Source organism: Leptinotarsa decemlineata, unplaced genomic scaffold, assembly GCF_025532065.1.
Source record: "Leptinotarsa decemlineata unplaced genomic scaffold, Ldec_3_MD MMD2_P_RNA_scaffold_9, whole genome shotgun sequence".
In the NCBI taxonomy this organism is placed as follows: domain Eukaryota; kingdom Metazoa; phylum Arthropoda; class Insecta; order Coleoptera; family Chrysomelidae; genus Leptinotarsa; species Leptinotarsa decemlineata.
The window spans coordinates 11,156,034-11,224,265 of NW_027412536.1; the positions used below are offsets into that span (position 1 = coordinate 11,156,034).

Genomic DNA, 68,232 nt, shown 5'->3' on the forward strand with positions numbered 1-68,232 from the left:
ACTGAATTGGTGATAAATGACATAAGACAGTCCAAATAAAAATTAAAGTTACTCGTCGAAGCTGCAGAAGTAAGGCTGACACTTAAACTACAAATATATCGGGAACTCGATTAATTAGAACGGGAAACAAGGGAAACTCTGAAAGAAAATCGAACAATTAGAAAAGAAATAAATATGATTACTCAGTCATTCTGGACTTCTGTGGTTGAAATTGAAAGGACTATTTGGAATTTCGATACAAGCAACATTTTACGTCAATAGTCAAATATATACAGTAGGAGATCTGGAAGTTGGCAATTCAGAAATTAAGGAAATAATAAAAGCAAACAGTGATTCATGTCTTCTCGCCATATCTGTGAATCAGATTCACAGAAAATTATTCAAAACCATTTCCGTGTGAAATTAAAAAATCCGAATCTCCACTGCCACTGGTACCTCAAAAAGAGATCTGAAATATTCAGATGCCCATGAGAAACAGAAAAATGGACCCGCAAAAAAGATCGTTAGAACCAAAAGTGACTCAAATCATCTATCAAAAAAGCATACTCATTTAGAATACATTCTGAGAAATGAAAACACTGAAACTATTTTCAGTAATTGAAACTCGTTGAAACAAAAACAGAATTCAGACCTACCACCCAACGTGGGAAATTTGAATCAGATTGTCAAAATTGGCAGTTCTCAAATATCGAAAAGCCATCTGAAACAGATCTACAGTTGGGACTTCTTAATAAATGCCAGAATCGGGATAAACCTCGGCTATATTTTTCTCAAATGTCACCTGTTTAAATTAAGATAATAAGTATAGCTGACGCTAAATGTACACACACCGATTTTGGATCGGCGTCGATCACCAGTCAATCTAATAATAACACTGATGATCTTCAAACATGACTCAACCTCTGACGGAAGTACCATACTCTTACGCTAAATGCACACACACCGGTCGTCCAATAGTGAACCACATGTGGGTACGGGACCTGGCAAACACGTCGACCGGTGATCGGTATCGATCACCGGTAAGCATGTGTGCCAGGCTTAACGCTAGTTGCACACACACCGATTTTGGACGGCCTGTATAAAATCGGCCGATATTTTATTGGTAGCGGGTGCTTGCACACTCACCGGATTTTTATCGGTCAAATTTGCCAACAATAGCAATTTACTGGTTTGAGTTTGATGTTAGTCTAGTCACTAAGTATTCTGGCGATGTCTTGAATTTGTTGGAGCCTCTGGAGACACCCTACATTTTATTCTTTGAAAGAGAGGAAATCGGCAGATAGAGATCTTCAGATGATGTGGTGCTGCAGGTTTTTCCGGGTTTTCCTGCAGGTGAAAGAGCAAATGCGGTACTGGAATCAATGAAGTCGCCCCGAAGCGCCAAATAAGTTTTGTTGTTTCATAATTTTATGATTTGTATTTCTTTCTTCTGTAATATATTCACTCATCAACGTAGATTGGACATTACCACACAATACCTTTTGGCGTGTCATTTTGAATAATCTATTGAATATGTCACTGTCATCAAAAATTCAAGGAACTATCTTGCGAACTATTTTAAGGATATTTAGTCTTCTGATGATTTTTGTTAGGGGTGATGTAATGTTTCTTAATCTACAAAAACTGTTGAAAATTACTTTAAATATTGAACACAGAAAAGGCACGTCAAATAAACAGTCAATCAGTTTCAACCTAATCGGCACATACAAATGATCACTTACTATTCATTTCAAAAACTACACCTCAAGGATTTGATCTCACAAACGATTTCACAAATTGTGAAACAAATCACTTGAAAAAGCTAATGTCTTAGCGAAACATGTTGTGATACATTTTCCAAATAAAGTTTGTGGAGATGAAATCGTTGAGGTGTAGTTTTTGAAATTACTATGGATCTTCATCAAGTAACGGCCGAATCGATCAGAAAAAAAACTTACTATTCAAATTGAATGTCTGCAGCCGTTTGTAGCAATTGGAATGTTGTTGATAGGCACCATCGGAACTGTTAGATTTTTTATTATTTGGTAGGTCCAGTGTGGTGCGCTATACTGTTATTTCTGCTACGTTAATAATTTTGAAATTACCAAAATTGTTATTGTCGAAATTCTCTTTCGCCCCGTATCTTCGAAACAAAGCGCCCTATCAAAAATCATCAAAATACAAAATATCCTTAGAATAGTCCAAGGGATAGTCCTTTAATTTTTTGCCGCAAGTTTAATAAACACCCTGTATATTTCATTCATTTATTAAGACCAGATTGATCTATTTTGTTACAAAATATTGAATGAATAAATAAATAATTCACTAAGGATTCATTTATGGTCACTGAAAAAAGTTATTTAACATCCAAGGTAGTCTTAAAACTCAGCAAAGCATTTGATATCCTAGATCATCAAATTCTCTGTAACATATTAGTGTATTTAGCGAACTGAACTGTGGAACTTCTGAAAAATTAGACATCGAACCCAAACCATATGTTTAGATAGTCAATACTCAAATACTTTACCTGTAACTCATAAAGTTTCGCGCGGCTCGATTCTTGGGCCTCTATTATGTTCGCTGTACATTCCATACTTTCATCAAGTAACGAGCAATTGCTGTATTGTGCTGATGATATTCAGTTGTATTTTTCCATTGCTTATAGCAATTGGAAAAGTTCAACAGAAAAACTCAATAGCTTTAGAACCTACTAGATATATCTACAGCACACAATCTCAAATTGGTGCTCTAGTTTCGTAAAGTAATATTCTGTTCCTTTGGCTTGACTCTGAACTCTGATTTCAGTTTTTTCGTGAAAGCTCCCACAGTATTTTGCGTCAATTATATCAATATAGAGATATGCCATCTAGACTGAAAATGAAACCATGTGACTCACTCATTATCATATTGTGATTGTATTCATGCCCTTATAACTACATTCGCATGTCGTATGGGATTCGTAAATTCTACCACAATTCAGAAAATTCAGAGAATCAGCTGGTTAATTCAAGCTGGTCAGGAAAATTCAGAAAATTTAGCTGGTTAACAAAATTATCTGATTGATTCGGTCGTTACTTGATGAAGATCCACAGTAATTTCATAAACTGCACCTTACAAATACGATCTAACAAATCTTTTTTTTGAAAAATAAATCAGATTTTCTACTGAGAACATTCACATTCCACAATGAATCTCATACTCTCAACCGGAATACTTTCATTATACCTAGACACTCCACTTCACTGTTCACTTCAATTTTGTTTAAAATTCAGTCAACTGTACCAAGTTACTGAACTAAAACTATACTTCGAATCAATTCTTTACATTTTCCCAAACTGAAGAAATGTTCCTTGGCTGTTTCCTCATTGGTTTCTTAAATGCGTTATGATATTGTTCTTGGGTCAATATTTTTTTTGTATTGTATATTACGTTGTAATGTCCTCCAATACTGTTCAAATATTTCATTCCATTTTTTGAAAAGTTTAGTTGTAAAGCAGCAAAAGCTGAACTTTGCCGTTCATCTTCATATGTTTCCACTGCTGTAATTTGTTTGATCGAATAATAGACCCCAAGTATTATTATTATTATCAGAAAAGATAAGTTTCATTTCCATGGAACATTTCAAAATTGAATGTTCTGATGGGATTATTTCATTATCTAATGGATCTAACTAAAGGTGTTGAAAAATCCCTGCCAGTTGTGGTTTCACCCGTGGAGGTAAGGGTCCTTCTGTATGACGGTATCATCCTGAGATATAGGTGTCCATACTAAAAGGACCTGAGACTCTCAGCCCACTCGGTGTCATTAACGGAACCTTCGAGATAACGTGCACTCTCCAGTCGTAGAAAGACGTTTCACGACAAATTGTGGCTGTGCCGTTTGGATTTAGTTTTTCTAGCCAGACGAATGACCCTATGGACCCTGAAGATGGACGTCGAATAAACGACCCCAACTATAACATAAAACCTAAATACTGACCAAAATTCTCTTTTATATATTTGAGAAAATAATATTGTCTCGTCCTGTATATTTTATGACACCACGTCATTAGAATTGACTGAAGTCTTTAAATCGATTAAAAATCAAAATGCTGTGGGTTATGATAAAAATCTTAAAAATTCTTCCTCTTTCGGCTTCAATAGTACTTTCAATGCTGATTGATGATGTGTTTCGAAAAGGCACATTTCCTGAGTTTTTGAAAACAAGTGTAATAATTCCTATTCACAAAAGAGGTGATCCGTTTAACTTCAGACCCATCAGACATCTGGATTACTAAAAGTTAATTGGGACTACCCCAAGGATCAGTTTTAGGTCCATACCTATTTCCTCTGTATATATATATATATATATATATATATATATATATATATATATATATACAAATCAAAAATGGAACAATTCGTGGACACAACACTCCAAAAAGGGGGACAAACCGCGGACACGTGTTTCTGGCTATTGGCCTCATCATTTGGAGTGTTGTGTCAACGAATTGTTCCATTTTTGATTTGTATATCATACACACTCGATAAAATCTCCCTCTGTATAAATATATATATATATATATATATATATATATATATATATATATTTGCTTTGAATATATTTGCTTTGAAAAAATGTTACAAGAGACCTACAAAAAATTGAGTCGTCGTGCGATGCAAATTTTCTATGTTTAAATTTCAAAGAAACAATTTTTTTTACATTTAAATGTCTTCTTCCGGATATAGAATTAGGTGCTGACTCTTTATCATCTGACAATATACAATTCTTGGTACTTAACATATATACCAATTTGAAATTCACAAATGATATGCTGGTTATGCTGCGGCAAAAAATGTCAATTTTGCTCTCATTGAGTCAAACTCGAGGTACGCAATCCAGTTCTGGGGTTCGTGTAGTAACGAACTATTTGAGAGTGTGTTTTTGCTGCAAAAACGAGCGGTGCGGTATTTGTATCAAGTAAATTTGTAGGTTGAGTTCCTGCAAACTTCTCTTCCTAAAACACGGAATACTGATACTAACCTCAATCTACGCTTTTGAAGCTACATGTCTGATTTACAAGAATAAATCTTTATATAAAAATAACAATCGCTCTGCACGGAATGCAATGAAATTATCATTTATCATCCCTGAACCTAAATCCACACTGATCAGACTCAATGATTTACGTCGGCGTCAAAATGTATAATAAACATCCTGAAGTTATAAAAAACATGGATTCTCTTAAAACTTTCAGGAAAAAGTTACATGAAAGACTGGCATCTAAAGCCTATTACATCTGACAGAATATTTTAATGACGAAACGATATGAAATTGACAGTGCCTATATATAATAATATGTACTTTTACCTAGATGTGATTATTTATGTGTATTATTTTCATGTAATCATTTATTTGTATATTAATCTGGATGTAGTTATTTACATGTCCAATTTTTACCAGTGTTTTTCAATAAGGTCCTGTATCTCTCTGTAACATCATATCAAGCCTTTCAGTTCTCCAAATCCTGATTCTGTTAACAGACCTGAAAAGCTACGTGGTGCAGCCAGAAAGCGACTCATCACCTCCTTAAGAGTAAAAAAACCAAAGTCTTGAGCAGGAGAAATTGAATCTACATCAGGAGACAAAATACTTTGAAAACACTCATGCTCAAACGATGATTCACCCAAACCAGATGGCAAAACGGCTACATATGTCCTCATACGAGACGGTTGCTGCGGTTATTGACAAGGCAATCTTAGACCTTAAATATCCGTCAACCTGACTTTCGAACAATCAGCTGGAATTTCTTCACTATGCCATTATAACTGCCGCGGAGGATATTCATCACAGTAACTTTCCAGAACTGCACATTTTGGCCTGAATAGCTCCAGGCTACGTGAGAAAATCACGAGAGTGTCCCCAGGCTGGGGATGCAGTTAGTACTCTGCAGCCACTGAAAAATGCGTCACAGGAGACACTTCCCAAATCACACATTTTTCTTGCTTACCTAGGTAGTCAGACTGACCTCCGATCAGACAACATTGAAAGTGTACCATGGACTGTCAACCTTGGGGTGGATTCATTTTTACAGGAAATTTTAAAGTCCTGGTAGCAGAGCACATACTCTGGGCCTGCCCCGATACAGACTGGACATGGTTGTCACCGTTTGGCGGAGTCCCACTAAGATAAGCTGACCTCACTCACCAAATGGAGTAATCGGCTTCGTTGAGAAGCTGGATTTATTAATCGAGTTTGAATAAACCCTACCAGGAATGTACAAATTGATTTTTGATATTCGGTCGATAAATCGCGATGAACTAGAATGTTCATTTAAATAGATTGATTTTATTTCTATGGAGTATTTCATAAATGATATAATATGGTAATCAAATGATCACATCATACATTTATGTGTGTATTTTTCTATTATTCAACACTGCGTGATCGTGCGGTAGGATTTAATGTGTTCCATACAAGCAATAGTAGATAATTATTGGAATTTCCAGGGGTGCGTCAATATAAACACTGGGTTTTTATTCGTGCGTTGTGTTATAAATTATTGTATTCATAACATTCTCAAATCAATCAAGTCAAACAAATTAAAGTTGAACACTGATAATTGCGAAATTATTGCAGGTATTATTTTCATCAAATTATTAAATTTTTTCAAAATAATAGTATTCTTACATTTATTTCTTCTCAATAAATCGATTTTTTTCCACAAAATACAATGAATCCTATCAAGATTTCAACTTGTGCTGTACTAATATGTTAGCATGTCAGGAAAAATGTGCAAAATGACAAAAATTATATTTTCCTTACTGATGATGTTTTTATGTCCATTCACGGGTGACTGTTTCTAAAAAACTTCGATAGTGGTGCTGGTTATTTTCTCGAGTAAACACAAATTTCATTTTAGATGAAAGAAAGATCGATATTACATTAGCAAACGTAAGAAAAACATTTCATTTAGTTTGCTGTTTTCGGGTTTCAAGTGGTCTACACTGTCTGCAGGCTTTTGAAGCTGACAATTCGTCTGCAACTGCGGTAGACATTATTTATCAAATGCGATGCGGCAATAGTCTACCTTACTGCGACGTGCAAATTGAAATAGGTCTTAACGTATTAGCATTTAGAATTCATCTGGAAGTCAGACGTCTGCCTGTATTCGTACCTTTCTGTATCTGTATATCTGGAGTAAGGAGGGTGAGTGCAAATTGAAATAGGTCTTAACGTGTCAGCATTTAGAATTCATCTGGAAATCAGACGTTCACCTGTATTCGTACCTTTCTGTATATGTATATCTGGAGTAAGGAGGATGAGTGTAAGCCCACAGCACCTAGGCCACATCCTCCCGAGGAGTTGTTCTCCTAGGTCATCGTCCATCCTGTCCTTTCCAGGAAGGTGGACAGGTCACTGGGTGACATCTCCTTTATATCGGCAGGTGTAGGCCAAGATTCGCCGAACACACACTCTCTTATTGACGATAACTCCGAACACTCGCATAGGACATGTCTGACAGTTTCATCTTCCTGTTCACACATCCTGCATAGAGGTGTGTCCACTAGCCCCATATTATGGAGGTGTTTTCTTAGTTGACAGTGGCCAGTCAGAAATCCTACTATTAAGCGTAGATTTTTCCTGGTCATCGCCAGATATTTCTTTGGCGCCAGCTTCCCAGGGTCGCCCAAGGTGATCCTGGCAAAATTGCATCCTTTGATTCCATCCAATCTCTTTAGGGATTGACCATAGGTGTAACATTTGGCTAGTTCCGCAATTGTCGAAGTCATCAGGTCGTAGGTACCACTGGGTCCATCCGTTTCCTTGGCTGAAGAGTCGGCAATGAGATTATCTTTACTCCTGCCGTGCCCTTCAACCCACCTCAGGATAATGTTATTATCTACCGAGGCTTTGACTAAATCTTGGTGACACTCTAGTACTAGCCCAGAAGTTACACGTTGTCTGTGCAAGGCTAATGGGGCTTGTCTGCTGTATCTTTATTGGAAGAATATGTGAGTTATGAGTGCCAGTCTCCAGTACCAACCCCCCCAGTCTCCTGGGAAATTGAAATTTTCATGATAAAGCCGGAATTCCGACGGTGAACTCAAAATTACGTTTAATTCAGTTTGGAATTTCTAGGCTGCCATAGAAACATATTGCGTCTATTTCTATTTATTCATGGTTCTTCAGCACATTAACTTCAAAGGCCAGCGCAGCGCAGCGTCTAGAACTATTCCGTGTATATGTTTGGATATGACTGGGTATAGTCGTGGTTTCATTGACAGTAATTCAATTTTCTTCCAGATAAAGATATCAATTATAAAATCATCATTTCATCAAGTACATGATTTTCTTATTAGTACTTCTGTTACGGTTTCAAAATTTTCATCTTCGTTGGACTTCCTGCCCCAATAGAAAGGTTTCTACACAACAAATCACGTTCCTTTGCTGCTTTCTTAATTTTACCTTTCATTGAACTGTTCGAAGTTATTTGCTGAGGTTAATGTTGAAAATATTTCACGAATCGGTTGTTCTTCGATGATCCATGTGATTCTCCACTTTGGCAATTTTGTAATTTTGATATTTATTTTTCCTAATCAGCAACCTTTTTCCTCTGTGATTTTATATGTTCAAACTTTTTCGATGAGGAAAAGTTGTCGATATTAAATAAAATACGTAAATAATCATTTTCTGAGGTGTGCTTCTCAATTTCTTCAAATAGTTCCGTAAAGTATTGTAGAAAGTTTGATCTTCACTAGCAGTTGTAAGGTTCCCAAGTTGTGTAGTTCATATAACACAATATAAAAACATAAGGTTTTACGACGGCCGGAGTCACGATTACAGAGAACAAAATCCGGGCTAGTAGGTTGTCATCGAATGGAATCTGAAGTACCAAAGTCTGCTACTGCGGCAGATATCATCAGCGGTAAGTGCGTTTACTGCGAAGACGAAAGTTATTTCTCGATGACACAGTAATGAACGAAATATAAAACAGTTGACATGTGTGATTTCTGAAAACTATAGAGACGTGTTTCTTAATCCGCTTGACCATGTTGCAACACAGTGGTACAGATGGTGAGCATGCGCAATTGTTACATTTTATCATCAGCATACCTTACTTTAAAATTTATTCTTTTTTCCATCGTAAGTTGATATTTTCTATTCTTGAATTTTAAATAATATTTCAACTATCCATCTTCCTCACATCAAATGTTTATTATCTTAAACCTAGCTGTTTACTTTATTAATTTATTCACTTCTAGGTTTCCTAATCTCATAATTCTTTCACACAGTGGAATTCCAAACTCTCAACATACCTCTAAATCGAGTGTTTAGTCTATTATGGAATTCTATTTTGATCGATTTCATCCGAGGCAGGGTTTGTATATAGGGGCGGTTACGAATTAGAGCCGACTTTAGACAAAAGAATACCTGTGGTAAGGGAAAATTCGTATTCCTCCATTGACGTCATGTATTTGTTCAGGGGCATTTTTAAAATCAACAGAAAGTGTCTGATGTATTGCTTCAACTAATAGAAACTCGCTAACCTTTCGACTACAGCAATATGTGAATCCTGAACCCAACAGTGGACTCATCGATAAATTTAAGAACACGTCCTATATTCGACTGATTTCTTCATTGTTTATCTTTTTTTCTTTTGTGTGTTACTATAAGAATTCCGTTATATAGTAACAACAACTGAACAATCTGATCTGCGTAAAAATGTGTAAGATCACTTACACACTTACTGACAAGGCATAAATACGCTTTACGAAGCCTAAAAGGTAGTCATCGGACAGCAAGCCATGATGGTTAAACCTCTGAAGAAGCTAGCCACTCGCTCCAGCGAAACGTCAGGAAGAAATTTGGGTAGATTTAAAATTAAAGAAAGAACAAAATGTGAAACATATATGTGATTGTTTCAAATGTGATAAGATCACACTGAAAACTGAAAAAACTCATTACTATTCTTTACGATCATATATATATATATATATATATATATATATATATATATATATATGTAAACGGTCATTTGTCAGCCCGTAGAATATACGATGTGAACTATGGTCAGCCCTCGGAAACGTCGGTCGTCCCGGTTTCGGGCTCACGAACGTTTCCCACTGTATATAGTGTTTTTTGGACATGTTATCATGTGAAATGACGTTTAGCAAATTTTCGGTTGGGCCGACCATTACACCATATACACATAGCTGATACACCACCTACTTTCACAAAACTTCGCCAGGAGGCGTGGCTGTGTAATTGTATACACCTGATGTGAATAGTGTCTTTGTGAGCCCAGGTTTATACGAACACTTTCAATGCATAGCATGTTGGTCAGCCCACAATCGGGCAACGCTGCACTTGCATTTCATGATTCTAACTAGATTGTCGTGGTGCAGAAATTCGATAATAGAAATGGAATTTTTTTTGAGAGATGTAGAATTTTATGAAAAAGTTCCTGTTTTGTATGTTTTTTGTACAAGCGTTCGTGTGCGTGCATCACCCTATATCTATACAAGCAATTTAGATCAGGAATTGTTTGGCATATAAAAGTTTTATCAGAGCTTCGTAACATATTCACTTGTAGAAAAATGCTTGATCTGAACTCATACTTTCCCACATTCGACTACTTACCCGAAATCAGCTTTTTCGGATAACGGTGTCGAGTACGGAAATGTACTGTTTCCGTTCTAGTTAGGATAATAATAATATAATTACTAACATTGCGTTATTCCATTTAGCTTGTCGAAGCAATTTTAACCTCTGCACTATCTTAGATACAAAAATTTGAATATGTTATAAGTTGAAAATATCAATATAGTGTTCGGAATCACACGTTAAAATGTAAGACCTCGTTAATCTATAGCTAGTACAAGTTTATACTTCTGAGGGTTGTCGTTCGTAGGGGTGCGACAGACATATTTTAAACCGTTTCCTGATTGTATTTTCAAATGTAGATTTTCAAATTCTAATTATTTGGCATGGACGCCTCAACAGAAATCGCGTTGTGTAAATCAATTTTAGACATTAAGCAGGAAACTTCGGATTTGACTTTGAAATTGTAGATTTGAAAACCTGACTGCACAAAAATAATCGAAGTGTGACTGAGTAGAAATGAGTAGATGAAAAATGACATTTTTTTCACAAACGAAAAATCTAAAATGTGATGAATGATCTGGTAATGAATTTATTGAGAAATGAATAGTGAATATCCAGAATGTCTACAGTTTCAATAAATTCTATATAAAAATCCGCAGCAGCACTACGGATTTCCGATATATAATTTAGTTCAAAAATTAGGTAAAAATCGCACTAAGTATGTTTTCTATGACGAAACGAAATTCTGAGTGACTAGCATAAGGTAAGATATAATTTGTGAAACAGATATTAGTAATAAGTTTCAATTCTCTTTTTCTTAGCAATAGTTTTTTCGAAAACTCCCTTTCAGTTTTTGGAGGTATGATGTTGTTCAGGTTGAACATAATGAAGTGGAGATTAAACCAATGTTTTTTTATTATGTTGACTGTTCATGACGATGAATACGTCATATCATCATCGATTATAACCTGCAGCAGACATTTCAATCAAAATAAAAAAGACTTGGAATATTTCAGCACAGAAAAAATTTGATCAGGTTGAATGAACATTTATTTGAATGGAGTATTATTCTTCAATTTGAGAACTGCTGACAAAAATTTTTCGGTAAACTAATAAACACGTGAAAAAATAACATAATTTCTAATGAAATGAAACTACAACATGGGTAAAAAAATATCAAATGAAAATTATTAATATTATTTCTTCTTTCTATAACAACAGTAAACGTATTCTTTGATTGCAGCCCAGTTTCTATTTTTTAATAATGATGAATATTTCTTTTCCTTATATTTCAGATACAAACAAGAACTAATTCAATTCTAGCACTTCTTTTTTTTTCGGAGCAAAAAACTTTTTGACTATATTTCGTTTTGCTCCTTAGACCAAGTTTGTTTTCGAGAAGGTTTTATTGTTTTCAAAACTGTGCGTGTCTGATGATCTGAAATGAGATCAGTGTGTTGAAAAACTCTATCAAAATATCAAACGGGTTGAAAATGGATCCAAAAATGAATGATAAAAATAAAAAATGAAAGGACGATACTGAAAAGTGATTTGACTCATTTCCAACCTATACTCAGAGATACGGATGATTCCAAAACAGCTCAAAATATAAATAATTGATTGCATATAGGGAATTTTTTTCAAAAGCAACCACGTTCAATATCTCCATATATAAGACAGTAATGTAAATTTCCCGAAACACCTAATTTTCGTGAAATAATATAAGGTATCGCTAAGATGCGTACACACTCCTCTTCAAAATATCAAACAAAATAACCCCATATATGCCATCTATTGGATAAGTGATTTTATCAGGAATTCAACGATGATTTTTTAGGGTTGATTTCTAATTTACTGTGAAGAAGGACCTTGAAGTATAAGTGAACGACTTTTTAGATTAATTGATACAATCTCTCACAAAAACGTATACAACAATTATTTCTATTGTCAAGTTCCTAACAGAAAACAACTTTTGTCGCGTTGAATTATATCTGTCGGATTTTTGGCAAAGTTTCTCACACAAAACACTTCAAAATACTTTCTAAAACTCACAGCCAAAAATGTTCCACTAAACAGTTTTATAAAAACGCGACACGTGTTTCGCCATACAATGGCTTCTTCGGGCGTATCTTTATCTATTATATTTTACAAATTTAATACTTGGTATACCTAATTTTAAAATTTAAAGTACCTACATTTCAAGTACTTGAGTTTGTAATGGATTAAATGACCTGAGCTTATGTCCCAGTCCCCACATTTGAAAAATATTCAGTAACGGTTATTCAATTCTAATTGATCATTTAGTTAGTTACCCGAATTCTTGAATCTATTGATTGCTTGACATTTTAGAAGATTGAATTTCAAACTCTTCTCTTCTAAATATAACATGTCATATTCATGACTGAACTCATGTACTTCTGCTAAAAGATGGTTTGCAAATGTGAAATTGGTCTTTCTATTCACAAAATTACATCTAAGCTTTTAATTCTTTGGAAAATAATCTCCCTGTTTGGCCATTATATCGTTTTGGGCAAGAGCCACAACTCAGCTGATATACTCCTGATCTATCCGATACCGAAGTTTTGTCTTTATTGTTTTTAATAAATGCACTTACACTATTATTCGGACTATTACTATTTCTGTGAGCTAAGTTCACGTAGTCTTTCTTCAAAAAAATGACAATGTCTCATAACTGACGTTATCGCATCTTGAATTTGGGTAGATATGGTCCATGGCTTGCTTTTGTAGTTTTTGTTTGTTTCTGGAAATTATTCAATAGTCTATGAAGAATATTATTGAATGCAGCAACTTTATGCTGGTAAGAGTGCGTAGAGGAATTATGTATGATAATGTCCGTGTAAGATGGTTTGTGGAAAATTGCAAATTTATGTTCATTGTTATTTTTTGTAATGGTTGAGTCAAGGTAATTTAATAATTATTTACCTTCCTCTCAGTGGTAAATTTCATTGACGGGTGGATGGAATTGACATATTCAACGAACTTGCCTACTTGCTTTTCTGTAATGATTTCATTATTCACTAGTGATAAATGGATATCGTAATGCTTGAAGAAATACATGCATAATGAATATTTAATACAACAGTCCTGAACAAACTGTAACGTCTATTTGATAAAAAAAAATTGATGAGCTTCCGTGAAGTATCATATTTATTCTAATACTTGCTACTTTCTACACACATTCACATCAAATCGATATACCAAATTTGGAACATCCATTCGAACTAAAAATGAAAACACAGGAAAATAATATTTCATTTGAGTTAGGAATTGGAAAACAGTGAATTACTTAAAATTAAGTAGATTCTATGATATTTATTTGTAATCGTCATATACCTAAATATTCTCTAATTATTCTTTAAGTATACCAAATTATTGGCAAGCCAATTAACAAAATAGCATTAGGACCATTGCAAAGATCGTAACGGTTCTCAAAGAGTTTCGCGCCAAAATAGTTAACGCGTGTCAAACAATTGCAGATTTCGTAGGAATACTGAAACTTTAATGAAATGAATAAAAACACGTTTGTCTAATTTCCTATATTTGATTTTATTTATATGACCGTTTTCGGGTTTGACCCCATTACCAAGTATTACCTTACCTATAAATTTCGTCGCCGCTGATATATACCATTATTTTTTGAAGAGAAATTTTGATGATCATAATATCCTCCATTTCATCAATTTATTATCGGATGAAAAGTGCAATTTTCTATACTTCACTGAATTTGACTTCGATACTAAATTTTTCCATTTTCATGATGTTTTTCTTCAAGCTTTTGATATATCCTTTCCTAAACAGTTTCAAAAAATTAAACAAAATCAAAATTCAAGTAGACACAAACTATGGATTACTAAGGATATCGTTGAAGAAGGTATATTACTCAGATATTTATAATTTGAACAAGAGCCAAACCAATGTACATTTATTGGGTCAATATAAGCAACTCTTAAAAAATCATAGACAAAAAATTGTGCTCTCAAAAAGTCAATACTTTAATAATCAATTCCTCAAGGCTCAACATAAATCTGAAGCTGCCTGGTCTATCATCAGGAAAAATACTATTATAAACGATTCATCTAAGACATTGGCGATGGTGTACTTGTTGACGATGGTCCCGGTATATCTCAAGCATTTAGTAGTTATTTTGTCGATTCAGTGGAGTCATTAGTAAAAAATACTGCACCTGGTGGCATTGAAAATCGTTGTGTAAAAACTGAGTCTTTTCCTCTATCCAATAGATGAAACTGAACTCGTGGAAATAATTAAATTCGCATGTTCGAAAAATTCCAGTGGGGTTGATGAATTGCCAGGCAATGTTTTGATGAAGGCTGCTTTGAAAATAATGGAACCTCTGATTTATCTAATCAATTTATTTTTCTCTGAAGGTATTTTTCCTTCCCGACTTAAGCAAGCAATGGTCGTCCCAGTCTATAAAAAAAGCGATAAGCATGTAATGTCGAACTATAGAGGTATTGCTTTACTATCTCCATTTTCGAAAATATTTGAAGAATCATATCAAAACTTGTGTCCTTTTTAAATAAATACAATATCGTATCTGACAACCAATATGGGTTTCAAGTGGGCTTGTCAACCCAGGATGCCATCCTTTCTCTACATAATCATGTATTATCAAACTTCGACAACGATGAAAAATAACTTAGTGTTCTTTTCGACTTGACACGAGCGTTTGATATCAGTCATCATGGTCTTCTTCTTGATGAACTGTTTGGCATGGGCGTTCGTGGTCCAAGTCTGAAATGGATTGAAACCTATTCAACTGGTCGTACACAGGTTGTTAAAGTTAGGTTTCAGACTGGGTCATTTTTCTCTGAATTTCGAAACGTTGTTACAGGTGTGCCCCAAGGTAGTGTTTTGGGGCCTACACTATTTATTTTATTTGTTAATGACCTTTCAAAAATTAATCATCCACATTGCTCTATACAATTTGCTGATGACACATCTTTTACTGTCAGTGGTTCGGAATGTGAAACATTGTCAGTAAGAGCAAATGATGCTGTATTCAACATGCAAAATTATTGTTCTAAGAATGGATTGATTCTAAATAATCTTAAAACCAACACCATTTTCTTTACAATTCAGGAAACTGATTGTAGTGTATTGGTTAGATCTGAGATTAAAAATATTGAACAGGTAAACTATAAAAAACTTTTAGGAGTTTTTATTGATTCCCAACTCAATTGGAATCATCATGTTGATTTCATTCTGAAGAAATTAGCGACACATTTTTTCGTTATATGGAATCTGCGTAATTTTGTGTCTATTGAAATTCTTAAAAGTTACTATTATGCATATATTTACTCTGCCCTCAATTACTGTATTATTTGTTTTGGCAACTGCAATAGAATCAGTGTCTTATTAATTTTCCAGAAAAAAAATATTAGAACAATTTGTTTTAAAAAAAAACTCGATTCCTGTAAACCACTATTTACAAAGTTGAATATATTAACTGTTACTTGCATGTATATTTTTAATTGCGTAATCTACGTTAAATCAAATTGCTCCAAGTTTTAGAACAGAGATGATACATGTCTTCTTTCGGGCTTCACCCTGAGAAAAAACTATAACATTTTAATTCCTAGTCATAAGTTAGCCAAGGTGACTAATGGACCTCATATCATGTCAAAAAAACTGTACAACAAGCTCCCAATATCCATTAAAAAATAACTAGTGTAAAGCTCTCTAAACAAAAAGTTCGGAAAGTATTATGTGAAAAGGTATTTTATTCGCTTGATGAATTTTTTCAGTCTGATTTGGAATTTAAAATTTTAATTTTTGTACCCCTTTTATGGTCTGAATGTTATGTAATATATCATATAATTATGTTGTTTTATGATTGTGACCTCATTGTAATTGTACTGAGTTATGTGACTTTTTCCATGCCGTCCCTAGGTCTACGGAAATAAAGATTTTTGATTTGATTTGAAGTATTGAAAAAATACTTAATAATGCGGGGTCAAACCCGAAACTGGTCGTATACATAAAATCAACTAGTGGTACTTAGACAAAAGTGTTTTTATTCATTTCATTAAAGTGATCATGAATTACCACAAAATAAACAAGTAATCAATCATACATAATACAGAAACTATATGAAACATAAATAGTCAATAGTAACGGCATCTTTTTCTTTTCCTAATATATTTTTTCCGGTAAACTAAAACATAGTTTACCTCTGAAAAACTGGATTTGCCAGGATTTTCAAAACACTTGATACCCTCACGATGAAATCCAATGATACACTGAAATGGATCGCGTTCCTGGTCAGCCCTTCGATGTGGCAGCATTGTAGGGCTGACCAAGATGCTCTTCATATAGCGATTTGTATAACTATGGGCTGACCAACAGCATGGGGCTGACAAAGGTTTAAAGGATATGTAAAATTTTTATTTTCAGAAAAAATCTACCCCTCTGATGGGCCTATTAATAAAATCATACCACTGAAGAGTATTCCGAAAAGTATATACCTAAATATATTCGGGAAGTGCTGGGTGGACCAACGCCCCGTTCATATACCGGGCTCACCAATATGCAGTGAACAAATATATATATATATATATATATATATATATATCTCTTCAAAAATTGAATGAAGTTGCATCCTATCAAATGCATGATACACGAACAAAAATACACTATATACCTAAATGTACCATTCGCGAAATAACCTGTAAGACAACGTTGCGTAGAATTTTTTGCTAAAATATCAAATTGTTTTGAAAATGTAAAACTTTACCAGCTTTCAAACGTAATATTGTGAAAATGGACGATTAGCAATGACAGAAGTATTTTTAATAACTTAGTAGATTAGAAATTCAATCTTCTGTGCTTCTTTCATGTTCCTTTTTATTATTTTGCATGAGTCCCTGCATACAATTCCAAAATAAACATTATTATTATCATCATTATAATCAAAATAATTATTGTTCTTAATATCAATATTATCTATTCAATGAACACTTCATTGTGGAATTTTTAATGTTTCTTGAATACGTTATGGAATTCCACCAAGTATCGGCCGATTCCATCGCATATCAATATTAATATTATTATTAACAACTTGACTGTAAGTAAACATGCTGCATAATATTCGGAAGTCATTCAATTCAATGAAATTCAATCTTGGGTACCTATACTTAAGCTTCATTATGAATGCCCAACAGATATTTTCATTTCTTAATTATATTCGAAGGAAATATATGTGTATGTGTGTGTATAAATATTGCAGATGATGGTTATTGACACACCCCTTTTTTGAGTTTAGGTGAAGTTTGTGTGTAAGCATAGATATATACTCGTACCCCTATTCTATCATAATGCTCTGTACACATATAGGTTAATGCATCAAGAAATCAAACAAAACAAAATTGCATTCAGCATCGTTTATTTCATGCTAAGTCAATAGTAGTATTCACAATGCTTTATGATAACATTCGTGGTGTTAGAAGTATTTGGCTGAAAGAAGTTTATTCAACAGGCCTCAAGCACTCAAATTCAAATGGTCGATTTCTAGATATCAATAATTTATTTTATATACCTCGTAACTGTTCAGTTTTCAAAACAAAAAAACAAAGTACTGGCGGTTGAAAACCCATCCTAAAATTTGTATCACTCACTAATCTGTTTATTGACATTACCGTAATGCCGCAACAATAATTGGAAATATGACAGGAATATTTCGAAATGAAGTTTCGAAACTTTCATCTTTTCCAAGTAACTACACAGTATAAATCGCGGTAAATGCCTGCCAAAAACCAACTACTTCCCCGGCTAATACCACGCTAAATATTGAATTATATCCGACAGACATTTATCCAAGATGATAATGAACGAGAAACGTCTGCGAAACTAACCTCTGTGAGGTGGTGTCAGAGTGGTATTAGCTGGGAAAGTAATTGTTTTTCGGTAGGCATTTACCAGAACTTACTGTGTATGTTTCGAAATTTAATTTCAAATTATCTATTTTCTTGTATGTATGTATCTTTCCTGGATACAATCTTCAGTTTTGATTTTTGTTTGAGTTTGAGTGCATAGGATGTTACTTTCCCGCTTGGGGCTTTGTTCACGACATGGAGCTGTTACTATGTAGTTAAGAGTTGAAGAAGGTTTCATATAGGTATGCAGCGAAACCGCGTTGAAATTAATCGAGTCCCAGCTACTTTGCTGTCTGGGTAGGATCCTTCCTGTACTGACAAGAGATAATACTTCGAAAACGCGGTCTGTAAGTGATCTACTAGAATAATTTTAGCATGGTCCCGCTGCTGCGAGACTAACCTCTGTGAGGTATTTTACGTAAATATATGTCGGATATAATTCAATATCCAGCGTGGTGTAAGCCTGGGAAGTAACCAGAACCTACGGTATAGGTAGTCGGGAAAGTCTTCAGTTTCGATTTCTGATGGATATATTTACTCCAAATATACTCTTACATATGTATACAGAACAAAAATAGTTATCAAATACGAAACATTCAATATCCTAGTGCTCTTTCGTTTTTTGTACCATGTACCATAAGTTTTACGACTCATTAACTTATATTAGCCAACAGGACCATAGTATATAGGCAATTCATTAATCGAGTGATAAGGACGAGTGATAAATAATGAGAATGAAGGAGCCTACACTGTTTTTATACAGTAATGTTTCATAAAAATATCAGTTTTTAAGAGTATCTCATATCATCAAAGCAGGTTCGTGTATCTAGAAAAGTGTTGGTGTATCACTCACTTTGAAAAAACTTTTATTCTTCTCAAGGAAAACCTAAATCCATACGAACAAGTAGTACTGAATTTCACTACACGTTATGAAACATAACCCTCCGTCTCTTCTGTCTGTCTTTAGTCTGACAAAAGGATTTCCTTTTCTCCAAGGGTCAAATACCTCAAAGCGGAGTCACATCATCATCCTGCACAAATACAAGCGTAGACTTTTCAGATTTAGACTCACGAAGCACGATATAAGATTATTATTCACAGCCAATAATCAAAGGATACGAAAAAAACTCGAGGACAGGATAATCCTAGAAGCTATTGAAATCAAAAAACGTTCCAACTTCCTCAACTAACGAAATTATTCATGAAAATCAATACTGCCACTCCCAACTCTGCACACCACGCTTTTGTAAGTCACTCCTCTGTTCCCACAACCAACTTCACCCTCGCTCCCACCACTGGTCCATTCCTCCACTCGTCCACGGACATAAATACCAAACCAGAACCTGGGTACCAACAGTCTGAGGAAAGATCCCCAATATAAAACCAATATTTGAGACTTATCTGGAAGAAAACCCTAGTTTTCTTAGACCCCCGAAGCCACAGCAGCATTAGAAGAAAACATTCAGAACGCTCTCGCCGCAGCTTCCTTGAAAGAGGAGAAGCCGCCGGGATCCTATAATTAATTCCCCAGACGGATCAAATTTCTGATTAGAGAAAAAACATGTAAGGAGAATCTACCATAGTACTCTGTTTCCGGAGGACACAGCCAGAGTGAACGCTGAAGCCAATGAAGAAAAGCAAGCTATCATTGACTTCAAAAATGAAAGTTGGCAAGAATACCTCGAGGGGCTGGAGTCCGGGGATAGGTCACTTTGGTTTCTAGTCAAAAGTAGAAAAAATATAAGAGATGGTCCTGTGCCTATACATGAGGCACAAGGAGTCTGTTTCTCATCAAATGACAAAGCCACACTCTTCGCGAACTCTATGGGAAACCAATTCAAGCTAAACACATACCCTAATGATGATAACGATAGAGATATAGGAATCGAGGAAGAGGTGGAAGGAACACTCCGGCTCGAAGACGGGGACGTCATCCGGTCCGCCTCAGCTGAAGAACTGAACAGGCTCATACAAGGTATCAAAGTTAAGGAAGCTCCAGGTGCTGCCGAAAACCCAAGTAACGTCACTCTCGAACATTATCAACAGTTCGTTGAGTGTCAGATACATCCCTGAGCGGTGGAAGCATGCTGAGATTATAGTATAGGATCCAAGTGTAAAACGACCTTCACCGAGCTGGTTAATCGATGAAAAGTATTTCATATCTAATTAAATATGTCAATGAATATATTGCAAATGGCTTGACCTAAAAATTTCAGTCCAAAGTATGAATAATTAACAATTTTTTTTTCATCATAGACTAATTCCATACCAATCGAAAGTATGAAGCCTACAGAATACGCAAACGTTAAATTGACTAATGTTTTCCCGTCTGGTCTGGTTAATGAATTAAGGTTGAGTTATAATAAAGATTATTTCATTACAGACAGGGTGGTATAGGGCTGTAAGTGAAATATTGCTGCGAGTAAATACGTGCGACAGAGAGGTTCCAGCAAACCAATCAATGTGATAGAAGAGAATACAACATTCCAGCTGTATCCTCTTATAGTTCGTCCATTGAATGAAAGAGAGTGGGCATGCTATTTGTCCGTGAAAATGAAAAGGATAGCGATAGATTCGTAAATGATGTGCATCATTTTAGATAGGAGATGTGACGGGAAAAAATAGTCAACCTAACGTTTGCATACTCCATAGGCTCCATTCATTCGATTGGTATGGAATTTGTCTATTAACCAAACCAGTGAAATGTTTTAAGAAAATAATTTGCAATATATTTATTGACATATTCAATTTGATATAAAATACTTTTCACCCATTAACCAGTGAAGGTCATTTTATACTGGGATCTCAGACTATTATAATGATACCCGAAATCACAGACCAATAAGTCTTCTATGCTCCATGGCTGAGGTAGCGAAGAGAGTAGTCCGGCAAAGGCTGGACGAGGAGATCGAAGACAGACAACTGCTTCCGGAGGGCCAGGAGGGTCCATTCTAACGAACTCTAGGCCCTAAGATCGGTAAGAAATATTTTGTTAAACATCTTGAAGGCCTTCAAGCGAGTATAGCATGAAGATATTCTTCACAAACTACCTGAAGAATCGAAAAATTAAATAGTTCAACTTAACAGTTAAACTGAATAACATCCCTCTTCAGTAAGAGTCATAGAGACTTGAGTGCTGCAAGGAGCAGTTGTCTCCACACTCTATATAGTCTATACATCAGCGATCTCCTGAGAAGAAACCACGTCAAGGTCTCTCGCTTTGCAGATGACACCGCCCTAATATATTCGTCTATGGCGAGAGAATTCGGCGTAGCTCGCCTGCAAACTGCAGTCCTAAGAACAAACTCTTACTTTATAAAATAATGTTCAAACCAATCATGATATATGTTTCAGGACATATAACCTTCATCCATACGTCCATTGATAATGTCTGCCGTAGTAGCAGACGTCTTAGGTTCCATTCAACCACTGCCTACTAACCCGGATTTTGTTCTCTTTGAATAGAATGCTTTCACAGTATTTACAATTCAGTGCAAAGCATGTTACATGAAAATACTTTACGGACTAGTGCTGTGAAAAAACATTTAACGTCAATAAAGTTAGCGCGTTTTTGTCATGAAGCCTTTTGAATTCAAGAGGATTTTCACGAAATGTGGGTTCGATTGCTTCCATTTCAACTATCAACTTTTGATATAAAAATGATAATAAGCTGAATCACATTCTTGTTATTGTTGTATCGAAAGATGATTCTTCTGTAATTAACAAATTAAATGAAGTTTGTCTTAAAAAAATTAATACTGTCCCATTGGAAAGCAGTCGTGTAAGGTAAATTTCTATATGGAAACTCTCATTAGTTTTTTAGTCAAATACAAAATCTGTAGTGAAAATAAGTTAATGAAATAAAGTTAATACATGTTCGTCATTTTCCTGCTGAGTGGGAAAAACGTTAAATCACGTAAAAGTGGTTGAAATTTCATCAAAAATTAAAGAGTGTCAGTTCAGAATCCACTGTCAGGTGTAAGATCTCTAGCTCGTGACGAGTCATTTTCTTTTCCTAAGGTTTACGGAGGATAATGTTTTAGAAAATCTAAGAAATAAAGATCATTGAAATCTATGTGTTTTTTCTAGGTGATTTGAATTTTTTTTAAGAAATTACAAGTTATTTATTCCTAATGAAAATTAGGGAACTGTATTAGACATTCAATAAATTTTCAAAGCATAATTATTACGATAAGATTCACTTATTCATTGAGAGAAATATATGCAAGAATAGCTCAATGTTTCTGGAGGCCTATGTGAATGGCATATACAACTTATAAACCAGAATAATTTAGGTAAAAAAACTACTAAAAGAGAATGTTAAAAATTGTTCAATGAAATGCCGATATCTTTTGATGAACAAGGAGAATCAGAATTTGTCCTTTGAATTAAATTATAGTGACACTAACAAGATTCATATATGTTTTCCCCTTAGGAATGAATGATGAATATTCAAACCAGCAAAATTTCGTTAAACAAATTTTTTTTGTCCAAATATGAACATTGTTTTATTGAGTACCTAATAGTTATGATTACTCGTACTGCAGAATTTCTTTCATAAAACTGCATTTCAGGGGAGATTTGTCAGTAATGGTTGATTTTCAACATATTAAAGTGTACTAACTAGTGCAGTTAGTACTAACTCCTTTCAGCCAAATTTGTTCAAATAAAAACCTGACGAACATAACAGAAAAAACACCGAACACTCAATCTACCTTAGTCTTATCCATTTTCTGTCTATCTAGATTATAAATAGAGGGTCGTCGGGGTCAAGGACGTTGTCTAGGTTAAAAATAAACACAAATTTCACTTGGGGTTAGGCCCGTCGCGGTCCACGCATTCCGATATTCTACACGGGAGGATTTTCGACATCGTCGATGAGGATGCGGTGAAGAACGTCTACGCCGATGTGGGGTTCAAAAATAACTGGTTTTCATTTTCAGGTTTTCGGTTATCCTGCAGAACGGGAATTCGCTCTGTTGCCAAGTCGGTCGATAGGAGTTTCCCAGAGAATCGCATGAATAAAACACGCTCTTCTGTCAGTTCTCGATCCTGCTACATGTGGCAGCTGGAAAGTGTAGCGGTCCTGAGTATATCATTTTTTATAAGCGTAAGAAAAGATATGACGGTAATGCAGTAGAAAGATGTGATGGATGTACAGGGAGTTCGTCAATTTCCCAAAATCTTTCATTCGAAAGGATAGGAACACCAATAAAAAATAACTGTAAAGTAGATCAAAAGGTCAATTACAAAACATTGATGAAGCTGAAAGACGCCATTATCGACAACATTACCTCAACTTTTTTCAAACGGCACCTTACGTTTTTATACGTTCAAGGTTTTGTAGAATTGAAGACAAATCAATTATAAGATAACACTTTACACTATCGATATAATATACAGTCCATTTTTTTTGATATCCACCCCCTATTATTTTTTGAACGGACACTGAAATTATCGGGATAATGAAATCAATGCATGAATACTTTATTTTGAAGTAAAATTGACAGATGGCGACTGGGCGCCATATGGGAAAAAAATTAAATGGAAAGGGGGGTCTTGTGGCATATTATTTTGAAGCTACTGATGAATACTTCATAACCCTAGAATATGAAGTCAATATCTTCACCTACTACAAAATGGCGGAATATTTGATAATTTTCTGAAGACAAACACATTATTATCGATATTTCTAGAAATGTTCCCTTTTATTTGCAATATGGCAATTCCAGCAACCCGATAAGGTTGGTTAAGTTATTTTTTGTTCATAAAAACGACAAAAAAATGTCAGTACGACAATAAACATCATTGTTCAGTTAGTTTTCGGTTTTACCATAGTAGAAAGGTACCACGTCCACAATCTCTAAAATGGTCAATTCTCGTCCATTGGAAGAAAAAAGTTGAAGCGATTTTTATTCACGGTGCGACGCGTAACTTTCACTAGACCGAAAGGATTTTCAAAGAACGTTTTCCAAATCGTTCTATCTGTAGAAAATATTTGAGGGAATTAGCATCCAAATTCACAACTACCGGTAGTGTACAAAACGAAAAGCTCCCAGGTCATCCGTCCATTCCGGAAGAACAGCAAGTGCAAATAATTGGTGAAATGGTAGTAAATCCTGAACAGTCTACTTATTCCGTCGCGAATGTTTGTGAGGTGTCTCCTTCTACTGTGTGGAGACTTTTGAAGAGGAATAGGTGTCATTCATACAAAATCAAAATGGTACACCAATTAACTGGAGATGACCCTGATCAAAGAACAAAATTCGACGAAATCATGACGGAAACCATTGCAAGGCATCCTACCTATCTCCACAATATTTGTTTTAGTGACGAATGTAATTTTTTTCAAACGGGCATGTTATCGGACAAAACTGCCGTTATTGGAGTGACACCAACCCCTCACGTTTTCCGGGAAACACATACCCAATAACCAGCAAAAATTGACGTTTAGGCAGGAATATTGGGAAACCATAATGTAGGACCTCTATTTATTGATCAAAATTCAACAGAGGAACTATTTGAATATGCTGGAAACTATTGTTGACCCTCTCATCATTGAAATCGTCGAAGCGAACCCTAATGAATTCCATATGGATATTGTATTCCAACAAGATGGAGCACCACCACATTATTCCACACAAGTAAGAAACTATTTGGATACTACTTTTCCCGGTCGTTGGATTGGCCGTCGATGTCCTACAGAGTGTCCAGCCCGCTCGCCAGATTCGACACCTATAGACTTTTTCATAGGGCTATTCGAAGCAAAAGGTGTACGAAACTGAACCCTCTTCCAATAACAATATTTATAGAGATATTGATGTTACTGTGTTCGGAAATGTTCGACGTGAAATATCGGATAGGCTGTTCATATGTCAAGAAGTTCAAAGCAATCATTTCGAGCATCTTCTGACCTCAAACAAACCTCATATTATGTAGTTAAATGTCAATGTATTCAGGCAATTATTAAAAATTCCGCCATTTTCAAGTAGTTGAAGATATTGATATTATATCCTAGGGTTGTGAATCATTTATCAGGAGCTTCAAGAAGATGTGGCACAAGCCCCTCCTTTCTATTTAATTTTTCCCCATATGGCGCCCAGTCGCCATCTTGAAAGTTTCATTTGTCAAATTCACTTCAAAATAAAGTATTCATGCATTAATTTCATTATCACAAATTTCAATTTTTTGAGTTGACCCGTTCAAAAAATAAAAGGGGGGGCATTAAAGAAATGCACTGTATAATGCATCTACATGATATGTTCAGAGCACCTATTCAAATTGTTCTCCCTCACAAGCCACACATTCCTCATATTGGCGCAAAACTTCTGTTGTGCAGACTGTTCGAAGACTAAGTATCATAAACTCCACCTTTTGAATGGCCTCTCGAAAAAATATGGTGGTGTTAATTTGGTGCTCGTACGGGTCGCTTCATCGTACTTCTTCCACCAATCTATTGTCATCAATATAGATAGTATTCAAATATCTCGTGAAAATTATATGGTTCTCCATTCCTCCAAATGGAATATATTCTAGCAGCTCAGATGAGGTTCGTCATAGAAACTCCAAGTACCCAGCCAAAATACCCCAAAAAAGTGTCGTCAAGTACTTATGCGCCCCCTAAATTAACAAACACCACACTTTTATTCCCCAGATTTCTTGGTCGTACGTTTCGTGATGCAAGTGTAAAGTTTTTACATAGAAATAATGTACAGAGTGGGCCAAATTGGATACTTTTAAAAGAAAGCTCCTGCTTTCAAACTAAATAGATAAAAACTGATGGTGGTTTGAGGGTCCAATTTTATGACTAACTCAATGACGAAAACCGCATATCGATATCTATGATCGTGTCTGTATTTCCTGTCAAAAATGTCTTGTTTCTATAAAAACATTTTCAAAGCCTTTTTTTACGTAATAGTGTAAAAACTATTGTTTTTCAAATGAGATATCAATAGCTATTGATGGAAAACTATTTCTTTTATGAGACATCCTGTATATTTACTGCATATTTCAATGGAGTTCAAAATTGCATTTCTAAGGACAGTACATTTATAAATTCCAATTTCATTTGCATGTGTAAGTACAAATATTTGGGGGTAACAGAGTTTGTTATATTCTTATCGGCTATGACTCGTAAGGGTGCAGATGACGAATTTACGCTTCTACACTTCTCTGCTGAGCGTTTTGAAAACACCACATTTCATTTCTTGTTGTGTTCGGTTGAAGATCCACCTAGTGCACGTCTATACTTATCCAAGTTATAGTACAGTCAAATTGTATTTTCAATTTGATTCAGCGAATTGAACGTTGCTGTTGAAAAGCACTGCCTGAACCACTGTGCATGCTGTTTTTGGAGAGTGCATTGGCTTGGGATGTGGGGGTTAAGCAAACCGGCCATCGCATTGTAGAAAAGTTGTTAACTAACCTTTTAGTGGCGTGTTGGCTGTCCTTGTTCATCTTTCACTGCCTGAACCAGTGACCATGCTGTTTTTGGCGAGTGCATTGGCTTGGGATATGGGGGTTGAGCAAACCGGCCATCGGATGTCTGTTTCCACGTAGCCCCGCTAGATACGGGAATGACAGAATCACTTATGGTTTTGTTATTCCCTAACTGAATGCCTTTCCAATGATGGCTTAATCCTAAGGTGTGTGTATCCATGCCGAGAGGATGAATAACACTGAGCCTATCAGCTGTCTCTACGGAACCTTCGAGATACCGGACGCCCTCTCATCGTAGCATCGCCTTGTCACGGTAATGTCTACAAAGGAAATGCATGTCGAGCTCACGACTCCAACTGACCTCCCTGTAAATTTAGATCAGGATCGAGTCTACAGAGGAGATGGATGTCGAGCTCACGACTCCAACTGACCTCCCTGTAAATTTAGATCAGGAGCGAGAGCTTCTCAACTCTACAACTCCTGATCCAATAACTGAACGTAAAAAAAATGTTTAGTGGTGCAGCCAGGAAACGACTGAGTCGTCTCCTCAAGAGAGGGGTACCTTATGAAAATGCCTTGCATTAAATTCTTGAGCGAAGTACGCAGAATCTGTCTCAAGTGGAGGAACAAACCCCTCATCAGCAGGTTAACAAACGTTTGCGCTCAAGTGATGATTCACCAAAACCAGAGGCGAAGAAGCCCTTCACGTTTGAATCTAAGGCATCGTCAGGTGTAGCTGACGTGCAAAAACCCTCATATGAAAAGGTTGTCGCGGGTATCAAGGTGGGAATCTTGCACCTTGACTATCCGACTACCTCACTAATGATGAAACAGCAGAGCATATACTTTGTGCCTGCCCCGCTGGGGACCGAATCTCTTACCATCTGACCTGAAAGACCACTCACCATACATACTGATCGGCTTCGTTAAGAAGCTGGGTTTATTTGATCGAGTGTGAATAGGTGTGAGTCACAATAAACCCTTACGGGTTACGGGGAAGGGTCGAATAGACCCACTAACTTTGGACCTAACCTAACCTAACTTAACCTTTTAGTGAAGTAGCCAGTTGGACGTGTTTTCTATCTTCAAAAGGTAGGTAGTTCAGTTGAATATTTATTATCATTATTATTAACAGTGGCGAAAATTTCTGAAAACGTTTCCTTATGAACATTACAATTGGTTTTTGAAAATTGTTTTCAAATGCTCATATTTTGATACCAACATTAAAATATGCACACTTTTTTTTTCGAGTAAATTGTTTTTTGTATCGCAACTTTTCCGTTTCTATCATTTTTCAAATTCCTGTATTATTGGTAGATTTTGAGTTGTTTCTGATTGTACCGACATTTTTATAACACAACACAAAATGAATTCAACAATTGAAGCAGAGCTGTATTTATTTACTGTATTTTTTTATTAAAGGAAAAGAACTCAAGGAATTTGATTCATATGATTCAAATTGTTATTATATAAAGCACAAATCAAATAGAATTTCGTCGGTATGAAAACTACTGAGAAAGCTATTGTATAGCGAAACAAACGTGTTGCCGTTCTGTAAACTGTCAAGTGAAAATCTCACGATGAAGTGAAGCATTCAATAAAGCCCTTAAGGAGTGTTTGATAATGATCTGTTTTATCTTTTGTTATATATACCAGTCTTCAAGCATGAGCACTTCCACGAAAGTAATTCATAGTCAAGGCCGATAAATTATTAATAATGTTTATAAATTTGTGCAAACCAAGAAAGATCGACAAGCTCTAAAAGCAATCTACAAAAGAGAGAGATATAATAATAATTTCTACTGAACCAAATTTCAATTCGGCCAGTGTGATTTTTGTCTAGACTATTTCAGTTCTGTTGAACGAATAGTTTTCACTTGAATAATTACGTGCTTCGTCCCGTAGAAGCAACGCGTAGATATTTTCAAGGTCATAGACAGTAAGTAAGATAATCAAATACCTCTGAGCTGAAATATAAATGACTTTTTTTGTGTAGCATGGGTGTAGCATGATACTCACGCATAACATCATTTTTCTTTGAGAACTCAACTACTTTACTAATGAGTTCATTCCTTCCTGCCTTCCAATTTACTTTTGATGCTATGTTCTAGAGGAGGGCTTCTCTTGTGAGCCTGAGATGAATTCTTACCAGATTTTTGTAACAATCCCTAAATTGGGATGAAACGGCATGTTACCAAATTCATATTAAGGTGGTGTATCATTGATACTGTATATTAAGATATTATTCAAACTTAAATACTGCAACTATTCACTTTAGAAGTTTCTAATTCAAAGTACCATCACATTTTTCATGCCTTCGAACTATGAAATGTCAGATAAAATTTTATTTAATTCTTACAATCATTTTGCATAAACTATTCAAAAAAATTTTTCGCGGATGTTTATATTTTACCTTTTTTTAAAAAAAATGGCATTGCTGATGATCGTACTATCAACAATGTATAATATCACTCCGATGGCCGCCATGTTTTTTTAACGCTGTGCACACTGTATATAACACGTTCGCAGCCATGTTTTTTTTTCTTTAACGCTGGCATCCATGTTTTCTTTTTCAGCGCTACGCACCTTGTATACCTCCATGGCAACTTTCCTCCAACGTTACAAACACATCCTGTGTACCTCCATAGCCTTGCATCTCTAACATTGGCAGGCATATTTTTTTCTTTAACGTTGGCAGCCATGTTTTATTTCTCAGCGCTACATACCCTATCTACATCCATGGCAACTTTTCTTCAACGCTGCAAACACACCCTGTATACCTCTATAGCAGCAATGTTTTTTTTTCTCTAACGTTGGCAACCATGTTTTTTTCTTCAACACTGACGGCCATGTTTTTTTCTCAGCGCTACACACAACATGTCCACTTCCGTCTTGTAGTCCCTATCACAAGCTGTTTTGTGGTCCCTATAGCTCATCTACTGATTTGAATTTCCCGCTGTACGTGCGATAGCTTCTGATTGGTCGACTAGATGACAGTAAAAGTGGAGACGACTACGTCACACCTACCCTTAGTTGGGTGTTCCACAAGGTTCCGAGTGGAGGTCTAAAAAGGTCTAGAATGGACCTGCTCAAATTTGCACGTGTTTTTCAATAAGGAAGATCATAGAACTCTTGCAGCTATATTACTGGTATTTTCTTTTTTACTCATTCCACGAGTAATGTTCATACTCCTATGATGGAACGGTTCAGAAGATTTCGAATGAAAAAAATTGTTTGTTTCATTTTCCTATCAGCACCTTTTCAATATCTTCGAAAGGCTGTTCACTCACATCTTTGCAAAAACTTCACAATTCTTTGACACTGGAAAAAAGAAATATCTTCCTTCACAAACTAAATATAGTAAATCTAACACTTTTTCGCTTCAGGACTAACTCTGTCTCTCAGCGTGCATTTGGATAACCAAATTAGCATCATCATCAGAAGATGACGAAAACTAAGCTAGATACTTATATACGAGTACAAGTCGTTTTTTTTGGTGATCCCACTATTGCTATCTTAGAAACGGCAAGACCTACAAGATCGGTTGAAGTAAACAAAAGTTTCCTATCTTGGGGAACTAGAATAATATTTTCTCAGATCGAGAATAACAGTGGTTGTTTTCGACATATTCGCCAAAAACAACAATTGTCGAATTTTGTTTTTTTGGCTCTACCGCCTTCAATTCGAATGGTATAGAAAGAGGCATAAGAACTTTCAAAACTGTATAATCTGATGTGAGCCAATTTGCAATGCGACGTTTCGCTCATTAGTTTTCATCATCAACTTTACTTTTGAATACGGACCTGTATTGCAATATTAGAGTGGCTACAAAAATATATGAAAAAAATTAGAGGTTCGTATTTAATGAATGAATTTCATAAACTACAACTCACGATTTGATCTCCACAAACATTATTTGAAAAATATATCACGACATGTTCCGCTAACACAGTGGCTTCTTAACGGCCGAATCAATCAGAAAATTAAAAAATGAAGTTGATGATAAAATCCAATGAACGAAACGTCGCGTTGCAAATTGGTTTATATTAGATTATAACAAATATGAAAAAGTACTGAAAGTTCCTCCGCCTTTTTTATATCATTCGAAATAGGGGCGGTAGAACCAAGAAAACGAAATTCGGCTATTCTAGTTTTTGGCGAATATTATAAAAACAACCACTGATATTCTCAATCTGAAAAGAAACTATTTTAGTTCTTGGAACTAGAAAACTTCCGTCCAATTCAACCGAATTTTAAGCGTTATCGTTTACGAGATGCCAGCTAAAAAACGGCCTATATATACATGAGATTAGTGTTGTTGAATCAGTGTAATTACATGAAATCCTAGTTCGTTGCATCCTAAAACATTTGTTCATTACCATTGACTAATTATATCTAAATTCCTTGATTTCTACTTGTAATTATTACGTAAGTATGGAATGAGACTTTTAACCATTTCTAAACATCCAACATCTTGAAGAATGTTGTCATGTACAGGTTTCAACAATTTCCACGAGTCCTCATTTATTTTGGTCTACGAAATCGAATATATGTGTAACATGTTCCCCGAAACGCGTTATTATAGTTGGCTGAGTTTGACAAACATACTTTTTATTGTTCTTTTTCTCTTCTGTTGTCTTGTCTTTCGGTTTGCCCAACATTTGTTGAAATTTTCGAGTAGTTTGAAAAGCTACACAAAAGATTTTTTGTACAACTGTCATTAAAACTGACATTTTTAATGATTGTCAAGGATATTGAAAGATGATGTTTACAAAGAAGCGTGTTGAAAATATTTTTAACACTAGTGTTAAAAGTATTTTTAACACGATTTTTTCTACGAAATAGCAGTAAACAAAACATAATTATTCAATTTTCAAGGAAGTATCATTATGAACAATAGATATGGATACAATTAAATTATGTTACAAATGTATTGTATACATTAATTACATTATTATTATTATTATTATTCACCGTAGGGTGCGCTGGTCAGGCCCTATCCCCCGAAGTCCCGATACATTCAGGAGGGCGCGCCAGCATTATCAACCAATGACCACTCCCCCACACCGTGGGGTAAGTGAGTGAGCCAAGTGAGCCAAGAATGACAGCCTTCTGCATGTGTGTGGCTAAGATTTCTGCCTTAGTGCGACAAGCCGGTATGATTTTAAGATTCGAGAGTAGAGAGGACATCATTCCACCAAGGACTCCAATAATCAGAACAACCATCTTTACAGAGTGATCTAGATAGTCTGCGGAGTTCGAAGAGAAAATCTCGATATTTTATTCGTTTTTCCTTCTCTTTTCTGACGATATTCATCTCGCCAGGAGCTGAAAACTCCACGACAAATATCATTTTGCTCTGGTGGTCGAGAAGGACTACATCAGGCTTATTAGCTTGCATGAGCCTGAGGGTGGGGAACGAATAGTTCCAATAAATTCAGCACTTCTCGTTCCCCACAACGGATTCAATATCCCCCGGAGCGTAGGGCAACACCGGTGTCTCGTCAATACCGTAAGAGTGCCGTAGATGGTAATATAGCACTCTTAGGGCCGCGTTATGTCGATAGATATAGGCCGAGACCGCATATGCTGGACATTCTGATAGCAGGTGCATTAGGGTCTCGGACGCCTCGCGGCAGGCCCTGCACCTTGTGTCAGGAACCTCTATACCCATCACGCGACTGCGGTAGACTAAGGTGTGGAAGACACCATCCTGGCAAGCCATGATGAACCCCTCAGTTTCCGACTTCAGCCCACTCGACCTGAGAAAAGCGAACGTCAGGCGCTTTGATGAGCCAATGTCTCCAATAGTATTGGAGAAGACCCCATGCATTGGCTTATCCTTGTGTCTCCGCAGAAGTTAGGTGATCTCTGCGACTTTTATCTGAGCTTTTTGCTGAACGGGTTCCAACTCGGTGACAGAGTTGTGGTTACCTCGTTCAGAGTCGAAAACTATACCGAGTTCATCAGCTGCTCGGGCAGCTGCCCTAAGGAGAAATTCTCCAATTCCTGCTGTTTCATGGTCACGGACCATGCAGAGAAGGGGATCCGAACTCCTGACGACTTTACAGACTGTATCCAGTACCATTCTGTCATGTAGACACTCCAAACTCAAAAGTCCACGGCCTCCCTGTAGTCGGGGGAAGTACAACCGTGGAACGGACGATTTGAAATGCAAACTCCTCTATAAAAGCATCATTTTTCGGGTCTTTACGTCGAGTTGATACAGCTCGAGTCCACTTCACTACTCCAAACGAGTAGAGTAAGATTGGTACGGCAAGCATATTTGTTGCAGCAACTTTGTTCTTCCCCGACAGTTCCGATGACCAGATCTGTCGAAGTTTGTGCTGATACTTGCCGCGGAGAGAGTTTTTCACTGCTATTACCTCTTGTGAGTGGCGTTGTTCCACCCCGAGGTAAGTATACATCTCTCCGGCATCCAGATGGTGTAGGATGCTTCCATCAACGAGCTGCACATCCTCTCCGTAGTCCCTGCATCGTCCTCTTTTGAGATGGACCATTGCACATTTGTCTATCCCGAATTATATTACCGATAGCATGCGTGTACTCTTCCACCACCCTCAAGGACTGATGGAGATCCTTCTCTCCAGAGGCATAAAGTTTAGGATCATCCATATTGAACAGATGGGTGACCTTGTGCCTCCGGTTTCCGCGGGTGCCACAGTCATACCCTCGAGTATTTCTGAGCGCAACGAATAATGGCAATAGTGAGATGCAAAAGAGAAGGGGACTGAGGGAATCACCCTGAAATACACCACTTCTGAAAGTGACTCACCCTGTTTGGTCTCTTGCTTCACCAGATGTTATGGTGAAGCGAGTTCGCCAAAGTGGTATCAGTTGTTCAATGCATCTCATTATGTTGTCGGGTACCGCAAGGCATCTGAGCAAATGCAAGATGAGCTCACGCGAAATTGTATCAAATGCCTTACGGCACTCGATCCAGGCCATAGAGAGGTTACGCTTATATTGTATCGAGTCCTGCGTTACACATATATCGATGAGCAGGTTCTCTTTACATCCAACGACTCCTCTCTTCGACCCTCTCTGTTCGTATATCCGTTCGAGCACTCGGTCAACTGCGGTGAGTATTCTTGTGTATAAGATGCTTGTAAACAACTTATAACACGAATTCAAGCATGTTATCGGTCTGTAATTCTTAGGAATCGATAAATCTCCGCTTTTGGGGATAAGAACTGTCCGCCCCTCGACAAACCAATCCGGAATCGGCTGCTCTCCGTCCAGCCATGAGTTGAAAACTCTAGCCAGATGGCGGTGAGTGCTTGGTAGTTTTTTCCACCAATGAGTGTTCAGCCCACCTGGGCCTGGAGCAGCAAAGTTCTTGGAACCCACAAGGGCCCTTCGAACGTCATCCGGGGTTATCGGGTTGCGCAGTTCATTGAGCTCAGGCTTTCGAAGCTCTCTGTTGAAAGCTTCGAACTGCGCTAGGGCTGGAGTATCTGAATTGAGTGGCTGCGGGTATTCATAGATATCCTTTCAGAAGGATTCCACCTGATCAGCGGTCGGCGGATTATCCACAACACGTGAAGGCTCTTGGAGTAAACGGGAAATTTTCTCGCGGAATCTAAGGCTTTCCGTGATACTTCTGGCTCGCCTCACTAGTGCCTTCTTTGCAGCCACTAGCATTCGTATCTTATCAAGGCAGTGCTGTTTGGTGGTCAGCAGCACGCCTTGGCTTAAAGTGTAATGGATACGTCGTAGATTGGCGGCTATTCGCCGCACTGCGGAAAAGCCTATTGGCCGCCCTGTAATCCACCACACATTGAATACGAGACGCGTGTTGTCTCGCCGACGTGATCTTGTGTACACGCCGTTCAATCGTCCGAACCGCAAGGCCGAGATTTCGTCCTTCCGATTCGGAAAGCGATTGGACGGCGCTATACACGGCGCTGTTGAATTGCCAGATGTCAGCCTCTTCTGTTAGAACACTATGAACCTCCGCATCCAAACAGCCAGTTCTTGTGGCTTCAGAGGCCTTATCCTGTAGAGAGCCCTGCGTGTTCTGATTGACTCCCTTGGTGGCATGATGCGAGTCTCCTGTCCAGCCGTGCCAACGGGTGGTAGAACTGTCACTTCTACCACTTCGTTAGCAGGCTGGGGAGGAGCTATATATCCCTGCCTAAGATATATATCCCTAAGATTGCATGCTCCGGATGTGTTTCACACCACAGAGCATGCAATCTCGTCATGTACCCTCTTCGCGCGGGCTCACTACTCTCGTAGCAATGCATAAGTCTATCTCTCAGCTCATGCGTCCGCTCAAAGCATCCGTTGTCATTGCCAGGGTTGTCATCGGTAGGCAAATCATCGTTATGGGCCCCATCACCTTGCCTCTGACCCTCCGAGCGGATCGATTGTGGGGGCCTCTTCCTCGATTATTGGGAACAACCGTGTTTTCTGCCTATATTAGACACCTACTTCAGTCTTCGTTAAAGGCTTTAATGATTCTGTCAAGGTACGGTATTTCTCTCTTAAGATCAATTCAAAGAAATTTTCTTCTAATTGCAAGTTTGTAGTTTCCATCAACAGGCACAGTTTTTCTTCCTGAAGGTTGATTTTTCACCTCGTTCTTGAATTTATATATCGATGATTTCAAAACTCCCGTCATTTGCAAATATATTTCCAATAGAGTATCAACGTTCGTTTTACTGTAGGGAAAACTAAAATAGCCATTTCAATTTATACACTAACCATAATTCATATCATTCATAACATCAAAGAGAGCCACAAACTACGTCTCAAGTTGGTTAGAACTGATCGATCGTCAGTTCCAGAAAGACTACAACCCAATTACTTGATTTTGATTGGAAAACACTTTTCATTCATGTACTTTTTTGGACTATTAAAGAACAAAATTTAAAATAAAAAAACTCATGTCTAGGTCGCCGTATTGAAACCCCAGTAAAAGTCACTGACACTGGGGCTTTTTACTCATTGAGACCCTCAAAATGAGCCCAAACACGTCACGCCTGCTGTAAGTTGTCGTGAAAATGTTATTGTACACACTCTTATATTTTTATTCCGATCAGTGTTTTCGTTTTAAAACTATGTAACACTATTATTTATTCTCACATCAAATAATTTTCGAAATTATAATATAGGAACATGAAGCGAGACTGCATTCGCATACGATATTTTGATTGGCTTTCTAGTGAGGGGAAGTCCCGAGGTCTCCGACCAGAGATTCCCTGCAATAGCAACTCAACGCAACTCAACTCAAGTGATGTTGTCAGATTAAATAAAAACGAATGATAAGAAACGAAAAGATGAGAATATTTTACAATTTAATAATTAAGAACAAAATCATGGCGTGTACTTTTGGATTTTCCAGCCCCTTTGCACCGCGAGGCCGTGGGTGGTGGCCCACACCGCCCACGCCACGCGCCGCCTCTGCTCGGACACTTTTGCTCAGTTAGTTTTTACTTCAAACATCCGTAATGGATAGATAGAACAGATATAGAAGCTCACAATTCACACAGTTGCGAAGCTTAGGTCAAAGAAATACAATTCAGCAACACAACAAAAAAGAAAGCATACGGAAAATATCAGAGACATATCAATTAGGTAATATTGCTAATACGGGATACTTTTCACAAAAACATGTTTACATACTGATTATATACAATATACAGTAAAAAAACTGAATTTAACGGCATTTATCATAAAATTCACCTAGTGAATAAATTCAATTTGACAAAGCAGATCAATAAAGTGTTTTTTGAAAGCATTTCGGTAACAGCTTTCTTAAAACAATATGGGTAAATAACTAAAATTTGATGACTGCATAATGCGGCCCTATTTCTGTGTTTTATAGTCTATTATTGGTAAGGATCTAATTAAATTTTAGTCTAGTAAAATGTTCATGTTTGTATTTATCATTGTCGAATTTTCATTTATCGATATTGATACCTATAAACCTTCACTTGAAAACTATCAGTCTCTACATTAGAACCAGTGGATATTAATTATATTTAATAATGTGTCTCAAATTTAACGTACCTAATAGGTATGACTGTTTTAATAAATCCAAGAAATACCTCATAATTTTTTATTTTATTTCTGTGTTTTTCTCGAGATCACGACTTTTTCTTTCAGTCGGAAAACCAATCTTCAGCATAGATTTCTTATCATTTACATTCCGTATCAATCAATTAGCTCTTCATTTGAGATGTTGGTTCACTGAATTTAGTTTAATTTCATTATTCTCCTCCATGGCAAGACTGTTTAGTTTATACTTTTCACTTAATTTTCGGTAGTCTGGCAGCGCTGTCTAAATTTTCACACGTCGAGGTAGGCGGCGCTCGCTACGGAGGATGAAGGAAACAAATGCCTTTCCTGTTGTGCAGGTCGCTACTTTTTCGTTGGGACGATCTCGGCAGAGAGCAAGAAACGTGTTCCACGTTAAATCCGATCGCATTCGGGGGAGTAAATCTCCATTAAGTTTTCTCTTTGATACTTTCGCCCTCCGAAATACCTAATAAAAAAGGGCGTGAAGGTCGGTTCACTTAAATGACAAAAAGAGGCTATATTTTTTATGGATGAATCCGGTAACGAAATGCTGAAAAGGAGCTCAGACTCACCGGGAGTTTAGTATCTATGAGTAGTCGAAATTCTGTAACCAAGAGAAATGTCGAAAAAATTGTTTAATCATCACCTACAAGTTTTTGAATCATGAAGGAAATTGAAAGTTTATTAACTTATTCATTAAACTAAAAATGATTGATCACATTAGCCCTTATGTAACACCACTGTAGGTAATAACAGAGGTACTTAGCTCAATTGAGTACTTGAATTTTGTGTATCTGTGACAATGTGGATACGCCAATTTGAAAACCGGTGAGTAAACTATATCGATTTGATCATTTAACAGGTTGCATCCACAATTTTCATGCTTATGAATTTCCAAGGATTCCAAATAATTGAGTTTGCAACCTTCCTTCAATAATGCAAAATTTCCTATCGTTTAAATTCAGGAACTTGTGGTTGCATCCCAAGGAATAGTTAGAAAACGTCGATCATTTTTACGTAGTCTGAAGGACCTTTCATGTTCAGCATACCGTTTATTACCTACACTCCGGACACTTGAGCTTATAAACTCCAGATTTCTCCAACTTGTCCATTTCATCTTTGGCATTGAAAAGGAAATTAGATAACCTGGCATGTGGTCTGGATGCCACTTCCAGATTATTTTTTCTGAAGAAATCCGCAATTATCTCAGGTCTTTTACCAAAATATGTTAGAGTTGTCCATTTCTTGACTTCTGATTGTTTGATCTGGGGGTATATCAATCTGTAAGTGGATTTACGCTTTGTTTTCTGACTAACTTCTGGATTGTGTCTGCGTTGAAACCATTATTACCTATCTATGTAATTATTTTAATCTCTCTAGCTAGATTGTTGGCAGACAAAGATAGTGAGAATGCTCTGTGCAACATTGAATTGTAGTCTGCTAATTTATGACTGTCTGGATGGAAAGAATCACTTGTGATGGTAATATCTGTATAGGTAGGTTTTCTAAATACATTGAACTCTATTCTGATGGTGTGTAATGGTCAGGTCTAAGAAATTTATCTGTTTCTCTATCTCTGTTTCGAGTGTCAACTGAATATTTCTATTGACATTATTCATGAATGTCATAAATTGGTTTAGCTGTCGTGTAGTACCTCTGAAACAGGCGGGAATATCGTGTACATATATGTACCAAAAATGAATGTTTTTTACCCAGGTCGGAATTTACTATAGTGGTCTCCAAGCTGTTCGTAAATATGTCTGCTAAAAGTGGAATAAGGGATGAGCCCCTAAGTAAACCTGAATCCTGAATCTGTCAATTTGATTTAGGCACACATCCAAAGCTGCTGAAATTTCAAAAGAAGTGATATGGTCTACTTTGGCTTAATTTAATATATCTGAAATGAGGGGCTTATATTCGTTGTACAATATGTTGGAGAACATACTCTTTTTTACATCAAATGAAACTAAAATTGAATTATGTGGCATGGTTTGGTTATTTATGCGTTTTCCACTAAAGTCAATGAATTTTTAATGCTGTGATGTGGGACGAAATTGGTAATATTTTTCAACAACTTGTTGAGACTTATTCCTAATTGTCTTACAGGACTATTTAAATACGAAACTACCGGTCTTATGGGGTTATCCTCTTTTTATCTTCGTGCATGCATACTATAGTAGAGAAACACTGATAATTTTAGAGGCTTCTAATGTGATATCGTAGATAAACATATTTTTGTGCTCTTACTTACCTCCAGAAATGATGGCTTATATACGAAGCGATTTTAAGCAATACAGCATCAATCCTCATCCAATTAAGTACCTCAAATACATTGTGCATTTGATATAGATCAATATGGCCCTCCACAGCATGTTATTCAAATGAATATTTTCGGAGATATAACAGATTTAAAATGCAGGGACATAGCGGTTGCGGCGGTGCCGGCCGGGGAGCCGGCGACGCATGCCTATAAATAGCGCGTCGAAGGTCGCGCTTCTCTCTATTACACTTTATGATGAGCAGCGATCGCAGGCGTTTATATGTATATTTGGTATTGTACAATGTGTACTTTATTTTTTGGGAAAACAAGTTTTTGGCTTTCTCCTACTCCATGTTGATACAAAAAAATTTGGGAATCTTCCAAAAAAAGGAAAAAAGCTATCAATTTCAAAAGAAGTAACTCCATACATATAGATGTGTAGATCATGCAAAGAAGTAACTTCCAGACACAAACTGGAAGAAACAACTACTTTCATGTAAACATTGAATTACACGAACGAAATATTTTTTCCCAAAAAAATTTGTCACTCCTAAAAATATAACACTTTCAGTTTTGTACTTTATATAATTACGATTCAAATCATATGGCCTTCTATTTAATAACTAATCCTTTTACCTGAGACTAGGTAAAAACGAATTAAGAATTGAAACATCGTTAACCACCTTATTTAATGAACATATACTGAACTAAACACGAATTTCTGCTATAAAAAACAAATTCAGTTGAGGAGAAGAACTCAATAAATGTTCTTGAATCTATTAATTTCTAAGCACTTATACAGATTGAGTTTCAAACCTTTCTCTTCCCAATGTATGAAGTATTACAATAATACAAGTATTACATGAATGAAATAGTACATTAATACAAGTATTATGTGTATGAAATATTACATTAATACTAGTATTACATATGGAGAAGAAAGGTTCGAAACTCAATCTTTTGGAGTGCTAAGAAATTGATAGATTTAAGAATTCTGCACATTTACTAAATTCTTCTCTTCTGAATCTGTTTTCTGATTCAGAAATTGTTAGTTAGTTTATTACATGTTCATTTAGTAAGTTGGTAAAACATTATAATGTACAAATTTTCAATTATAGTTTTTACTTAAACTCTGGTAAAATTTTCAATTGTTAACTAAGTAGGAGGTCATATGATTTAAATTGTTAAAGTACAAATTGTACATGTGTGAATCGCGAAATGTTCAGGATAACTCACTACACCCGTTTTGATGTAACAAATATTGGCCACATATAATGTGGTAATTGGAAAGTTATTTAGATGGATACCAAATCAATTTCTTTCAAATAAATACGTTTAAAGGGAATAATCCGTATAACATTGATTTGGTCTATAGTGTAAATTTTTAATATTTCCAACCTATGATAGTGTCTCAACACTGTATGTATATTATCAGATTATCAGGGCCGGATTTGGAAGTCTGGAGGCCCTGATGCAACAAAGGATTGGATGCCCCCAATTTTTTTGCTATAAAAAACAACAGTCGTTCAAAATTACCTACTCTAACATGAATATGAGAAAAAAGAAACATAATGGGCAACTTGAAAATTGTTTTATCAAAAAGTTTTCAATTTCCCGCTAAGAAAATTAAAAATTTTTAAAAAAGGGAAAGCAGGCAAAAAAATCGACTCGTTCAATAGATAGTGTCATTTGAAAATTTCCATTCAAGTGATTTCGTCAAATAATTTTAAAAATTTGAGCTCGAAGAAGCGAGAAGTTGTAAGGATGGCCTACAGGGTTAACCGATTTTTACTTATTTCATTTCTCTTCAACTCATAGGTACAAATCACAAAGTACACATTCAAAAAAGTGTCAATTCGTTTTTCATTTCAATCTCTTGTATCTGTTCATTGTAATAGTGAGTTTTATTTAGTTTGCATATGCACTTGAGTTATACCAGTAGAGTTAGGATCTGGCATAATCATGATATCAGATTAAATCTGTGGATTTCTGTAGAAGCATATACGCAAATATTCAGTCCATTAGTTCGATTATATCAGGACAGTGACAGTGAATGACATTGGGAGTATGGTGCATAACCATATCTTGAGAGTCTAGTATGACAACTAAATATTAATTTCATAGCCGTCAGTTTTATTGCTGTTGGAAAAAAGTCTTTCATCGCTGTAAAACTCTATTTTAGTGACCTAACCTTGAATATTTTTCATCATTTCATCGGTATGACGGAAATAATCGTTGTAAAACTTTGAATTGGCAGGGAATTTCTGCATCTCCATCCTTCGTGGAAACCGCGGTGCAAGCAAAGGTTCGATTGAACAGAAAGTTCCATATCCATTAAATAAGCTAAAGGCGTCGTGGGGGTATGACTGGCCACCACGATGGCACAAAGCCGTTCCCTACGAGTCATCAACCTGTTCGACACACTCCTCCGCCACTCGACCTACCTATCCATATAGCCCGATAGTGTGAACTGCTTTTGAAGGCACGGGGACATTTAAAATTTCCAATCACTAGTGTAGAGGCAACATCCAACGTGGGCTGCCCCATAAGTGAGCTGGGACGACCTACCTCCAGATGTATTTGGACCCTGGTAAGGCAAATACATTGAAAGAGGCCGGCTAGTGGGTTTCTCGTTGCGGCCGGAGCCGTAGTAGACAAATTTTTTTCGGGATAATCCTGATGAGGACAATTAAGTGGCCAGCAGCCACACGTTGTCGGATAGAGGAGACCTAAAAGACTCTTGAAATACACCAAGCCCTAAAAAAGACCGTTTGATGATTAGTTTTTGCCTCGAGGAAGGCAATACCTTAGGAAAAAATTAAAACAGGAGTTCAATACGAATTCTTCTGGGAAGTTAGTTTTGGTTATTCAGTGGTGGTTCAGTAGAACAATATTGCTACAATTTGCAATCCAAACTAGGATTCTATATAATACAATATATGCATATATATTTCCCTCATCTTTTACTCCTGGAATCATATCATCCCTAAAAACTCTGAAAAAAAAGATTTACATAGTTGTGAGCGCGACTACGGCTGACGCTCGAATCCAAGACTAGGGATTGATGACGGTATGAAGGTTCTTCAGACAACCGTACTGCCCTTCACGGTGTACCCCCACCTGGCTAGGATATTGAATGAGAAAGTTATTAATCCGTTAACAAAGGATATGAGGACCTCATTCGACTAAGTGTTGAGGCCTTTTATATCGAGGAGGGATATCTACAGCATACTCCATAGCTTCCCTAACCAACGGAGTCAGGAGCAGAACGACGACCAAACGTTTCCACGTTTTGGAAAAGTAGAAGAGAACCAGTGAGCTGTTGATGATACTCAAAAACATTCTGACGCAGTTTTGCGGGAGCCTCTTCAATAACCTATTTGTTATTGAGTCGACCCCCGGAAACTTCTTGGTCCTTGCTGCCTTGATATACCCTCTCAGTTCTTTGACAAGAGTTGAACGGATGTTGTCGTCATCATCTTTCCTGAAGATGCGATGGACACGATTTTCTAACAGAACATCGCCGTCGATATCATCATCATCGTCGACGCTGAGCTGAAATTAACCATCATGTCGACAAAGGCCAACACTTTGTCGGCAGGGGAATAGTACATTTCGCGCTTTCTGTGAATGGATCTTCTTCGCCCTGAGCCTACGGGTGAGCCGCCAAAGCTGATCCACTCCAGGCTCAAGAGGTCCCAAGTATTCCAAGAAGGTCCGCTGATAAAGCCTCCTCAGGCGATTCCTTTTGCGTATCAGAGGTTTAATCCACAGAGCAAACTCATTCTAGCTTTTCAGCGGGCGTTCCTCCCTAGGGGTGGCCGCTCAAACATATCATTCACAGAAAGATCGAAGCGCTCGACTGCCTCATCGAGTATATTGGGAGAGCGGAATGTCTTAGGAGGGTCGTGCATCTCTCCTCCGAAGCAGCCCAATTCGTCGAGGATCTCATGCAATGATCACGGAAATTAGGATCATCACCCAGTACCAGGATAACTGGATTCTGAGAAGCGCAATATCTAGCACGTCAGGTCTATACTGCCCGCGATAGTACGTAGGCTCACACGGTGCTTGGTGTTAAAGTCACCAACAGCAATTTTGGTTGGATGGAAGAGCAAGGTCTGCTCATGTTGCGATTTCTCTGTAGCATGGTCAGAAATTGAATCCTGAATATATTTGAAGTCACGGCGATCTAAGTGGAGTTTTATTTTTATCCATTTTTCAAAATGGGGACTACGAAAAAAAATTTTTGCTAAAACTATAAATAGACAGCATCCTGTATACGACGGTTTATTTTAAAAGTCTGTAATATCACGAATTACATAACTATGATGTTACCCACGGTCAATTTTTTGAAGGGTAAAACAATTTTCAAAGTTTTTGGTGCCAAGTTATTTCTATATTTTGTTAACACCGAAAATTACTCAAAATTATACTGTAACTTAAAATTCAATAGTATCAAATCACAAAACATCAAAATGAAATAGGTATTTCGGAACAAACTCATTGATTTTCTGGAGATTTTCTTGTCCAAAATAATTCTCCAAAATAATATCCAGAAAATCATTGAGTTTGTTCCTAAATACCCATTTTATTTCGACATTTTGTGATTTGATATTATTGTTTATTGAGTTCTTGTAACAATACTGTATAATTTTGAGTAATTTTCGGTGTTTATAAAAAAAAATTACTTTGCACCAAAAACTTTGTAAATTATTTTACTCTTCAAAAAAATTGACCGTGGTTAACACCATAGTTGTGTAATTTGTAATATTGCAGGCTTTTAAAATGAACCGTCGTATACAGGATGCTGTCTATTTATTTATTTTTAAAAAATGGGTAAAAAAATAAAACTCCACTCAGATGGCCATGACTTCAAATCTTGATGTACTTTTCAATACTAAACAACTATTTTGAATAACATTTCCCGAGATTTTTCAAAATAAGAGTACTTTACTCTTGTCTCAAAATCATATATTTGAAGGCTTCTCGTATATTACGTGTGTTTTACTGTATTTCGTTGGTGCATGAATAGTTTTAGGAAATACACAAACTTTTATCAAGAATAACTTTTTGTTGAAAAACCCTTAATTAATAAGTTTCCCATATGGTGCATACTTTGGGGATGATACTGTATATACTATATATACATACTATCCATACAGTATATACTAGTAAGGTCTATTTGAGAATTTATTTCTTATACTATGAAATGTTCCTGGGGTAATTTTGTTGCAAACACCTCTGTTTTCATCCCACGAATCCTAAAATGAGCCATGGTTGTATATTTACATTTCTGATGTCACGAATCCCCTCAAAATATCTAGAGGTGCCACATCAGTTGATCCAGTGATCTATTTTAAAGGACCACGTCTACTTGTTCACCAGTTAGGAAATTCGACAAACACAAATGAATTTTCAACAGATGTTACGTTTCACCAAGATGAGTGTCTATATGAAAATTATCTAAACCTGTCGATAGGCAAAAGTGGTCTACTAAAAAGACCCATTAGATCACCTGATATGACGCTTTTACATTGTGTTGAGGAGATATGTGACATTTGAAGTGTACGATATACAACCGCAATTCATTTCAGACTTCGTGGATATAAAAAGAAGTGTTTCAACTGAATAACCCCAGAAACATTTCATAATGAAAGAAATAAGTTTGTAAACAGGCCATATTTTTCTACGAAAGTAAGTGGTGAACATTTTGAACATGTATTTGAATGAATTAAATTGAATTATGAATGAATTTTCTCATGAAATTATTATATTCATTGATTATCTGTAGATTGTCAAAACGATTCCCAAAACTACCAATTACTTTGGAAAGGCTGAGTAAGACATTGTGTTGGATCAAGAATCAAATTTCCTTCTGAACGAGGTATTACATGAACCCCATTTCTATCTAAAAAAACTAGTTGGTAGCGCCACCTTGGCGAAGATGTAATGCAACACTTATGTCTTTTACGTTGACTATTTACATTGTCATATACAGGCCGATTTTTAGCTGATGCCACAATTGCTATCTCGGAAACGGTAAGACCTACAAGGTCGGTTAAACTGGACGAAAGTGTCCTATTTTGAATAACTAGAATAATATCTTTTCAGATTGAAAATATCAGTGATCATTTTTTAAATATTCGCCAAAAACTAGAATTGTCCAGACCATTAACCAGAAAATATCGAAATATCAACCATGATTCTAGAAAATAGAGAAAATGTTTGCCATAAACGTTGATAAAATATCTTCAAGTGAGTTACTCATTGTTGAGACGCCCCTGAACTATCATTCAAATTGATAAACCCAATCTAAATAAAAATATAAATTGATATTGCTCTGAGTGAACAATTTGTGATAACACACACGATCATGCGTGAGCTATTGATTTCTAACACCCAACCTCCTATCTTCAACAGACTACAAACTAAACAACTAAAGGATCTGTCCATTGAAAAACTAGTGAAAACTAGTAGTGAGTGTTGTTCTATCGAACTTTGTCCCAATCGGTATCTCGATACTGAATCGCTTTCAAAAATCCGAAATCGATTTGTTTCCGTTACTTGGCATACTCCATATGACATTGATTCGAACAATGTGGATCAAATTCCAGCTATTTTTTTCATTAAACAGCTCTATTTACAAGGATACAATGTTCTATTACATTTGGCGGGAAGAAATTTGACGAAGTATCAAGTGAGAAGAATTTTGGATGCAGTAAGCAGTTATGGAATCAAAAATATCTTTGTTCTTCAAGGAGGTATGTACCAGTGCTATTGAAAATAGACATACCTAAATGAAACAAAACGGTTCGAAATTTTGAAATTAAACAAAATACCAGAATATATAACTCAATCGATACAATCTTATAAAAATAGCTTTTAATTGTTTAGATGTATAAGTTTCTATAAATAGTCTTAATTTAATAAATTATGATAAAACCGTAATATCTTCAGCTACGTTGAAAAATACCCAAAAAATATTAATAATAATCTGGAGAATGCAGCCTTTTCCGCCCAAAACCTCAGGGATTACGTATCATATCTTCGGGGGCAGTACTATATGGCTACTCCTTGGCCTGCTAACAAAGTGGTGGAGGTGGCAGTTCAATAACCGTTGGCACGGCTGAAGAGGAGACTGGCATCCTGCCACCAATGTAAAATATTAGAATTGGACCCCTAGAACCACAAGAACTGAGTTGTTTGGATGCAGAGCTTCATAGTGTTCTAACATTAGAGTATTAAGTTCTAACTACATATAAAAGTTATAGTAAAAGGCGAAGTTCAATTTTCGCAGCTATTCAAATAACTACTAAACTGTTCTGTCAAATTAACAACGCCGTATAAAGCACCGTTCAATCGATTTCCGAATCAAAATGACGAAATCCCAACCTCACGGAAGGTTGAACGACAGGTACACAAGATGAAAGCTGAAATCACGTTGGCGGGACAACACGCGTCTCGTTTCCAATGTGTGATGGATTACAATATGTCCAACAGACCTTTCACACCCGCAGCTCACTTATATCAAAATAAATATATAATCCGCCGAATGCTAATCAGGTGGAATCCTTCTGGAAGAACATCTATGAACACCTACAGCAGCTTAACTGCTCTAGCGCAGTTCGAAGATTTCATCAGAGAGCTTCGACATCCTGAGCTGAGTCTACTGCGCAACCCAATAACCCCGAATGATGTTCGAAGAGTCGTTGTGGGTTCTAAGAAAGTTGCTGCTCCTAGACCTAGCCCTTATTGGTGGAGAACAGTGCTAAGCACTCACAGCCATCTGGCCAGAGTATTCAATTCATGGCTGGGTCAATATCAGCGATATCAGTTGAGGGGCAAACAGCTCTCATCCCCAAAATCGAATATAAGTCGATTTCCAAGAATAACAGACCGATTAAATGCTTAAATTTATGTTATAAGTTGTTTACGATCATCTCACCACACGAATACTCACCGCAGTTGACCGAGTATTCGAACGGATATATAAGCAGAGAAGGTCGAAGAGGGGAGTCGCTGCATGTAAAGAGAACTTGCTTTTCGATAGATATGTAACGCAGGATTCGATACAGTATAAGCGTAACCTCTCTATTGTTACCGCAAGGCATTTGAAGAATGCAAACCCGATAAAATAGTGAGATGCCTTGAACAACTGATATCACTCTGACTGACTCTCTTCACCATAACATTTGGTCAGGCTAGAGTCCAAACAGAGTGGGTCATCTTCAGTGTGTTTCAGGGCGATTTTCTAAGTCTCCTTCTTTTCTACATCTCACTATTACCATTATCCGTTATGCTCAAAAGTATATCTGTGTCACATCGTTAAACCAAAGGCATATGGTCACACACTTGTTTTATACCGATGATCTCAAACTTTATGCGTCTGGAGACTAGCATCTCCATCAGTCCTTAATGGTGGTGGAAGAATACACGCATGCTATCGGTATCGGAAATTCGGGATAAATAAATTTAGAACGGTACATCTTAAAATTGGACGATTCGGGGATTACGGAGAGGATGTGCAGAGAAAGGATGCGTCTTCATAGGAGTTCACATGCCAAATCGTCCATTCCACGATTGTACGTTCCCCGACAACAGAGAGGCCGTAGCTTTTTGAATATGGAGTGTCTACATGATAGAATGGTACTGGATGAAGCTTGTGACGTCATCAGGAGTTCGTGTCCCCTCCTCTGCATGGTCGGTAATCATGAGAGAGCAAGAATTGGAGCATTTCTCTTTTAGGCAGCTGCCCGAGTAGATGATGAACTCGGTTTAGTTTTCGGCACTAAACAACACTCTAACCGAGTTGGAACCCGTTGAAAACCGATATCACTTCACCCCTGCGGCAACACAAGGATGAGCCAATGCATGGGGTCCTCTATAACAACATTGAAGACTTCAGCTCATCAAAGCACTTGACCTTCACTTTCTTTAGGTCGAATGGGCTGAAGTCGGAAACCAAGGGGTTCATCATGGCCTGCCAGAATTGTGTCTTCAACACCTTAGTCCACCGCAGTCGCGTGATGGGTATAGAGGTTACTGACACATGGTGCAGGGCCTGTCGCCTGAGACCCTAATGCACTTGCTGTCAGCATGTCCAGCATATGCGGTGTCAGACTATATCCATCGATATAACACGGCCCTAATAGGGCTCTATTTCCATATACAGCACTTTTATGGTATTAACAAGACACCGGTGTTCCCCACACTCCAGGGGAGTGTGAGAAACACCGGGGGAGAGTGAAAAGTGCCAATACATTTGGCACTTTTCATTCTCCACCCTCAGGCTCATACAAGCTGATAAGCCTGATGCAGTTCTTCTAGACAAGAGAGCAAGACGATATTCGTCTTTGAGGTCGAAAAGAGAAGGATGGATGAGATGTTTGTTCTGATTATTGGAGCCATTGGCGGAATGATGCCATCTCTACTCTCGAATCTCATGATCATACCGGCTTGTCGCACAATGGTGGAAATCTTGGCCCGACAAATGCAGAAGGATGTCGCTCATGCGTGTACTTAGAACATATGATGATTATCGGACCCAATTCTCACTTACCCCACGGTGTGGGGAGTGCTCATTGATTGATATACTGGTTCGTCCTCCAGACTGTGTCGGAGCTTCGGAGACAGGGCCTGACCCGCTCACCCTTTGGGAAAAAATAATGATAGTAATACTGATTATGATGATAATAATAAACAGGGATGGCCGGACTGGCAGCCCTAACGCACACGGAAGGGAAAACTGAACACTTCCTCCGATGCCGGATACGGGTCTATGAGGCTTACCTCCTAATAGATCCTATACTTAGCAGCGAGAAGCATCTGCAACAATTTCCCCAGAGAGAAAACCTTAATATCTCTATTGGATACAATTCAATACTATGAGTCATGAGTTGAATCATGATAATGACGTAGATTTGGAAGAGAAATATTCAAAATGGGATGGATTTGAGCATTCATAATAATTGTTCATTAACCAATAGATTTGAATAATGTTCTTGTTTTAAATTTGTTTTGTAATTGTTAAATAGGGTAAATTTCATTTATGGTACCTAATATAAAGTTTAGGTAATTTTTGTTTCGATTATAGATACATCCAAATGTTGAAAATTCATTAGATTTGTAGTAAAACTCATTGTGGTTCAAATTACTATAATATGTAGGAAGCAGAATGTGGAAACTAGGTTAGTACTGAACAGGCCTATATACTTGAGTAACTTTTGTCTAGTGAAACAAGTGTCACGGGTTTCTGTCTGTCTGTCTATTTTTCCGTTAATCAACTGTCGCCCCCATACAAACGACAACTCTCAGAAGTTGGGAAACTTGTGCGAGCTAACAACTAACGAGGTCTTACCTTTTAATATGTGATTCCTAACACGGTTGCAGAATCATCCCCGCTTCAACCAGATAAATTCTCTCGAAAAATATCTGGTCGAGGCGGGAATCGAATCCACGATCTTCCGATCGTGAGTCGGGCGCACTACCACAGCGGCCAATTCCACAACAAACTAACAATTTAAACTTTTTTGTAAACTAACAATTTAAAATTCAATGAAGTATCATTTGAATATGTTATATTTGATTTTCATCAAGTATCGGCCAGTTCCATCAGATATCTAAAAACTACTCCCGAGAAAAATAATAAACTCGAAAGTCATGCAGCCTTGAGTACAAAACACCTTATACTTATATATAACACGATTACAAGTCGCCATTATGTTAAGCTGGTACCTTTAGTTCTCTTGAAAATTAAAAAAAAAATCCCTTGACATCAGTGTATTTTTGATTACTCCTCATCTAGTTGTTCATCTCATTATTTTTTATAAATATCGATACACTATTTCTATTAACTCTCTTCAGCAGAAATTACTAGTATACATTTTTTGATCACCTACTGAATTATCTGAATCTTTATTTCCTAGATCCCTCTCAGAACAAAAAACAAAAAAATGAAAACTGTGACTTTCCGTATGCTGCTGATTTGGTAAAATTCATTAGGAGAAATTATGGAGAATTTTTCACCATCGGAGTAGCAGGATATCCAGAAAAACATCCAGAAGCTAAAACTATGGAGGCTGATATTGAACATCTGAAAGAGAAGGTAAAATCAACTGTACTATGAAACATTTTATGAAAACTAACTTTTTCGTGTTGTCCATATGGTAACTAAATTATGAACGTTAATATAAGTTTTTATAAAAGTTTGTATAAACTATGCGCTGTTTTCTGAAAGTTAGATCTAGTGAATCATTTGGTCTGATTTTATTGATCTTTCCAGTTTGTCCAAGTTTCTGGACGATTAAAATCCAAAAATCATTCATACCGGTGAGACATAACGTAGAGTATTCTTAAATTTTTCAAAAGTACTTCAGATATTCATTTTGATTCTGAGAAGTTCTTATATTTTCAAACAAATAGTGAGACATTTTTATACTTTAAATCGCACAAGATTGAATCTTTTAGGGATTATATTTGAATGAAGGTTACGTCTGTTAAATAGAAAAACTCGTGATGGTCTCTCTGCAGATATTTTTTTTGGGAATGAATGCTTATGGTTTTCTACTTCTCTACTGCCTTGGGTTATCAGATACATTCTCATAGGGAGCTGTGAGGGAACTGGTCTGGCAGTTATTAGAAACGCAAGTTTCTGAATCTACAAAGTAGAAATTCTATTCTTTCTTCATTTAACATCTCAATTCGAAAGTTCGCCCGAAAAGATGACAACATTCATGAATGCAGATTACTGACTGACTGGATTCTCTACTGATTTAGCTTTGTTCATTTTTCAAATTGTGGAAGGTTATGAACCAAAGTTCGTAGTCGAAGATTATTTCGTAAAAATTAAAAATAGCTATGCTATAACGGGATGTTTTTCAAAGTCCTAAGCGCATATTTAACATAGATGAGAAGGGCTGCCGCCTAAATCTGCATACATCTCAGCAAGTATTCGCTTGTAAAGGTGCCGAAATGGTCCACCTAATCTCACAGGAACATGCTAAGAATGTTTCCATAGTTGCATGTGGTAATGCTATAGGCCAAATGATTCCACCTATGATACTGTTCAAACAAAAAAGAAAGAAGAAGGAATGGCTGGATAATTTACCTGCTGGAACAGTTATTGAAATGATCGAGAAAGGAAGCATGACCACACCAGTGTTTATTAAATGGGTATACCATTTTGCTAAGTACAAGTCTGTGGGAAAAGTTTTACGGATTTTTGATGGAGCATCCTCCTACCTGGATGCAGTAATAGTCGATGCAGCTAAGTCGCATGACATTACACTGTTTTGCCTGCCAAACAATTGTTCTCATGAGCTACAACCCATGGATAACGCTATATTTAAGGCATTTGAGAGTTACTGGGATGACGAAGTAATTACATATTGGACAAACCAGCCAAATCAGGCAATAAGCAAATTTATATTTGGCACCATTTTTTTGAAAGTGTGGCCAAAGGTAACCGCAGCTTCTAATGTAATATCAGGTTTCAGAGCAACGGGAATATACCCTTATGATAGTACTACCTCCGAGAGTTCCGATGTCAATGATAGCTCAGATGATGATAAGACCATTGCTGCACCACAAGCATTATGCATTAGTTTTAAAATTCTCGAAACGCCAGAAATAGAGACAAAAAGACAGAGGAGCAAGAAAAAAATCCTTAAATCACACTGGTCAACAAAATTTTAACTGTTTTTTGTCACATGAAAACTTATATCAAACTTTGAATCTACTAGGGTCACTAACCAATATTGTATCAATGAAAAAAATTGACACAACAGGTTTTGTGGTGAAAATTACAGAAATCAACTATACTCAGAGAAATTATTTGTTACGGTTCCCAAAATGCAAGAGCGGATTTATAAGATAACAGAAAAGTAATGTATTGAAATCATATATTTATGCACAACATCCACCCTGTATAACATTCAAAACAATTCAGTTCAGTTTTTTTTGTGCCTAAAGACAATCAGAATAATTCGACCTTGAATAACGTTGATAGGGAAAAAAAAGAAAGGAAAAAGAAAAGGGTTTTTTCTCTGGGAATGAGAGTTGAGTTTGGTTATCTTCTCTGGAGCAAGAATTTTGAGCTCATCACTTTGTGGATTCGAAGAAACCAAAATATTCAATACGGGAATAACTATATTTGGGTTATCTAAAGGAATAACTCGCCCACAGTATTGGCGATTTTTATTAAGTACCCGTTCTCTTGTCAAATTCCAATCTTCAGGCCACACAACAACTACGGTAAGAACCCACTTCCCGAAAATACCCTAAAGGGTATATCCTTCTAAACCTTAATCTCATTTTAGGCCTTCTTATTACCACCTCAAGTCGATATTTTGAACTATATCCTGGTATATCTCTCGCAAGGCTAGACCACTACACCCCTTATATCTCTGATTACGGTCTTCCGAGGGGCAAGTATTCTGCATGGAAAAGATCATTGCCTGAGTGGACTGCGTACAGGGGTAGGATCGTGCTGCTGGAGACTATTCTCCCATATCCCATGCATGTAAGGTCTTTCCTGTTATGTATTACACCCTCCCGCACGACCTCGAATCAACATTGCGGCACAAATTGCGAATTCTAGAAGGAACCAAGTATTTACCACACCTTAAGTTTAATCATAAGTTACTTACATTTATATCTGTGAACCCAAAAGTATACTTCTGGGCCATAAGCCTGTAATCACCACAAGCTTGGCGTGTTTGAAGAAACAATACACTTATCCTCCAAGTGGACTTATATTTACCCACCATCCCTCTCCGCTGAGTTCCGGCAGCCCATAATTTAGTTCCTAAGTAACAAAGTAACCCATTTCAATCTACGACAACGAAGGTTACATATTACTTACTGTACAATAAATATTTATGATTTTCGTGAATATTTGTCTTCTGGTAGGTCTCTCCTGAGTTTCCAACAATAATCTGTTAGCATTTCTGGGCTCCATTTCCATTGATAACGCTTCTCTATCAAGTAAATTTTCTGATGGAATATCTTCCCTTGTTCGTCACTCACAGCACCCAAATCTAGATGAGAGTCAAACATACGTATTTTTTAGAACACATTATACCCCAAAGCTTTATCTGACATTATTAGTTCTTCTATTGAGTCTTTGTGTTTTCCGCTTTATGATTTCCTAGGAAATTTTGGACAACAGTCACAAAACATTTCCAGGCGATTTTTTCCTAGTCATTTAGTTCTTCTTCAGAGCTCTTATTCTTCATAAGTTGTATTTGCTAGCCTACAAATATTCTCCCTTCAATTTTCGCGTCGCTGAGTTTGAGGAATTTCTCTTTCAGATATAAAAATCCACTGACATCTTTGCCCATAGCTTTTACAAATTTTTTCATCAGGCCGAGTGCAACGGTGGTAAAAGTATGTCATCAGGGTTCACTAAAGGCTGATTTTTAACATTTTTACGGCCTGGAGTGACTCACCCTTGAGCCACATTTTATTAGTGAATGTTTCTGTCTCTGCTGTCCCATTCGCAAATAAAAGAGCAAAATTTTGTGTAATCAACATATAGTCCAACCAAATAATACATAACTTTTCAAGAAGAAATCTCATATTTTCATAAGTCTCTTCCATATCAAAACCATGAACAACCGGCACTGAAGGGAGTTCGTTTCTGTTATGCAGCAACACTACTTTCAAACTAGTTTTTGAGGAGTCAATGATCCAGTGACTTGGATCATATTCAAAATTCAATAAATTCATCACAACATAAATATTATTACAAGGGACTTCAGGAAAGAAAGGTTTTATTTCATTGTTACAATGTCGAAAATAAGAAACTTTTGTATCAGGAGAAAGTAAATTCCAGTCTTTTAATCTAGACCCCAAAAGCTCAGCCTGTTTATTTAGACAAATTCAAATCAACATACTAAATCGTTTAAATCACATTTTGTCAATAAGTGCGGTTCTTTTGAAGTTTGCGGTTCATAACTTTGGTCACTATCTTCATATTCCTGACGCGAACAAGTTCTGCCGGACTGGAATCCCAACTTTCTGGTCGATTTGAAGGCTTCGGCACAAGCAGTTCGGCACTATGTAGAATGGGTCTCTTGGCCGAAGACAAGTTTGGATACTGGATAGTATATTTGGACTTCGTTGCCTTTTATTTTTGTTTGACTCAAATAAAAGTCCAACCTAATAGGAGTCTCACACACGTTACACAACATTTATCTGGGACCCAGAATGTATCTTGATGCTGCACAGTAAATCCAAAATATTCTTAAAAGCACTGTTCAATTAATGGGGTGAAATTTCGACGCTGGAATGTAAAAGCTGATTCTTCACACACATAACAAAATTGTCAGGGATAGTAGAACACTTTCGTTGCATATTTGCGATGTACAACCAAAGTAAAATGTATGTTAGCTGATGCAATAGCTATACAGCCGCCTAAATGACGTCAGAAATGAATATATAGCTGTCACAAAAAACCTGGATGTGATTGAAACAAAATTATTATATATTTATAATGGGGGTCGGCTAACATAAACAAAACATATCACAAAGTTCATGTGACAAAAACACTGTTGTGTTTTTGTCACATGAACACATGTGAAGTTACAAAATCTTTGTTTAATGAAAATAAACCGACTACAGCTATTTCAGAAAAAGGAAGGAAGCTTTTAAGTGGAAAGAAGGTTCAAAAGCGTGGTTTGAAAAACGCAGAGAAAAAAGAGTCAAGTGAGAAAAGAGAAAGTTGGTATTGTTATTTATGTACGAAAGATGTTGTTAAAGATATAAGATGAAAGAAGTACGTTCACGAGGAGTGTGTTGGGCTCACTGCAGACGATAAGGACTTAATTTTTACTTTTCCAAATTTTTGCTCTATAATGTCATAATAAAATACTTTATTTTAAATCTTTGTATTTTTGTTTTTTAAAAAACATTTACACCAAGGCCTTATTTGGTGCCACTATGGGCCTTATTAACATCATGCTCTCAATAAGACCCATATACAGCCAGCCATTTTTTGAATTTTTTTTGAATTACAAAAAGTTAGGGATCCTAAATCATATGTCTAAATCATAATTATTTTTAGGAATAATCTATTACATACCTGCCATACAATAATATTGTCAGATTGCTTGGACTTTGTTTTTATAACAAAAAAAAAACCATTTCTGTTAAGTGGACCTCATTTGTCACAAAACAGTGGGTACGTAATGACATCTATGAGCTATTTGATTTGAAGATGGAGACGTAGAAAGAAAAAACTTTTCTTTGCCAAAAACTAATCTCTGCCAAAACCGAATCCCTCATAAATAATTAACAAGTAAAAAAATACAATTTTTTCAAAAATAAGCTTCTATTTGTGGCATTATAGAGAAAAAACGAAGACTAATTATTCACCTGTATCTTCAGCTGTTTTGAAAATCTCCAGTCAAGTCTAGAAAACAGGGCTGAGTTGCATCTGGAATCAATAAAATTGATATGTAATTCGACTGATAGTTCTGATTTTTTTGATAAAATGTTTAGGTAAAAATGTGAAACTCAATTTTCCTTAGAAAAATAAAAACATTTTCTAGATGGAGATTCAGGTCTTACACTTAAAAATTTCAATTTTGCCACTTCAAACGAAAATGTTTATATCTATGTATTGTTATTCTTTATAGATTTTCACTAACTAATTTTATACGTCCTCCCTCTCTTTGTTACGTACTTCTAGTAGATCATTTACACTTTTAACAATAAATATAACATTGATTCTGCAATTTTTCAGAAAAAGGTATCTGAAATTAACTTCTGCATGCATGATCTGCACATCTTTGTAAAAGAGTTTATTTTGACTTTAATTGTTTTCTTCTTTCCTTCGGAAGTTTTTTACATTCATTGTATGAATGTAAAAAAAATAGAAAACCGAAATGCTTTTTTCCAGAGATTGAGTACCTAGTCCGAATTTGTTTTACTGGTTTCAGTCTCCTGTTTTCATGTTTCTTATTTTTCATCCTGTGATGAGGCTGCAGCAATTTTTTTCCTCTGTTGAAGCTATCTGCAGAAGTCAAATTAGGCAGTGGAAATGTGTAGCGCTCTTTTACCGACTGATTAATAAATTTGTTGGTTCATAGCTTACAATAATAACTTATAATATTTCATTGGATTTTGCGGAAACAAAAATCTCATTCTCATTTGTATTACTTTTTCACCTATGTAAATATACACTCGCTTTACTGACACATACATTCAACGTCACAGAATCATTTATACTTTTCGCAAACGCCATAGAATGAATGAATAGGGATCAAAAATAAGTATGACTTGAAATTGGTTGAGTGAAAAAAGTCTTTTAAAGTAAAACATTGTCAATTTATTATAAAGTAGATATATCACTGTGCAGTTCTTTCAGCAGCTACATCATAATTTGATTTTTTTCAGGTAGATTTTGGAGCGAATTTCATCATAACGCAAGCTTCCTACTCCTACGAAGCGTTCGAGAAATTTGCAAAACTATGTAGGAACATTGGTATCAGTGTTCCAGTCATACCAGGAATTTTCATAATCAATTCCTTTAAGGCCTTAACGGCTATGTCGAATTTTTGCGGAGTCTTCGTCCCTGGCGATATTCTGGAAATCGTGAAGAAAAATGAAAATAACAAAGATGCAGTTGAGAACTTTGGCGTTTATCATGCTGCAGAGATGATCAAAAAGATTCTACAAAATAGAGACTTATATGGATTTCATGTATTTTCTCTGAACGATTTTCAACTATTGAAAAAAGTACTGAAATGTTTGGGACTCTATAGAAGCCACATAGAAAGACCTTTTTATTTATGTGAATCTTCAAACACAATTTCAGAACATTATTGAAAAATCATCGTAGCCCAGTCATGCTGGCAAGTTACCTACTGTATGCTATTGGAACAATTATATATGTATTTCACTGTTCAATTCTTGTGAAAATAGAAACCTAATTCACCTTTGAGAAATGAATTGTAAACTTTGCCATCATTTCTGTCCTCATTTTGCAGAGTTTCCCATCTGATAGAAATTATCTTACAATACCCAAAGCCAATATCTGATTGTGTTTTTGATCGGGGAAAATCTCTTTGGGAATCTAGAACTGGCCAAACAATGAAAATTGAAGACATGAAAAAACAAAGGGCATGGGATAAACCATTACTAGATCAAGCAACTAGTATTTTACTGAAGACAGCTTCTGACACTTCGAAAAATAAGGCTCGTCTTCTCACAGTAACTGTGAAAGAATCTGGTGCTTGGTTAAATGCTGTTCCTATAGCATCACTTGGGACTCTATTGGATGACGACTCTTTCAGACTTGCCATCGGATTTCGACTTGGTACACCACTGGTGTACCAAGCGCTGGTCGTTTATCTCGCCATTATGCAATTAATGATCTAATCAAAAGGGCTTCAACTTCAGCAAAAACTCCTGCGATTTTAGAACCCATAGGCACAAGTCGAGACGACGGAAAACGGCCGGATGGTATGACACTTGTTCCATGGAAAAATGGTAAATCTACTGTTTGGGACTTTACTTGTGTAGATACATTAGCAACTTGCCATCTTCCTGCTACTTCTGCGAAAGCCGGTGCTGCTGCTTCTTTAGGAGAAAGTTCCAAACTACGGAAATATCAGAATTTGGGAAATAATTATATCTTTCGCCCAATAGCTATTGAAACGTTTGGTGTTTTTGGCCCTGAAGCCTTATCTTTCATCAATGAAATTGCAAAAAAAAGGTAACCGATGAAACCCACGAATCAAGAGCCACATCTTTTCTCATTCAGAAAATTAGTATAGCCATCCAAAGAAGAAATGCAGCTTCGTTTTTCGGTACTCTCCCTGATTCCAAAACACTTGATGAAATTTACTTGTTTCCTGAAAACCAATTTTATAAAGAAAAGAGAGGTAATAAGAAACCACTTTATGAAATTAAAATAAAAGCAAATGAAAAAAATACTTTATCTCAGCAAAATTCTCAAATGGGTTTCAAAGATATTTCGGATTGTTCAGTGATAAATTCTTCAGTCAAAACCTTTGGGTTAAATGGTTTTAGAAGGATTACATGAAGAGGTTAATATAAATAATAAGAAACCTAAACCAATCTTAACGGAAATTGACGAAAAATTGAGCGACAGCGGAAATGCACAAGAGTCATGGCTCACATATTTGTGGATGCATAACTCTAAGATTGTAGATAATTTCGATGGCCAATTGAAATCCACGATGAAATGCACACACTATGGATACTCTTCAGTAACATTTGATCCTTTCTGGGATTTGTCTCTCTCCATACCACAAAGAACCAACCAAATGAGTTTGTGGCAATGCTTAGATTCTTTTACAAGAGAAGAAACTTTGGATGGAATTGAAAAACTGACGTGTTCGAAATGCAAGGAAAGGAGGAAATGCACAAAGTCCCTATCAATCCTTAAGTTTCCCTATATTTTAGTAATACATTTAAAAAGATTCTCTCCAACGGAAAGTAGAGGCAAATTGAATGATGTCATCGAATTTCTTCTAGAAGGATTGGATATGGACAATTTTGCAGCAGAAAATGTGGCTACTTGTTATAATCTATAATCACTTTTAAATCACAGTGGGACTACTAACAGAGGACATTATACAGCATACTGCAGACACCCGTATACTGGCGCGTGGCACAAATACAACGATTCACACGTGTCACCAATTTCACCAAAGTCGCTTGTGAGTGGAGAAGCATACGTCCTCTTTTATGTAAAGGATGGAACAAAATCGCACCTTTAAGATAACCGAGGGAAAGTTTCTTTGTGCAATTATTATTTATTTTTTGTTAATTTCTTACATAGTGAAATACTAGTTTTATAATTCAATTTTCATAAACGTTTTGAACTGAATTATATTTTGTAACTTTACTACGTTTGAATAACTGGTGAGATAGGTACTGTCAAATAATAATTAAAAATGTTATCTATAAACTCATTTTGAGAAAAACACTGGATCAAACACATCTATATGCATGATTCACAATAATATTGATATCAAAAACCAATACGCACCATAATTCATCTGATTTATCAGTTTTAAATTTCACTGAAAGATAAGCCGGAATTATATTATTGTGTCTTGGTGTGGCGTGATGCGCCACAAGTATATCGTATTCATACATTTATTATGTTTAGATTTGTATAACTAAAGTGTCGGGACGCGATCGGTTTGAATTTCTTTAAAGAATTTGAAATCACCTGCAAAAAGGAGCCTTTTAGAAAAATGTAAACATGATGTTAGATCATTGATAAATAAAACATAACAATATAATTTTTATGTCACTTGTGAACCAGTTTGGATAGTTTTTTGTTTGGCCTTGTATATTATAAACCTTTTCAAGCCCTATATTTACGTTTGATTTAAAAATCTGTTTTTCCGTTAATCAGCTGTTGCCCCCATACGAACGACAACTCTCAGAAGTTGAGAAACTTGTATGAGATTGTATACTTTCTCCCATACATTATCTCGTACACGCTCCGACAACAAATTTAAATTGGCTTTTTCGAAATTAAACCGGTTGCCTACAAATTTATTTTCATTGTTTTGAATTTTATTTTTGTGTAGTGTAATTAATATTTCTAAAGAATGGTGATGACTTTCCTCCCTTACTATCGGCTCTGCACACCTTATGGCAGATACATTTTCATTTTCCGGGCCAATTATCAGATCCAAAGTCTTCCTTTGTGCATTTTGAATATTTTTGTGTAACGAGTAAGAATTTCAATTCAAAAAATCGTGCAATACTATTAAATTTCCATTTATGTTCCCTTCAAAGAATCAATTACAGTATGTACCAATTTTTAAGTCTGGGGATAAAAAACTTGTAACTAATTATAGACCTAAAACACTCATAAACAATTTTGCAAAAATTTTGGAAAAATGTATAAAAAAAGAGTGGTGCATTTCTTAGAAAATAATAATTTTTTTCTCAATGTCAATTTGGTTTCAGAGAAAACAGGTCCACTGAAAAAACCATCTTTGAAGTAGTTAATTTAGTTGACAATTCTTTTCAAAATCAAGCGAAAACTATCACTGTTTTTTTAGATTCAGCTAAGGTCTTTGACACGGTGGATCACAATATACTTCTTCAGGTGAGTGAAGAGAGTCCATTAAGAGAGTCATAGTTACGACCGCACCGGGGGGCCTGGGGGGCCGGTTAGGCCCCCCAGACGTACCCTGGCGTTGGATGCGATCGGGCGTGGAGGGGTGGATTTTCGGGAAATCCTTGCGGGTACCGCCCCTCACCCCACACCAACAGGATTTCGCAGGGCTTCCTCCCGCACACCGAACCCGGAATTGCTTCCTTACATCTACTTAGTGTGGCTAACCAAGAGACAGGACCATCGGCAGCGTTCGACCGAACGTTTGTACAAGTTAACTTAGCTCCTCTTTCGCCAGAGAGTGCTCGCGTCGCACACCTGCCCCGCCAACCATGCCAAATCAGTTGGGAATATGGTCCCGGAAGTGGCCGGCCGGGGTCCTAAGCTCGGATACTAGTAGCTCCGTCCAACCGGGTTCCGACACCTCAAGCGTCTGCCTTGGTGCCCTCCAAGGCTAGACTCGGATACTAGAGCCCGGGAGGACCGCAAGCCCCGACACCTCGAACGCTTGGATCCGTACAGAAGCAGGCGAGGATCACGGAACAGCATGAGCCGTCCAGTGCCTCATAATGGGGCTGCAATGCACCCATGAATGGATTACCGCAGCCCTAACTCATGTTAGGAAAGTTCCCTTTCCAACGTTTGATGAGTAACCGTCGAGGACTCTCACGAGCATCCTCTACCACACATCATATGTCGAAGATGTCGCGCCCATTACCCGTGTAGGTGCGGGATATGGCGGTTCATCAACAACTTTTGGGTGTACGCCGTGTGGTCTGCACCGCATACCCTTACGTTACCCCAAGGGGCACTCATGTTAGGAAAGCTACCTTTCCAGCGTTGGATGAGTAACCGCCGAGGGCTCTTGCGAGACACCTCTCCCACACATCTAGCTTGAAATCGGCCAACGCCTGTTGCCCGCAGATGCAGGATAGGGTGGTTGACCGATAACTTTACTGGGTGAGTGCCGTGTGGTCTGCACCGGGGGGACTGTCAAACACCCATAAGAGAGAGACAGTGATCCCCCGCCACTCACCCTACATGATTCGGGTATAAGAGGAATAGCGTTAAACATCTTTGAGGATTATTTGTCTCTAATAGAATTCAGAGAGTCAAAATAAATGATTCAATTAGTGAACCTCTATTAATAACCAGGGGCGTATCTCAAGGAACGGTACTTGGCCCTATCTTATTTCTAATATACATAAATATTTTTTCAGTGAGGGACTTCGAAGGTAATATAACTTCTTTTGCGGATGATACAGCATTAACTTTTGTCGGGAACACATGGGAAGAAGCTCACAGAAAGGCGGAGGTAGGTATAAATAAATTTTCCACTGGCTAAGTAATAATTTATTGAGTGTCAACGTCAAAAAAACTAAATTTATTGCATTCTCCTTAACAAAGAAGGATCAGCCCACTATTACAGAGATTAAAAACCATAAACTTACTTGCCAAAACGATAGACTCTCTTGCACTTGTCCTTGCATAGAAAAAACTGATACAATAAAATACTTAGGGGTCCTAGTGGATAAGTGCCTTCGTTGAAATGATTATATTGACTATACGGTGAAAAAATTACGTAAGTTCACTTACAAATTTTATTAACTCAGAAGTATAGTCAGTAGAAAAATGTTGCTTACTGTATATGATGCCATGGCCGAGTCCATTTTACGGTATTGTCTAATAATATGGGGAGGAATATTCAAATATTCCTTACGTAATTTAGAAATGATCCAAAAGTCACTCATGAAAATTATGTTCAGAAAGAACAAATGCTATAATACTCAAGCATTGTATGAAGAGAGTGGAATATATACTGTAAGAAAACTGAATACTTTCCGTTGTATATTATGGACAGCCAGTGTTACGAGTACATATGTTCAGAATATGTATAATACTCGTTTACACACTTATCAGATTGCAAAGGTTCCACGATGCCGACCCACTCACAATCAAAAATTTATTACAAACATTGGACCAAAACTCTACAATTATTTACCGCCGTCACTAAAATGTATCAGAAGTTATACTAAATTAAAAATAGAATTGAAAACATTTATCAATCACAACTACTACAGATTTGAAACAATACTGGATAGTTGACTAATGCACCATACTTGCAATCACTCAATACAATGTAACAAGCTGTTGTTTCTGTATCTTCTTTCGTATTTGATGCTCTTGTTATGTTAAAAGACTGCTCATCATTTTGGTACTTTATAGAATTACACATTAGCTCCGCTGTCAGATCCATTTCTAATTTAATACCGGAAAATTGAATGAAATTGATAATATAAATGAACTAAATAGAAACAGTCTTATGTGACTCCTAGACACTACCCGTTCTAAGACAAAAGAACACAATATTTTAATCCTATTTTAAAGATAAGAAAGTGAATGACCCCCACAAAAAAAAACAGAAAAAACAAACATTTCTTCACATCGCTTATTTACTACGATTTACTAGCCTCGGATAGTGTTCTACCATTTCAATAAACTTGCCGATTTTTATCTGATTTTATGATATTTATTTCATCATTTTTGTTCTTGGCTAGGATTCTGTAGTTTGAAGTCCCATACTTAAGTCCTGCTGCTTTAAACAGTTTATACTGCTTAACATTAAGGTATTCATTAACAAAAATCCCTGTCGTTGCAAGCGAGTTTTTGGTTCTGTAAATCTCGTTTTTCTACAGGTAGGTACCTATGTTGTGAAATTAACAATAACTGGTTTAGTGTTGGTATTATACTTTCCGATTCTGTATACATCATATATGTCAATCTCATCACATTATATTTTAATTTTATTTTGGATTAATTGCATTATACTATCCAAAATATTTTCTTCTTCCATTTCAGGTATACCTTCGAATGTTAATGTACTTCTTTTTTGCCTTAAAATCAGTTCTTCAGTTTTACTGCTTATTTCACACATTTTGTTCTCATGTTCTTTCATTTTCACTTCTATTTTCTTAAAGTTTTCTTCAATTTCATTCAACTTTGACTCAAGCTTATCAAATTAATCTACCAATATTTTTTCAAATCTGGCGAACAGTTTTTCGTTGGTTTTTTCGATAGTAACTACTTTCCAACTATATTTGATCCATTGCAAATGGTTCGTTTGTTTTTGTATTTTTCGTTGATCTGTTGGACACAATCACAATTTTATTGAACTGCTTAAGATTTCACTTTGCTTATTCAACTACCTTATGGATCTTCAGCTCAACTTTAATTTGAACTTCAACGATGCTTACTTATAGATACAGTTCTTCACCTAACAGCTAAATTTTACGGAGCCTAATGAATACGTTTGCTCACTCTAGCGACATCGCACGGATATACATTATTGTTCGGAAGATGTAGTAACTTATTTAATAAAAGGTTCCATAACAGTGGCGACAAAAATCACGCCGAAGAAAAACCCCTTGCTATTAGCCCCATCCACTACTGTTACTCCTATACTGGTCGTATAAACCAATATTTCTGTAAGTATTTTTTCACTGGTATTCCCATTTCCTTTTCTCCTCGATGCCTAGGAGAATAATTCTAGCTCATATATTATTTTGAGAAATTCTTTCAAAAAATTATTATTTCAAGAAATTTCAAAAGTTGACTCGTCTATCGTGGATCTTAACACAGAACGGAACAGACTTTGATCAGTATAGTATTGTCTTTTTTAACTAGAGTTGTGATCATAATTTTCATTGCTTGAAATCAAAGTGTTCTGAAGACTTTTCAGAGTTCAACGTGGGCATTTGGTTAGGGCTAAAACGTTTTTATTGAATATGAGTAGGTATATATATAATATACCTTCTGAAGGATCTGGAAAGTATTGTAAAAGCACCAGAATAAACACTGTGTATTTCAGATTAAAATTATTTTTTCACAATGATGTATTTGCTACTGGAACAAGAAAGGAACACCGAAGTATTTTCAACATGCCAACAGAAAATATAGAGAATACAGAGGATACATCACTAAACAATTAAACATCGGAACCTAGAATGGCGGCATTACATATTTTCCTTCTTTGTCTAATCCATGGAAAATGTAGAATAAAAGGTAAAATATATATATTCAATGAAAGTCATTTTTGTGGAGGAAAAATCAGTTTTTTATCGACCTTTTTTCGGTATTTGTTACCTTCCACAACCTGAAAAATATAAAAATTATAATGGAGAACTTTATACAAGTGTAGAAGGGCAAACTTTTAAGTTTACCCCGATAAGTTCCTGCGTAAAAATCAAAGTATTTTTCACAAAGAAAAATCTTCTATTTATCAGTAACTTGTCGTATTTAACAATTTTGCCTATCAAAAAAATTATTTAGAAATAATATTTATCTTTTACGTTTCGGAGGCCAAAATCTGCCTCCGTCTTCAGAAATGGATAAAAAATTCGAATATATTCGCCGTTATTCCTTTTTTGATATCTTATTTCTTTACTTCTTCAACAGATGAAATATGAAATATGTTGATTGACAACTGAAACATTCGATGTCATACAAGGTACTCTCCAATACCAGTTTGTTGCCATTTCGCCACTATCCAAAGTTTTCTTCAAGATGGGTAGCCAAGTATGGTCTATTTCTAAGGAGCTATTCGAGATACAATTCTCTCCAGACATGAGAACAAACGCTGATTCTTTTAGCTTACGTCTCTTAGAATGCTAATCACTCTTGTCCTATTCCATTCCACCCGATGTTCACCGTCTGATTTTAAAATGTGTTCTGATAATTTTGATCCTGTCAATTGTCTATTTTTTATATAATCTCGATGTTCATTCTCACGCACTTTCAATGGTCTTGAGGTTTCACCAATGTAACTTTTACCACAAGAACAAGGTATTTTATAAATACAATTTTTTGTTTTTTCTTCAGTGTTGTTGGGTTTTGTATGTGTGAGTATAGATCTGTGTATTTTTTGTTTTGAAAGTAGTTCTAACATCATACCTATTTCCAATTCGTCTTATTATAAAATATATAATCATATATAAAATATATAATTATATATGAAATATATATTCTCTTTGGTGTTAATATTCTAGTATACAAACCGATCGTTTTACTTCAGCAATTATTTTATTTCAATTGGGTACATATGTAATAACAGTGAACAGACAGAACACGATATACAGGTAATAGAATGCATACTACAGTATTGTTGCGGATTGGTTAAAATGATTTGAAATGAAAAATGGTATTCCCTCTATGAGAAACAGATCTTTGAGACAGCTTAATACGAACTGCAACCTTAAATCTGTATTTCATAGCTAGGTACACATTTGAACTGCTAAGAAGTAGTGTTGTGAATTTTGTGAGGTACTAATATTTTTCATTATTTTTCTGCTTTCCCAATGAAACCTGCATTTGAATCTTTGTGCTTCAGTTTTGCTTTGTGTGTTTAGGCTTTGCAGAATGTCATGCTTCCAGCTGGGTTTTTAGACTTTCATCAAATCATCAGAAAGGACACTTTTAAAAGAATACAACAGAATCGGATTACAACCTTGATAAACGTTTGGTTTTTGTTACAATAAAAATTAAGCTTATAAAATAGATAGATATAAATCGAAATGACAATCCCGAGGTGAAAAAAAAATGGTCTACTGTAATAATTGACAGAAGGCTGGCTGAAAATCGTCACTTCGGTAATAACTTGCTGATCGCTGTCAGCACAGAAATTCACTAGATCACATAAAGGTTCGAATTCATATTGTTTCATTTTCTTTGCAAAAACGCTATATCATTTTGGCAAGACCACATTGTCACATTGTCTGTTTGTACTTTCCATTGTAACACTCTTTACGCGTTACGAGTTACTATGACGCCGAGTTCAGGTAACGGGTTGCCTCGGGCGCCAGCTTTCGGCGTGGTGTGCTCCACGTGCTCCGGGCATCGTCAGTGAAGGTGGTAATACACCAGGGGTCTCTATGGTATTGACTAAATCAACTGTAGCCAGTACGGCAGGCTTTATTTGCCGTCCTGGGTTCGAATCCAGGGTACCTGCTGTTTTTTTTTTGTCCACCGGTTTGACTTTATTTATCGGGGCTCGGACTCGAGCGGAGCTGGAACTGAGACTAAAATTCAACTGAACTGCCTTGGTAGATGCTCTCGAAATTATTTGAAATAAAGTTTACGCGGTGTCCCGTGATGGGAGAGTTGTGCCCTCCATCCGGTATATTTACAAATAACGTATGATTTTCAAATCTTATTGGCGACCTGGCATAGTACAGTTTCCTATCGCTATAGAGTGGCAAATCGCATTGGCGACCTGGGATTTCTATCGCGATAGAGTGGCAATTTGATCGAGGAAGATATTCATTCAGTCAGGGTCAAATAAATAACGCAGCAATAATATAAACACAAAATAAAAAGCTGTTTCTACCTGACGTACCACTGGGAAAAATAGTAACTTCGTTATACCATCATGTGCACCTCACTGGCCATTTTATAAAAGATTTGTCAAAACTATTATAAAAAAAAATTAAACAGTTCAGTTATGTTGGAACTAGATGAATAAATACTCACAAGGCGAAACATTTTGCATAAAATACATAAATAGATTTGTAGTATATAATGTGTTCAACTACATATATATGCTTTACCTTGCCAAATTATACATATAACATATATTTCTTTTTGTTTTACTTCAAGAAAGATGCAAAATGCTACCCAAAGTAACATGTTTAGATTTCCGTTCCGAAAAGAGTAGTACCTCCACATCAAACACACAAAACCTTTTCAATATTGACACCTGCTTCCAATTAAATCTCCTGGGGAATAATACCACCTAGAATATTGCCAGTTTTGACAGATACCCAGAGAGGCCTATCAATGTATAGCTTGACCTAAATTTTATGGTTTTAACATATCTTTGATGGAATTACTGTAGATTAGTATGAAAATTCTAAGAACATTGAAGGACCTTCCATAACAGAATAGTACAATACTTTGTTGAAATTTATTAATTGAATAGAAACTCATCGCATTATTTAAACATTTTATAAAGTACAACTGGGTCAATATACTTATATTTATCTTATTGCTCACAAAGCAAATATTGAGGAGAAACCTCCACACCATGGATATAATCCTTTACATATAATGTGGTGAACCCCGAATTCAATGAACTAGTTGTTATTGGTTACATTGAGAAATTAGTTTGTTTGAAGGTGATTGACAATGTTTCATGATGAATTTCACTAGTTCGGACTTCCATTGTCTACTATATAAAATGATTTGAAATCCCTGAAACAACTAAAAAAGAAAAATTGAAAATGAATAGCTGAAAATAACAATTATATTAACCAAAATAAACCTGAAATGAAATAATAGTGAAATAAAATACAAGTAAAAATAGAACAATTGAATAAATAAAAATAAAGAAATGAAAAACGAAAATAAAAATAAAAAGTGGAGAGATTCCAAGTCACGTTAGTTCACGACGTTTCGATTGTTAGTATCTACAATCCTCGTTCGAGTACTTTCACTTATCCCCGCTTCACTGGACCGTTTTGGCGGGAGTTGGCCATTTTTCGCTTGATGATGGGTTTCCATATGTTGCGTATTTCTACGCTGGCTTGGCTGAATACATTGTTGGACAACATGTATGCGGCTTCCTTGAATTTTCTCCTAAACAAATGTTCCTCTCTGTGCAAGATCTCAGCTTGGGACCACTCGATGTTGTATTGATGGGTCCAAACATGGTCTGCTATTCCTGATTTGCTGGTTTCTCCTCGCTGTGTGTGCTTCTTGTGCTCGGCAATGCGAACATTCAAAGGCCTCTTAGTTTCACCAATATAGGATTTTCCGCACTCACAGAGTATCCGGTAAATGCAATTCTTGGAATCGCAGTCCGCGTTTGGTGGCCTGGTTTTCGTGAGGCTGCTACGGATAGT

General features: G+C 36.4%; 1 protein-coding gene across 1 annotated transcript; it reads left to right on the forward strand.

The window, feature by feature from the left end:
- Positions 1-45,554: 45,554 nt before the first annotated feature.
- On the forward strand, positions 45,555-59,981 carry LOC111506350 (methylenetetrahydrofolate reductase (NADPH)). The gene is made up of 3 exons (XM_023161387.2): positions 45,555-45,989; positions 50,154-50,332; positions 56,626-59,981. Exons 1-3 carry the CDS (start codon positions 45,602-45,604, stop codon positions 57,055-57,057), a joined length of 999 nt encoding a protein of 332 aa, XP_023017155.2. The 5' UTR covers positions 45,555-45,601; the 3' UTR covers positions 57,058-59,981.
- Positions 59,982-68,232: the final 8,251 nt, after the last annotated feature.

Excerpts from the sequence above, each read along its gene's own strand:
- LOC111506350 (XM_023161387.2), top strand. The coding sequence starts at position 45,602 with ATGCGTGAGCTATTGATTTCTAACACCCAACCTCCTATCTTCAACAGA. Across the intron at positions 45,990-50,153 it reads TATCTTTGTTCTTCAAGGAG|ATCCCTCTCAGAACAAAAAA; the intron begins GTATGTACCAGT and ends TTTATTTCCTAG. Across the intron at positions 50,333-56,625 it reads TTGAACATCTGAAAGAGAAG|GTAGATTTTGGAGCGAATTT; the intron begins GTAAAATCAACT and ends GATTTTTTTCAG.